Raw genomic sequence first — 72,089 nt, forward strand, 5'->3', positions numbered from 1 at the left:
ATTTTGTGACATCATAGCTAGTTTTGGAGGCCATATTTGGTCCGATATGAAACGTACACATCTGTGACGGAGAAACTTGAAACCTGCGGTGCACACACACTGACAGCTGACTTTAAAAGTCAAGTAGGAGACTGCTTGTGTCAAATAGGCCTGAATAAATGTTTGTGTGTTCATAGATTATTATGTACTATGTGTACATTATGTTCAATAAGTTTTAATTAGGTAAGCAGACTTTTTGCGGGGTAAACTAATCAGACAAAAAAATATTTTTATAAATTTTAAAAGATGTCAGGAGGCAATTTAAGTATTTTAATGACTTGGTAACTTGGGAAATCCTACAGAGACCATAAACTCGTGTTAGACCATATATCACCTTTAATAAAAGATCACATCAAGACATTTTTAGACTTTAGATTTATCACATTCACTCTCGTGTAAATTACAGAACAAACTCTGTGTTATTATGTTATAAGCCAACAATATTTCATGCACTCTTCTCTGTTACTTCTTAGATTCATAAAAACAGAGAGGCTTCTCTCTTTCCCATCGCTGATATCAGTCCTTTAATGACTCATTGCCCTTCAGAGTGAGTCTGAGCTTCTGCGCCAGGGTCAACAAACCGAGGAGCAATATATGCATCTGTAAACAGGAGAATCTGCAGCCACCCCCCCCCCACACACACACACACAAGAGCTACAGCTTTAATGTCTCACATCAGAGGGGAAAAACTGTAGGACAGCTCGGATTCCGGGATTCTTCAAACCCAGCAATGAAATCTCAGGATGACTGATGACCTCTGGCCTCTCTTCAAAGGTTGGTTGTTGCAAAATAGAACCCAAAGAGCTGCGGTGATCCTGAAGCAATATTCAGACTGAAACTATACGACCAGCATTGTAAAACTATCCCTCTGAGTCCCTGGAGGAATATCAGGGTCAGAAATGACTTTGTTTCCATGGAGGAAAATATTAAGCACCGTGAACGCATCACAAGCAGCAGGTTTTCTCACTGGTGGTTTCTGATGAGGAAAATAGACAATATAAACGACACATATACAAAAACAGATCTCCTCTTTAAAATAGGTGTTTTTTCACACCAGGCCTCGGCGGCGGGTCCCAGCTGATGGTCTCTTCACTGTCTGTCCATGTGATGAGCCAGGCCGGTAATTCGGCGTCAATTAGCAGCCGAAGCTAGAAAAGTAAATCCCTCTTTACTGTATTTATTCTAAAAGTAGATGTTGTGCACATTTAGTCTGACAGACTGTCAGTGGGGCTGTTTCATACGCGGCTGAAGATCTCGGGGTTTGAATTACAGATGTGCTTTGACTCATCTCCAACCTCACAGGAAAAAATATTCACTTCATGTTTCTTCTTCTTCTTTTTTTCTTTTTCTTTTTTCTCCTCTCTCGTTCTTAAAATTAAGTGCACACTCCCGATGTTAAGCTCCTCACTCGGAGGTTTTTACTGGGCTCTCAGATATTTAAATGTGCCTGTGTGGCCTGTGTTTGGACGAACTGTGTCTAAAAATGGAATTAAATAAATAAATGAAAAATTTTTTTTTTTTTTTTAAATCGTGAGGACTTTTCAGTAATTGTCGCCCAGTTTTTCATTATTATGCAGCTTCTCTTTGCTGTGATTAAGTTCATAGCGAACCTGTTCATTAAGTGGCTTTTTTTTCCTGCTAATTTGCTGCCTGTCCAGTAGATTTGTCAGCTTTAGATGGAGGCCTTTGGCTCACGAATAAGAAGATAACAGTAGTAACAGAGCCAGCAGATCGCAGGCCTGTTATTATTCTAAGTATCTGAAGAAGTTATCGCTGCCCACAGTGGATCAGCAGCGGATTTAACCTGTTGAAGAAGTAACTTCAGATTCCCACCACAGGCTCCGTCAGTGTAGCTGTCAGTGGGTTAATAATCTAAAATAAAAAAACAGGCTGAGGAGGCAAAGAAAGTTACTGTAATGCGTAAAGACGCGTTCAAGTACGACACGTAGAAAACAAACCAATAAAAAGTGACAAAATAAGGATTGTAAATTGTCCTTGTTTATACTTATTTTACCATCATGTCAGGAAATTATATGCGTATTATTATTATGATTATTTGTTATTTATTGCATTGTAGTTTCTCCAGCCGTAATTATTTAGATTATCAATTATATAATTGATCACATTATCATTATATATAATTACAACAATTTATAATGAACGCTCTGTTTTAGTTTTTTATTTTTTCTGTTTAATTTTATAAGTAGAAGCGTGAAGTGACAATATGTGACCTCTCTTCTTATTCAGGATCACACTTCAAGTCAAACTAACTCATTTCACAAAGTCTGTGTGGAGATTTAAAGTGAGTATTTAGGCCGGTTTGGAGTGTTTCTCTTCCTTTTCTCTGTCCCTTATATTCAAAAGCTCTCAAAGAAATTGCTCTGGGGAGTTTAGTATAAGTTTAGAGTTAATTATAATGAAAAGCTGGCACAAAATGGCTGCGATGTGTAACTTCTGTCAGGAGACATTTTCAAGTCGTCTAAACTCAGATGAACAACACGTCTGACACGAGAATCACGAGTTAATTGGCGTCTTTGCCCAATAAGAAAGTTTTCCAAACTCTCAGCAGAGTCCCGCACACACGCTTCATCTCCATACCGAGGCTCCCACGGCTGGCACCGCCCACGGCTCCCTCTGATTGGTCCGCTTCTGTCAACACACGGCTGCATATTTACTTCCCGTGCAGCCATTGGTCGCTGCTGCTGTCGCTCACCGGCGCGTCTCTCTATAAGGTCTCGTGCTCCGGCAGCAGCTTTAACAAACCTGAGATGAGCCTGGAGCAGCAGCGCGGTGCGCCTGTCGCAGCTCAGCAGTTTTCCACATATTAGCCACAACTATGATTCAAAATTCCTCAATGCCTTTTCATTCCTGGATATACCAATCTCCTCGACTATATTCACATTAGCTTTTTCGTTTTTATTTCTCAGTTTTATTTATTTTTAGGTGTAGGTGAGCATGTGCGTAATTTTGCGAGGATTGCAGAGGTGCCACTGGGAGTGAGTTGGGCAATATGCGCCGCTGGGATATGATTTTCAACCGAAAGGCTTATGGAATATAGCCTGGTTTGTCACAGCCTGCATGCCCTCTGGTCCAGCCCCGTGAAGAAGAAACTAATACTGCTCAGCATCATGTTTTTAATCTGGGTATACATGCTGTACTCCTGCGTGGGCTACTGCTCCACCATGCCAAGTTTGGTGGTGGACAGTTACCGGGGCAAGGAGACCGGTCCGGCGGTGGGCAAGAGGACAGAGAGCAGCAGGACGGACCTGGTGTCCAGACTGCTGGCCAAGCCGCAGCCGTGGGAGGATATAGAGAGCGACTACGAGGAGCCGTCCATCAGGACCGCTGCGTCCAGAGACCTGCTCAATAACGAGCTGGAGACGGACAGAACCGACGACTGGGACGAGATGCGGGGCGATCAGCAGAGAGCCCCGGAGCCCAGCGCCATGTCCAGCTTCTCCAACGGCTCCGGGAGCAAGAAGCTGCCGCAGGCGATCATCATCGGGGTGAAGAAAGGAGGGACCCGGGCTCTGCTGGAGTTCCTGCGGGTTCATCCGGACATCAGAGCCGTGGGAGCGGAGCCGCACTTCTTCGACCGCAACTACGACAACGGACTGGAGTGGTACAGGTACGAGCTGCTCATTTTGCACAACTACTTGTGTCTGACGGCTGAAGGTGTCCGCAAAACTAAATATTTGCACCTGGGTCATTTTAGAGGATTTCATCAGGCTGCTGCATGGGGTGAATTAAACTGGGGGGTTAGCGGTGCAGCAGATCTGCTGATATTGATCAGTCAGCTAATACTGACACTATGATGTGTTTTATAATTTAGTGCTTACAGGGAATTTTATATTCTTTCCCACAGCGTCAGTAACAGCCGAGCAAGATGCTTTACTTTGGATATAAAAAACAGAATTTGAACATAAAAAGTATATCAAATGTAGAGCTTTTTTTTTTCATTATTAAAGACTTAATTATTATTAAGTTTGAGGTTTATTCCAAACGGAACCTCTCAGGCTAAAAACACTGGGACCACTCTTTGGTCGTGGCTCTTGCTTTGTCCGTTTGCTCCTCACGCAGTGGGGTCACACATTTGATCCCTCAGTAATTAAATTAGTGATTTTTTTTTAGCTTTGATCGCATTCTTAATTAATCGCCTGTGTAATTATTATTTTTTTTAAAGTATGGACTGGTGTCACATCAGGGGGACCACAGTCACACTGGGCCGTTTCTGCGACGCGCAGTGGTCTCTATTGGACACAATGCAACACTGCACCCTCACGGTGGCGCGTCCTTAGGCTTTTTCTGTCAACTTTAAATGTGAAATTAGTTGTTTTATGTGTTTTGTTAGGACTGCTAAAGGTTTTTTGTTTTTTTTTATAAATTGCATGTGATTTATCAGGGGCGGGTGTCGACATTTGTGGTCCAGCTGTGCTGAGCTGAGCTGTTGTCAGATTTGGTTGCGCGCCTGTGAGACAAAGTCTGACCCAACAAACACAGTTTTCCACTTTTACAACAAAGCATCGTGTCATAAAGCTTCACGTGAATATCACAATTTACACACTGATGTGATAAAATCCAAATGTAAGAAATCCTCCAAACTTTTTCTGACTCAGACCAATTTTTTGAATGAATTGTGAGAAAGAAAACAGAATATTAAAGTGTTTTATCTCGTAGAATATTTAACCTAATAGTGTTTACAGACCTGAAAGGGTTTATTTCGTTCTGACCATTCTCATGTGAATGGGCTCCACGGGCCTGAGAGCCTGCGCTGCGAGAAGAAGGGATCTGCAAGACAAAGTGAGGATCCTTCTCAGAACAAAACCCGCAACAAAACCGTTTAACGTCCTCAGAGGTGGACAAACTAACAGTATCCCTCTCGTTTACATCACAAAGTGTTAATACAACGAGCTGAAGGACTTAATGACTGTACTTGAAAGCACACACACACACACACACACACACACACACACACACACACCCCTCTGGACGTTATTAGAATAAAACGAAATGAGCTCCTATAAAAAAAAAAAATGTGCCACCACTTTGTGTTTTTAGTAAAAATTTCATCAGAATAATGTCAGTGCCAGACTTTGTTTCTTGGTTTAATCCACCCAGAAACAGAGCTGGTTTTGGCTGATTGGCTCCTGGAATTCAACTTAAAATGTGCTAATAATTTTCATTTTAGAAAAGCTGTGGCGCAACTTTAACAAAGTTTTATCAGAAGTTGAAAAAAAGGGAAAGTTCGTCTGACGAATTGATTTTTTATTTTATTTTTAAAAGAGCTTTTGGGTTTCGTGGCTTCTTGGATGAACGGGTTTGGTCCTTGCTCTTTTTCTACACGTTAAATATGCAGGACCTCGAAGAGGGCCCCTACAATGTTGGACATAATGAAAAAAGAAGAGCCGAATGGGGAACCAAGTGCTGGCAGCATTCAAAATAAAGACACTGCTCCTGCTTGCTTTGATAGCAGCAGATTTACTGCAGGACTTTTGGTTTTAGTTTGGAGGAAGGCTGTTATTTAACCCGACTTCCAACTACTTTCCAACTTTTCTGGATGGGGAATTGTGGAAAAGTGCTGTCTGCTGTTTTTTTAGGCCATGAAATCTAATACTTTTCAAGCCATGTAAAGAAGTCATGACTCAAGGTTTTCTGTCGAGATAATATAGTGGAATCATATTGTCTGGAGCTAAATTTCATTTTTCTCACATTTTCTTTTCCCGTTGGTGCCAAAAAAATAACCTCCTATGTTCAGCCTCGCTCGCAGGAACACACAGAGAACAACTGTGAAGTTCTCATTTTATTTTTCATTCGGCGTTGAACACTTCAGCAGTGTAATATTTTGTGATATGAGACATTATATGCAGCAGCAGGACATCTAAGCGGTGGCGTTTGCGCCGTACAAAAATCCATTAAGTTGTTTGTCTTATATAGAGGTGCTCTCAGGACTGCGCTTTAGAGCAGAGAACTGTTTTTTTTGACAGACGTTTATGGAAGAAGTGCAGTAAGAAATGTAAGTTTCAGTGAAACAGCTGGTGTAAGCAGTCCCTGTAGTGGAGGGGGAAAAAAAAGTTTTTGTCATTTCGATTTCTCAAGTGAGGATGGACTGATTCTACTTCATTCATTGCTGATCCCCCAAAGTTTCCCATTAGGACGAGATACTGGAGATGACTTTGGAGAGAACGCTGGAATGTTCCACACAGAGGCAGAAATTGCGTGGCATTGAAATACATTCAGTGGGAATATGATCTGATCACGGTGGGGGTCATTTATGGAGGCGGTTATAGACGGTTGTGTGTGTGTGTGTGTGTGTGTTTGTGTGCAAGTTGGGCAATTCACCTCTCCTTGTTTGTTCATTTGCACAATCTCTCTGCCATCCACTATTGTAAGTAGCTTGCACCATCTATGCCTCCCCCAATGGACGCACATTTAGAGCTGGAATTCCACCAAGTAAATGCAGCCATAGAGGGAGCAGAAAAGACTCGGGGAAGCAGCAGAGTTTCAAACTGAATGGAGGTGGTGATAACAAGTCTTATTGTGGATTTCTGATGTACTTTGACAGTTTTTATTTGTGCCAAAGACAAACACATGATTCATGCTTTTGACCGAGGGGTCCTTGTATCAGGAGGTACACATTTTCGCAGTGAGGTCATGCATGAACTGGCCCCAAGGAACACACACACACACACACACACACACACCCACACACACAAATAGAAAGAGAGAGTCAGAGCTAAACAGGCCAGTGTGACTGAACGTGAACAGGAACATTGGTTCATTCTTTCTCAGTCTCTGTTTGCACCTGTTCAGTGGGGTGGCGATGGCAATAAATAAGAAATGTACATACATACATTAATAGAAAATTCAGTGAGTTCACTTCTTAAAAGGTTAATAGCCCATAGATATTATATAACAGAGCTCCGCCTCAGCAGTTTCAACATTTTGTGAAGTTATCTTGCGTGTTTTTAAAACATTTTCTACCACGTCATTTGTAGCATTAAAAAGTTATTTAGTCGGCAAAATTTTGCAAATCAGAAGTTTCAAAGAGATGTGCAAGTGAAAGCAAAAAGACATGTGAATTAAAAGGCGGATAGGAAAACAGAGTTTTTGTAGGATGTTTAAATATTTGCCGTGATTTGGCTTCTCTCAGAGTTTGGGGGAGGTTGTCCTGAAGCTGAGGAGCAATTTTATGACAGTTTATCGATATATATGTGCATGTATGGATAAAACAGTAGTTCCAAACACATATCACAGTTGGTTATGTTACTTTTAATATGCAGCTTGTTAAGACCTCTCTCTTTCCACATTGCTACAGTTCTCTTAAAGGTATTTTATTTACTCCTAACTCTTGTTGACTGCAGCCCTCATCTCGCCCTGTCAGCCTGTGGTGCATGTCGCTCTCTTCATATTCCATTTAGCCCTATTGCCTATGAAGGGGCTTTGATATATAATTACCGTACTGTGGTTTTGCTGTCGTGTCGCGGGCTCTGGTCTCAGCTCGCTGTCAGGGCCCGGCAGTGTTGACGCTGCTCCTCCTACCTCGGAGTGGCTTTAGCATTAAACAAGGAGCTTCAAACATGTGGGAGAAAGTGTAGTTATACAGTTCAGGGCTACATGGGTTGGATGTGTTATACATGGATGGGGTTATCTTTGTGGTACTGTGAAGAATATTTTAAGTGGAGTGTAGTAGAAATTCATTTGGCGATCTAAGCAGTAGAACATTTTTTTAGGTTGTGTATTTGCTTCGAGTTGCGAATTTAGTGAGCTGCTCTCGCATGATAATGCAATACATAACTTTGAGGCCACATGCTGAACTATATAATCTTCAGTCCTTGTCTGATGTGGTTTATGATCAAAGGTTAGGCTTCAGTCACTGTCAAGAGACTGGTGGGATTGAATCGGCGCCGTCCCTGAGCAGGATGTCTCTCTGGTCAACCTTTGTATCTAGTTTGTGATAAAACACTGTGGAGGTAAACAGACTTCCAAAGCAGCGTCAGTTAAAGCTACTTATGGTGCCACAAAAAAGGACAAGTGGAGCATTGTTGAAATGGGCTCCTTAAAGAGAGAGAGAAAAAAAAAAAAATCACGTTCCACTATAAGAGTCGGGGTGTTAACGGAAGTCTGCGCTGTTTGAAAGCCGTTATCTAAAGGCCAGCCCACCCCCACAGAGTCAGACTGCAGCTCCAGTCCATGTCAGGGACAGTTCTGGATGGGTGCACGTCCTTTTATCTGCTCACCACAGGGGCGCTCCTATTTCCACATAGGTGACCCATCCACTCTCCGTTGCCAATGACCTCGCCCTCCTTCCTTCCCCTCAATGGTCAAAAGAGGCCACCTGGTTCTATAAAGCACCAGTGACAAGTCGCCATTGTTCACAGAACATCTAGTGCTGATGTTTGCACACATGGGATGTCGTGTAGAACGCCAGTAGGTATAGAAAAGTGTTATTCAAGACATCTACACGCTGCATGGCTGTGACCAGCTCAGCTGCGAAGCCACAAATAATATTCATCGCCAGTCAAAAAAGCTCAGTCAGACAGCAGACACAAATGTCACCATGGCCGGGCTCCTCTGGGAGAGCCAGTATTGATCGGTCAGGCCTGATTGGAGGTAATGTGTGGAGATGGGTTAAGGGTCTTTGACTGGGGTCAGACTCACGTCTGCTTGCTGACAGGCTCTGTGCGTTGACCATCTGCAGAGCTACAGAAAACTGCTGGAAGCCACAAGCCCCACTGGGGACTTTATAGCCGTTCCTTACAGAAAACAATAGTATGGCAGCACAGTTTTTAAGCCTGCTGAGGTGTAAATGAGGATGACTTTTGTTTTGTTTTAAAACTCTGCATTTGACAGAATCAGTGAGCACCGAAGCCTTAAACTCTAACTCTAACCCAGCTACAGCTCTAGAAAGGACAAAGATGAATTCAGTTGATCAGATACTTTGGCGCGCTGATTGTTTCCTGATTCCTGGAACTCCGTGGCTCCTCAGGGACGAGCGCCCGGCCAGCCAACCATACAGCTGACAGCAGGTTCACATCCTCCGCTCAAATCCTCAGCCGCAGCGGCCAACATAGAAACAAGCAGTTTGAAACTGTGCCTCTGTGTCGGCTCAACTTCCGACTTCTCAAATGAGTGGATTATTTGTTAATGGTACCCCAGCTTCCCCCTAAACATCATCCTCAGACTCCTCCCTTATGAAGTACTTTTCTCCATTCTCCAGCTGTGCACTTGCGCTGCTGGTGTGTAAGAATAGTGTCACATGTCATGCTCGGCTCGTCCACCCCTGGGCGGGGCTCCCTGCAGGCCTCGCTGACCACGAGTGGCTGTCTCCCACAGAAGCCTTTGGCCAGTGTGGAGGGACGGAGGCCCTCTCTCCCCGCTGCCTAAGTTGGCATGGCTATCTGAGAATGGAGAGTGACTGGGGGGTGGAGAAACAGAAAAGGCAGCTTTCATCCCCAAATTACGAGCGGTTAATTGTGAATGGGGGGACCTGCAGAGAGGGGAGTGGCAGCACTGCAGCGCGGTGGCCTGCCTCGCTCGCCCCCCTCCACCTCCTGACGGTGTCCAGTGAGCACTACCCACACCAGTGAAGACAATATGGCCGCCACAGACAGGAACCTCCTGCTGGAGCTGAGGATAAAAGCCCCAGAGCAGGGACAGGAACTTGCTGTCAAACATTCACATGGTCGATGCAAACAGAAAAACACAGGCACAGACGCGGTCATTTTAAAAAGCGTGAACTATTGTTTGTGCCTGTTCACTGTGGCAGAATACTACAGTAGGCCTTTGCTCTTGCAGTCAATGCAAGTGGAAGTCAACAACAGTGAAAAATACCCATAAAGAATTCATAATGAAGTAGTACTGTAACAAGGAAGGAAGCGTAGGATGGAGAAAGCGGTGCACAAACCCTCCCTCTGTGCTATGTGTGAATTAGGCCCTTTTTAACGAGGTGATAATTTGGATGTTGTTGAACGTGTCAGAACAGAACCAGACATCCTCCCCCCAGAGTTATTGGTCATTCATTGTTGCTAAATAAACACTCTTTAGCACATTATAAAGGTTCCCTTGGAGGCTTGAAGCAGACTCTCTAATATAATTTAATTAATCATTCACTGTTAGTTGTTAAAGGTCGGTTAATAAGGGAACTCCTTACTGCTTTCCAAAGAGAAGGAAAAGAAAATGTAGTTGTGGAGCAGGTGGAGGATGAGGAGAAAGTGATGACAGTAAACCTGTAAACCCTCACTTGTCCCAGGTACTAAGTCCCAGAGGTAACCATTAGGGTGCTGGAGAGTGTGACTGCCTCTGGGAGAGAGGAGGACATACATGCACACACACACACACACACACACACACACACACACACACACACACACACACACACACACACACACACACACAGAAGGAGAGAGAGTGACTGAGGTCTCCTGAGGTTTCCATTAGCCTGGCAGTAAAAGAGCAGAGCTCATTAGAAGCCATGAGTTGTCTCCCTGCACCATGGCTGCTCGACACTAGTCTCTCTCCATTCAGATGTACTCCCAGTGCTGTTGGGCTCTCTCATGAGAACACTTCAGCTCAACTTGGAGACAACCTGGCCAAACTCAGCTCACTCCCAATTATTTTCTACCATGAGCAGTTTTTCTCCCCTTTGTTGAACTGATCTGAATCTGAAGGTGTAGTCCTGGAAACTGGACTTTCTGCCTCTTTAAACTGCAAAGTTTTAGCTTAGACTTTCCAAAACAGATTTGATTGAAATTTTGATAGATTGTCGATCTAGGTTGTTTCTTAATATTGTGAAATACAGGAGCTTGTTGAACACATTGTATTTGTTGTTTTCTCATAAGCTACTGTACTTTTCAGCTGCTGAAAAACAATCAGATGGACCCTGGGATTTTTATTTCTGCTGACACAATTTGACCTGAATCAAAATTTGTAAAAAAGATTTTATATGATTCACATATGATAGTTTTTGGAGGATTGTGAATGTCTGAGTACTTTCTATGTCTGAATGAGCACTCACGGGGATTAAAGTGAGGTGGATATCTAGTGAAAAAGAAGAAAAAAAACTTTATTTAGTTGTTGAAAAGATTATGAAAACAAACATATTTGTCAGCCTTTGGCCAATCTTCTGCCCGGAGCTGAGATATAGTATCAAACTCGTAAATGTCTTTCTTTTTTTACGCTTGCTCTTCATTTTTTGTCTCACTCTCTTCACAAAGTAGCTCATCTTCCTGGCACAGTGTTAGAGCAGATCCTGTTTCACCTCTTGCTGATAGAGATACAGCAGAGGGGTGAAAACATTTCTCATCGTGCTCCACCACCGCCCCCTGAATGACACGATGAAACCCCTAAACTCAATTTCTGGCTCCGATGTCTGCTTTTGGCAGTACTTTGTAGCAGAAATGGCAAAAAAAAAAAAAAAAAGATGCCTGCTGTTCTTAACAGCAATTATCTTGTCTTCAGGACGCACAGAGATATTGTAGGAGACAACATCTAGGCTCAAATCCAAAGAAAACTGTAAGATTGCCTGAGGATTTCTGCTGCCACTCTTTCCATCTCTGAAAGCAGCAGGTTAATTGTCATGACCGGTGCTATCGTTACTCAATTTAGCTAATTATACGTTAGCACGGGAGGCAGGCTGTCTTCAGGAATTTGTAAACCATTAACCTGCAGCAGCTGCAGTGTGAGTAATGGAAGCTAAATAATAGTCCAAACACACAGGAAGATGCTTTTCTGCTCACTGAGTGACATACAGTAGAGAGGAAATCCCCTCTTTCTCGTGCTCATGCTTTGTAGTTCACCTGTCTTCAAAAGGTGTGCAGGCAGTTACGGATGACAGCCAATTCAAACAGGATGCAAAGTAGCTCGCTCCGTCTCTTCCCTGCATGTGTGTGTGTGTGTGTGACTGCGTGTGCGTCTAGGGAGTGGGGGTGGTGGCATGTATGTTCTTCTCGAGTCTGTTTCATCTTTTATTCATCTTTGCTGTAGCTAGATCAAGGAGTCATGTGCCTCTTGGTGCATGTCAAGTGTCAGGAAATCAGTCAGAATGGCTGATTCTGCCTGCACACCCACACAAAAACACCCAGAAATGCTCAAACACACACACACACACACACACACAAACACACACTCGCCCGAGTACACAAGCCAAGCCTTCACCTGCAGCCCTTCATTGTTGTTTGCCCTGTTGTTTTTTATCCTTTCACGCTTCATCGGTTTATTCCATCCGAGCTGTCAGTCAGTCGCACCCTGATTCTGATGGAGCGGTGGAATGTGTGGCTTGCTGCGGGCTAACACCTTCAGCAAACACTCCGGGCAAACACACTGATTAGTGAGGATTACTAGCGCTAAACAAATTCTGGCTAATATTTCCAAGGGGTGGATTTTGGAGAGTGTGTGTGAGTGTGTCTTGCTGAGTTTGTGGTATGTTTGGCGCTGAGGCACGTACAATGAGCAGCCTGATGGCTGTGGCAGTGTCAGGTGACTCGTCTTGTATCGCATGTCAAACAAAGCGGTGAGATGTTGTGTTAAGTGTTACCAAAACAGTGGGCTGTCCCGCCTCTTTTAAGCCAGAAAAATGAAGATTTTCGGGCAACATTCTTGAAAGCCTGGAGAAAAAAAATTATACTTCTGAACATACGCCATTGCACATTCATTAGAAGAGGGGAGGAGGTTTTTCTGCTTTCTACCCTCCACCATCCCTTTCACCAACTCCTCTGTTTTATTTATACCTCATGGTGGGCTCCCTCGCTTCACTGCAGGGTTATTAACACTTGGTAATTCCAGGCAGCCGCCTTTGGCCGCAGGCCGATGTGGTTCCAGGCCTGAGGAACCCTTACGGCTCCACACATTCTTGCGTTGTTTCCGAAGGTGCCAAATAGAAACAAATACACTTAAAAACAGATTTTCTGAGTAGGAAAAACGATAGTTACTTATTGAATTGAATAATTTGTGCTTGTCACGCTGCTGCGATGCTGCCCATCACATGGTAACCACAATGGTAGAAGAGTAGAATGGCTCAGCCTCACTTAAGTATTTTCAGGACATAATGGAGAGAGGGGGGGGGGGGTGTGAAGCTGTGGCTGGAGGTAATACACTGTTGGGTGTTTGACATGTTGTCCATGACATTATATGTGGTGGTTAGTTCTCTATTTATTTACTCTGCTTTACTAGTGTCTGATGTTGCCTCCAAAACCAGGCTGGGTATGAGCCCGAAACCATTCTGGATGGTCTGTGACCGCAAGGCCCGACTCCCCTTCTCTCCCTCTTTCTGTTTTTTCCTCCCTCGTTGACTCGCATTCTCTCTCGTCATTCACTCTCCCTTGCCTACACACTCTTTTACACGCACGGACACACACTCTGGCTGTGAGAGACACAACGTTAAAAAATGCTGCACTCTGGCAAAGCATGACTCCCTGATTCCAGTGAAAAATGATGGATGGACGGGTTGCATCGGTCGGGTTAACTGTTTTGTTTACATGGAGGGTCAGTGGATTCCCAGGCTGCTTTGACACAGTGCAACGTCTTGATGGAGTTAAGGGGTCTGGGAGCTGCATTTATCAGCCAGATTAGGACTCCAGCACAGAGTTTGGGTGTCAAAGTGTCACAGGGCAAGAAACAAGACGAGGGCTCCCACCAGTTTGGCCATTGCACTCAGTGTATATTCTGGAAAAGCTTAAAATGGTAGTTGCTTCATTATACTTTGACCCTAGATCCTTCTGCGCAGTCATTCCCTTACACTCCTTGTTAGTAGTGATGTTCTAATTAAGCACTGTGACACCAACGCTTCTAGGTGTGTTTTCACTTGAAGTATACTGTTGTCCAAAACCTACTTAAAAACAGCTTCAAACTTCTTCTTCATAGAGAATTTGTGAGCAGTGCCTTCTCACCAGTTGCCCATATCCATGAGCTGAGAGAACTTAAATTCTATCAAATAATAGTAATATTCCTGCCTCTAGAAAAGACTTCAAAAGAAAAATCGGTAGAGAAAAGTACTGCAGCATAAATCTTCCTCTCAGTCCGATTTACTTCTGTCTCAATGCTCTCGCTGCCCATTTGCATTATTGTTTGTGTGGCAGTAGGGACTTTCTAAAGAGTTGTCAAGTCCAGCAACAGATATAGCAGAAAACTACTTTAGCTCCAATCATACTGACAGGCCTCCTTAACAACAGCATTTTACAGTAATCTGGAGGAGGACTTGAGTTTTCAAACAGCTCTCCTTCTAATAGATGCATGATATGCACCCTCCCACGCAGGGCCTCGCCATCTAGGACTGAGTGTGTGATACTAGGCCAGCCTGCATTATTAATCCTTTTAGCAGACAGATGATTCGGAGGGGCTTCCACTCAGCCACCTTACTGAGTTTCCAGTGACACCATTATTCAGTGAAGCCTGTTAATTTGAAACCTCAAGCTTGGGAGGAGCACTGACAACTGAGTCTGATCAGGTTGGTGAAGCCATAGCGTCACTTAGGGCTCATCGTGCAGCGAATTCTTGGGTATTAAGTTACAAGCAGGTGTGACAGTTACGTATCGAGACTTACTCGACAGCAGGTGCAAAGATATTCACGCATTTTGGCACCTAGACACATATCAGCACAAAGCCAGATACATATAAGACACAGAAACACACAGACCCCCTTCAGCATACACACCTGCATTATCTCAGTTTTAAGTATAAGGACCTCTGGCTCTTCTCAGCCAGGAAATGAACTGTCAAAAAGCTCTAAGTGGCCACATACTAACACCTGGAATCCACTCCAAGCGCTTAAAAGAGAGACCAGATGAAGCTTCTGTGATAGCTCCCTCTCTGCATCAGAGTGGCCGGCTGACTGCGCCATAAACCATCTTCTCTATTCTTTTAATTTACAGCCAAAGCCATGCTCTGTGGTTAAATATAATGTCAGACTCCAGGCACAGTGGAGTATATTTCAAAATGTCTGGCTTCTGTATGTGCTTAAATGCTACTTTGAAAATATGCAGCGAGCCAGCAGGGGCGTGCACGTCTGCCTCCCTTGTAGTAGCCATAGTGTGCGCGCGTGCGTCGGTATGTGCGTTGCATAAACATGTTGCTCACTTCAGTTCCATTTCATAGCGTGTAGGCTTCTCCTACTGTGAGCTGAGAGCTGTAAAACTGAACGCTGCTAATGAACACTGCCTTTATTTACTAGTGGCTCATCCATGAATTGATGCAATGAACCGTCCCCATCTGCATGTATCATTTATCACTCTCTCCATACTGTGTCTAAAAACACCAGGAAAATGGATTTTACGGTGTCAGACTTCACACAGCGTCGTACGAAGTATTCGCATTTGGTTTGAAGTTGCATGTTACACTCAAATGCTTGCTGTCTCTGGGGTTGAAAACAAAATCCAACTTAAGGCAAGTTCAACTGTGAACGAACAAGCAGTGCTCAAGATCCTTATCATCCAATGAGGAATAAAGATGTTTCTTTGTATTTCCTGAAAATGCTTGTATGTCCACCGCACTGGTTCATGTGAAGGGCTCGGGTAAGAGGCCCTCGGAAAAGAAAGGGAGCCTTTCAGTACTTCTTCCCTCATTTCCTCCCTCTCCATCTTCCCACTTGTGAAGTGTCACTTTGCCGTCGGACCTCAAGGCCTGATTGTCAGGGGTCGAGGGAACCTCGGGGATCAATTGGGAGAAGAATGAGCTGGAGAGTGGTGAGGAGAGCAGGGTGAAGAGTGGAGACTGAGAGTGGTTCTAATGTAAAGGATTTCAGCTCGGAGAAGTCAGCTGCTGGTAACAAATGTTGGAGCGATCTCCCAAAGGTAGCTCGTTTGATTTAGTTTTTACGCTGAAATCAGCCTCTTCTTCCAGCCACTTCAGTGTACGCTGTTGTTTTTGCATGGTGTTACCTCCCACGAAGACATAAGCCTCACTCTGGGGTCGTTAAGCCATAGAAACCAGACATCTTTAGCTGTAAATGCCCATAAGAGAAGAGCCACACCCTCCCTTTGCTGCTGGATACAAAATGCCCCCTGATTTGTCTGTATTCAAATAAACAAACCCTAATTTGAGATTCAAATGCTGTCAACATCCAGACATGTGAGACAATTGAAAACCTTTTGTATCGAATTGAAAATCGACAGACACACGCCAAATAGCTTTTTCCCTTTGTCTATGAGCAAACCAGTCATTTTGTCAGGGATGCTGTGACACAGACAGCTCAGTGGCAGCCCGTTATCATCAAATCAAACATGACAGGAGGGAGGCAGAAGCATCAGACAGAAATAACCCTTTTCCTGCCTGCCGTTTATCTCCACCGAGATGAGGGCTCTTTAAAACACAGGCCAAAGGGCCACTCCGCCGGCCCCTGTTTGATGCTGTCATGTGACAAGGAGTTCTGCTTTGTGTCTTATCTCTGTTTTTGGCATGTCTTTTAACTTGGAAATATTGTCAATGGACAAAGGTGCAGTGAGGCATGGAGAGAGAAAAAAAAAAACTCGGCAGTTATCATGTGAAAGCACAGGCGAGGAAGGAAAATGTTTCGCGTCATGATATCAGGTCAGGTTAGTTATTTACAGTTTCTACTTTTGCTGTTTCCCATGTTATGTAGTAGAAGTCTGTGGAGTATCTGAGGGGGACGGGGGGATGTTTGCAGGGCAATTTTGGCACACGTTCCACTTAAGAGCTCTCCAAAAGGCTTCTCTCACTCGAGGTTGAGAAGGATGGAGAAGTGCTCCACTCAGCCCTCGATAAGCAGCCCCCCCCCTCTCTCCCTCCCTCTCCTCTATCTGCCCCCTCTCTACCCTGCCCCCATCGCCGCCCCTCTGCCCTGACCACTGCCCCGCTCACCCCTGCGCTCAGGGACAATGGCTCACTTTAAAAGAAAAGCAGGAAAAAAGAGGAGCACAGTGTCACAGAATTGCCTGTTTGCTGACGGAATCTTTAAAAGCAGCACCTCATAAATCAAAAAAGAGCATAATAGGCATTGTTTCTCCGAGAGCTACTTGTCCCACTAAAATTCCCCTCCTCTGTTCCCCTTTCTCTCTTCCTGACTTTTTTTTTTAAGTCTTTGGCAGAGAGAGTGGGCAAAGTCAAAAGGGGAGATTTTTTTTTACTAGGGGGGTCTCTTCTTGTGGATTTGGCACTTTTCAGGGTTTTCCTAACTACTTTCTTTCTCCCTCGCTACTCAACCATCTCCCTGTTTTACGCTCCTCCAACCCCCAACACTTGATTTTGAGCATTTAAAAAAAAAAAAAAAAGGATTCCCTGAGCTTGGATCAGCATAATCTATCACTATGCACATTGTAACTCAGGCCTCCTCCCTATCTCCATGCCGCATTGTCATTTTGAAATCGGATTAGATGGGAAGCCATTTGCGTCCTCTGTGTCGGCTCTGGACTCTTTTTGTATGTTAGCACAAGGAATGACAAAAAGCTTGCAGGCAGCATCACCATTGTGCATTGAGAGAATGACGAATAGCGCGCAGTTTAAGTCGAGCATGTTTGGTTTATATTCCTTGAAGGCATTCAAGAGGTGCTGTATAAACAGTTTTAAGTTGTGGCAGAGAATTAATGTGCGTGTGCTGATAATGTGCTGTTTGCAGTCATATCTCCAGAAATGGTTCGCTGGCGGAAAGATCTGTCTTGCTCTTGCATAAAACCACATGCTGTATCTGTTTTGATTTCAATACCCTATTAATGAGCTCAGGCCCGCACTCTATTCACCCCTCTGATGTGTCAGCAATCAAGAAGATATTATCATAATTAGATCACTGGCGCTGCATTAGGATTACACAAAACTGCCAGCACCACTTCCATGAGGCATTTTATTGGTTACCTGACATTACCCTGGGTATTTTTATCTGTTCCCTCACCATTCTCTCTTTCTTGCACACACATATGTGCATTGATGGAGAGCCGGTGTAACATGAATTAGCCATGAGGTAGATGGACGTGGGCTCTATTCCAGCTTTTAGAGTATATTTCTGAGGAACAGCTGAAGCTCGGGGGATGAATCGAGTGTTACAGACTTCTGAGTGTAAAGAATGGCTCCAACATTGTATTTTCGACGTCTTTTACCTTTCTAAGTGTGGAAATACTCTGTGTTGGATTACACAGTTTTTGAATGGGAATGACTACAATAGTACTGTTTCCACAATGGTGTATCAGTGCCCTAGCCTCAACAACAAAGGCGAGGCTCAGGGTACAACAGGCTAACAGGAGTCTTATCTGTGAGAGTGTGTTCACCCTGATAGACCAGTGCCTTCGGTTATCTTGCCCTTCCTTTGTTTTTTTCCTCCTTTGAGTGCCTTAAACGGTGTATTTTATGTTTGGTTGTCTGTGTGTGCCTTGAGTTTTTTTCCTTCTTGGTTGTCTGTTATTGTCTTTTTGAACTGACTGTCACTGTGAGAAAGCAGAATGAACAGCTCTAGCTGTTGAAGCCCATAATCCGAACCCCTCCCATCCATCCAGCCAGCACCAGAAACAAATTTGATCCCACGTACATCACACGGGCTAGTTTTCTTTCTGGAGCGAGGGCCAAAGAGGGAAAGGTGATCCATGTCCCAATGTCAGTCAAACCGCTCTTATCGCCTCCACCATAATCTAGGCTCTGCGGTTGGCCACCAATTTTGAAACCTAATGCTGAGAGAGAAGAGCACATTGACTTTTCCTTCAAAACCAGTTGTTCTCAAGTACCTCTTGATTATATGTCTGTATGTAACATATCTGTGCAAACCCCATCAGCCAGCTCTCACCCCAAACCAAACCCGCCCTTGTCAAAAAACAGATTCCCTTTCTGAAACAAGCCTCATCATCTTTCAGCACTGTAGCATTTTTTTTTTTTTTTCAGATAAGGGGCGGGGCACCGTGGCACAGCTATGCCTAAGTCAGCAAGGCAGACTGAGTGTTTTTTTGCCCCAATTTTGCTGAATTTTGATTAAGTCTGACCACTTTGGAACATTACATCCAGCAGTGAGGTTTGAGTAAAACTTAGCTCAGGGAAGAAACATCAGAAAATGGAATTCACACATGTTTTAAGCTAGTTTATATAAAAAAAAAAAGTATACTATAAGGCTAATGAAAAATATTCACAATTAAATAATTAATGGTTATCAGAACAGGATAGCTGTAGATAGAAAGGGGAGGAGTGAGGAGTCTGAGCTGAGGTGGGAAAACCCAGCTCCTGTTTCCAAATATGGTTACAGTCAGGATCCGACATGTTTAGAAATTCCTGTAAATGTTTCCTTGTGTTTGATTATGCAGTAAATAAGGGTTTTCTGTTTTCTGTCAGAAGTGAGATATCCTATGAGTGAGTGAGCATGCTGATGTTGGAGAGCTGCCTGCACTAATAGGTTTTCAAGCCCTGTAATAAGGCTAAACAGGCTCAGTGAGTCATTGATTACAGAACACAGTACACTCCATCAACTTGATTACATTATGCAAGTCCTTGCTCCAACTTACCCTTCTCCTAACCTCCTTTTTGTGTCCTCTTTCATTTTTTTTCTGCAGGGAGCTAATGCCCAAGACCCTGGAGGGCCAGATCACCATGGAGAAAACCCCCAGCTACTTTGTGACCAGAGAGGCTCCAGCCAGGATATCCGCCATGTCCCGGGACACCAAGCTGATCGTGGTGGTGAGGGACCCCGTCACCAGGGCTATCTCGGACTACACGCAGACGCTGTCTAAGAAGCCTGACATTCCCTCTTTCGAGAGCCTCACCTTCAAAAACAGGACTACGGGGCTCATCGACACCTCGTGGAGCGCCATCCAGATCGGCATCTACGCCAAGCACCTGGACAACTGGCTGCAGTACTTCCCCATGGACCAGATCCTGTTTGTGAGCGGCGAGCGTCTGATCAGCGACCCGGCCGGAGAGCTGGGCCGCGTGCAGGACTTCCTGGGGCTCAAGAGGATCATCACAGACAAACACTTTTACTTCAACCAGACCAAGGGTTTCCCGTGCCTCAAGAAGGCAGAGGGCAGCAGCAAGCCGCACTGCCTGGGCAAAACCAAAGGGCGGACCCATCCGAACATTGACCCTGAGGTGGTGCAGAGGCTACGGGACTTCTACAGGCCCTTCAACATGAAGTTCTACCAGATGACAGGACATAACTTTGGTTGGGATTGATGTGAAAATCATGAAAGACATTTTTCGTTCATTTGTTAAGAAGTTATTTTTTTTCCTCTGTAATTCAATGGCAAGATGTGGAGATATTGCTATATATATGTAAAATGTACAGAAATCTATTTTATAATAATTTATTTTTATTTCTAAGCAATTAATTCACTAAGCTGCCTAACCATATTTGTACATAACATCTGGCCCACATGTTGTTTTTAACATTCCTCATTTTAATTTTGAATTCTCTCGCTCCTCCCTTGTGGTCCTGTAAACTCAGTGGATTTATTGGTGCTTCTCAATGCAGATAATCAGCGAAGACTTAAGTAGAAATTAGGGTGGAAAATGTAAAAGCACCATATTACGGGTACAGAGTGCTCACAGAGAAGTGGAGAACACCTAATCATGTGCATCCTCATCTAAATATGCACCATGAATTTACCTGCATCCTATTCAAACCCTGCTATTCTGAGTGTGACACTTTACTAATGTGTTTCACAGCAACACAGACCTTCCAGTTAAGTTTTCTACAATCCAATTTTCTGCACTAGCGTTGGCCAAAGCTGCAGATCTCATGTCCCTTTCCACTCAATAACAGGTAGATCAATAGGCCTAATTGATCCTCATTGTGTCACTCATGCTTAAAGTATACAGCTGCCCTTTCATTCACAGTGCTCCTGCTGCCTGCTCTAATGAATGGCCCATCCATCAAACGTTAAATCCTATCCCGGACCACATAAGGGCCCATGTTAACATTATGCTAATCGGGTAAAGGTAACTGGCAGATCGATCGAGCCCCCGCTCTCTAACTCCCCATTAGAAGCAGCGTTGGCTGAGAGCCAGGCTCTTTCCCTATCCACTCAGTTCAAAGGTCACACAAAGTCTCAATCAAATTTCCTTGAGAGGCATTTGATTTGTTGAGGAGAGCAGAGCCGGAGCACCGTGGGACAGGGGGACTGTGTGCCTTGCCTTCACGGTAAGATGGAAACTCTTCGCGTGCGGTAGCAGAGGCATATCTGTCAGAAACCAAGCATAAAGATAGATCAGATGACAGACAAACAACAACTAGGCTTCGCCTCACTGAAGCAGCGCTTCTTCAAACAGAAGTCCATAAGGCTCCATCTTAGATCCCAGACTAAGGAGATCAAAGGAAGAGGAAGGGGTTTTGTGAAGCACTCTCAGCACAGCAAGAATTGCCTTAGGTGGGGTTCAGTGTCCAACCTCTCTGGTGTTGTCAGAAAACCTCATGTGCCATCGTCCATGGCCTATATACTTTATGCCTTATTCACTCTCGTCACCCTCACACATCTCATCTCTCCGCAACAGATCTCAACTCTCTACTTGTTGCCAAAAAAACAACCTTTGGGTTGATATCATGTTTCACACAGCTTGAGTCGCTATCTCTGCTTTCCCCCCATTGCTTCTTTGTTATTGTCTTTCTACTTGAATTCTTGATATGCAAGAGGGAGAAAACACGTAGTTATCATTCTTTGATGCGCTGCCCCATCTCTTTGCAGCGGGTGGTAAGCTATTAAAAGGGCACAGGGAGGCAGCCATGCAATGCTACGTTATGCTGTGCCGCGCTATGCTATGCATGCTCAATGTGGTGGCCATTATGAAAATGCAGGGATAATGGGAAGGGATTATTCGCGTCCAGAGGAGGGCTTCATGTGTTTAAGCAGGGCCCAGACTGAATGTACACAACCTATCCTCATACAAAAAGTCCCTCAAATCAATTAAAGGCCAGATTCTCACTCAGTTGTAGTTAAAAGTTCAATTTGATTGTCCCTCTTTCCTTTTGAAGTTAAGAAAATGTTGTGCCTCTGTAACTATCCACTCCAACGCAGTTAGTCTGCTTCTGTCATTGAAACAGATAATGACATGATTCAACTATTTCTCTTATTTTCCAGTTGAAACCAGCTGCCAGTTGGTTGCAGGGGAGATGGAGGCTTGTTACACTGTAGGCTTTTATAGTGCTATCCTTTACTTTCTGTCTGCCTGATACTCCTAGTGAGAATGCAGCGGAGAAAGCCTTCGCCTCTCCTTAGTGCAATGTTTAATTATATAAGAAAAGCATTTATAATGACCTCTGTCACATTCTGGAAAGAAAGTCTGCCATTTTCCCTGTAATTGATGGAGTGCTGCAATTGAATTCTGGTCATGTAACTGAGGGAATATCTGAAAAAAACAAAACAAAACAACAACAACAAAAAAAAACAAAACTGGCACTGATGGGTTCGCTCCATGCTGCTGCATCAGTTATGGTTGAGTTTTATTCAACCTGTTTTGAGATCTAAAAATGTTAGAAATGTTTGTCTTACCCACATATAATATGTATTTAGACTAGCAAATCTGTATGTACAAAATGGAAAAGACATGTAAATCAAGTATTTTGTCGTATGTACATCAAAGGAATTAATTTTACACAGTGCAAAAGCAAAATGGAACAGATGTTTCTAGATGATTAAATACTGAACATTCATAATATTTCTTTGTATGAAGAAATAAATAAAAAAGTATATATTTTACCAAAACCTCTTGTTTCTTTGATTCTCTCTCTCTCTGAGTTTTATTCCTTAAATGGCAAATTACACACTCAAAGTTGAGCACGGTTTTATGAATGCTACCTTTAATGGACATGACTACGGTTAAATCTGTCGTAAAAGCTGTGACGTTAAGTGTACTCGCAGAAAGAGGCAATAACTGTACTTTTATTGGATTAGGAGAAAAACTGGGAGGTCATTCTCAGTTTTGGCACAGTGACACATCAGATACACCTATATCCAGGAAATACTGACAATTCAAGTCCATTTTCGTACCTCCATTTACCACGAGTGTGAGTAGCCTACAGGCAAACGCTGCTCGCTTGAGATGTTTAATATTAAAGGGTTTGCTTTCATTACAGTCTTCTACCAGAGAAATAGTCCCTATTGAAATAGTTTGTTCTGGATTATTCAGAGTAATGGGGACATAGTCTGCTGTTTCTGAAGCTCTCTCCATTAGTGTTGAATTTTTTAAATGGAATTTTTCAACGCTGTGAGCACCACAAACTTAATTCTATTCACTTGTGTCCGGTGGAGGGAGAAACCTCAGAGACAGATATCCTACAGTCTACAGCAAATGAAACCAAAATGGACACCAGCAGTCATTTGGGTGCACTGACCCTTTAACTGAGTGATGCCTGACATTTCAGCCAGACAAAGACCTGTGACAGTCGTGCCTCTCTTGGTGAAAAGTGCAGCACACCGACCACACCTGCAGCAGTGGAGTCTTCTTAGGCTCTAAATGCTCCCCCCTCCCCTGTCAGATGCTAACATGTCATCTCATGAGCAAGCTAGCTACAACACTTTTGATTGTGTCACTTCAGGATGACTTTGTGAAGGTAAATTATTGGATTTCACTCGGTTTTTCTACCTACATTCACGTCGTCTGAGGGCCACACAGGTCCCAGCCACTGATGTTGCAGCTTATTACCAGGACTCTCATTTTGGGATACTTTATCTGCCAAGAGGCCAGGGAGCTCTCCTGCACTGAACCAAGGTAAGCTAAGTGCTAACTGTCTGAGCTAAGTGCTAACTGTCTGAGCTAAGTGCTAACTGTCTGAGCTAGCATGCATGTTGGTGTCTTTGCTCAGTTAGCTGGTTTTTGTGTGTGAACAATAAGTTGACCAGTCATTTCTGCTGTTGTGTGTCCAGCTGTCTACAGTATTTGCTTTTGGAAGTAGCTTTGAATAAGTTTCCCTTCTGTAGACCGGCTTAATTTTTGGTTGTTGCTCGGCATATTATTAAAGGAGCTTCCATGATGCCAATGCACCAACAAAACATGAAGTATTATGGGCTGATTTGGTTCTGTGACTTATTTCCATAACGGTTGTTGCTGTTGTTTTTTTCCTTTTGGCTCCAGTTTGTTCTGGGTCTGCATATTGGCTTCAGGGATGACACATGAGTGGTGTCTTGCACGTAGCCCATTTCCTCTACACTGTTTGTATTAACATTAGAGACATGTTTCAACTAAAAAGCAGTGGGTTTATGTGTCAGACGGCTTTATTGTCCCTCATAGATCTTAACTGCTGACCTCCTGTCCTGTGCCTCATGCATTTGCTACTCTCCAAACTTCTTGCAAACCTTAAGCCGACATCTGCTTATCAACTCTATATTTATCTGCTTCAAGAAATGGATTATTGTGATTTCAATGTACATAATAATTATCTGCTGCACCGGATGGCTCTGTTCATCCACCTCAACTCAGCAAATGTATATTCCAGTTAGTTTTGAGATACAGAGCAGGATAAGAAAGTAGAAATTATTATGCCATTAAATTCTCTTATAAGGTTCTGTGTCTAATGCAGTTTTGTCAGGGAGGTTAATTATCTGTACGTGGTGTGGGGATGAGGGGAATATCAGCTCTGTACAGGACATTCGAATTCTGCTCCACATAATCTTCAATAGTAGGAGCTCCATAAAACACTGGTGTGTCCTTCAGTTCTTGTGCTTTTTGTGCATCACCGGCCATTATTTAAATTTAACACGGATTTAGTTAATGTACTTTCCACTGATGAAACATGTTTTAGAATGCAAGCTTGCCACAAATGATTATTTTGTAGTTTTACAGGACATTTAAAATCAGTGCATTCAAATAAGAGTAGGCCGCCACAACGGAGATATTCAAGTAACTAGAGTACTTCAAAAATATTTGATTCTAATATTTAATTTAAATCAAGAATCCTTGCATGTGCTCAGTTCTTATTCTGCATCTTGTGTTTAACACTTGCGTGAGACCATATGTGTCTAAGTTATTTTACAGCTCAGTATTTAGAGGTTGTAGCTACTCTCCTGTGAAGTCCATGTGCTGTGATTGGGCAGTGTAGGCAGACAGTGTGTGTGTGATGTGTGGGGCTGGCTTCCTGGGGAGTGATGGCAAAAACAAAATGTCCTGGCTATTTTTTTTTTTTGTTTTCAGTTTCCTGCTCAGCCTGGCACTGTGTCTGTGGAAGTGGGGGGTCTGTGCGGTTTCAGGTGACCCTGTAGCTGTGTGGGAGGTTTGGTTGCTGGTAGTGGAGGGTCTGCCTGCTTATCGGAAATGCCCCCTCCCATTACCCACACCCTCACTCCCTATAAAAGCAGCCAATGTTTCCTTATGGCTCATAATGAGATACACCTCCAGGGCTGTTTATTTACAAGGCTCTGAAACACCTCTGTGTATTAACAGGGCTCCCATTCACAATATTGGAGGCAATGTATTTACAAACCTATCCATGGACAAGGATGTTGACATCCGCAGCAAATTGTGGGTGAAGTTTCATGTCAGTGGCATTTCTGGCAAATCATATGTATCCCAACAGATAAACATAACATTGAGTTATTGATCACAAAATAATGCAGTGCCAATAATCTTTTGTTCTGAGATCTACCACAGTTTTATAATTTTTTTTACACTTACACAGCTAAAATCAGGTTCATGGCTGTACAATATAAAGAAAGATGCCGTCTTTCGTTTTTAACCTGTTTGCTGCAATTGTGATGTGATTTCAGAATATGTGACACATCTTTTGCAGATTGGAAATCAAATTTAAAAAGAGACTATTGTCATTTAAAAATTTCTGCAGGTGTGTAGCCATATTCAATATATTTTACAGTATTTTCCAAGTTAAGTGTTGGGTACTTGGGCTGATCTAGATTTCTAAAGTTAAAATTAGCGCAGAATTATTATTTTCTCTTTGTGTTCTCAGGGGTATAGGTGCTCTATATCTGACTGACACATCCTGCTGGTTGTTTGTGTTGGTTCCTTTTAGGTTGTGTAAACAACAACAACAAAAGATCCTTGCTGTAATACACAACTCAAAATGGGGCTTATTTATATAAGGAGGAATTAATGCATCTAAATATCTTTGTAATGGACTCACTATGCAACAGTCTAACAATCTATTAGTCCAAATTCACTTTACCGGGGCAGACTTGAATGGAATAAAACATTGTTTTAATGCAATTAAAATTCCCATCCTAATTTTGTTTTGGTCGAATGCAACAAATAGTCCTTTTCATGCGTTCCAACCCCCAAGGAAGAGGTGGGTAATGAGTGGAACATGGCACAAATCCCCGCAGCATGCACGCTGTGATGTACTGGCAAATTAAAAGGTGGGTAAACTATTTTCTTCCTGTCAGTCACAGACATTATGAGGAAATAAAAACATGAATTTACAGTAAAACAGGTATCAGTCGTATTTCCACACAAGAATTAGTTTAAGATATTTCCATAAAACCAAACTCTGTTCATAATTTAAATCTGTTTTGCTGACTGTTAATATGGTTAATTTCATGTAAGGCTAAAAGCATGCAGTGGGTTTTGAGATTAACATTATATGTATGCCAACTGTGTTTCCACAGGGAGAGAAGACTCAAGTCTGCCACAACAGACAGTGATGATGTCCAAACAAGGACACAGATGTTGCTGAGACAACTGCCAGTTGGAAATATCACCTAATACTGTGGGGGAGGTGTACTACTCCACAGAGCCACTTAACCTCAGTGGAAAATGTATTGCGCAAAGTAAACAGCAGTCAATATTACGGCACAATGTGATTCAGTGCGAACAGAGCTATCAGTATTCTTTTGAAGCAAAGCAGAATGTGGTTTTCAAGCCCAGCCCCATTCTCCAGCCCACATGCAGGTAGTGGCTTGCTTCTCATCCGAAATAATCGTTGATATTTACAAGTCTGGAGCTTTATAATTGCTCAGCTGGATCACTGAAAGACATGCCGGGGAGGAAGACAAACAGGATGTGGTGTGAGGGACGGAAAAAAAAGGGTGGAAAAAAAAAAAAAAAAAAGCCCAGCCTGGCAAGTTGAAGTGGAGCATGTCCACTTGGCGAGCGCCCAGCTTGTCTCCTGAATCCAAGCCACCTGTATTAACTCATGACTAACCTGATTAACCTGTTCATGGATCCGACAGATGCAGATACAGGATTGATAGATTTCCGGGCTAGCAGCCAAGCGAGCCATCTTGAAGGAAATGGTTTGTGTAATTAACAGTGAAGCTCAGCAAAATGACAGGGGGTAATTGTAGTGTTTGCAGATGATGTCTTATTGTCATCGACGGTGCCTCCCGGGCTCTTATGGGTACAGGCGGCTGCTGCTTTGGGCTTTGGGATGAGAACAGACACCTGGCAGCACTAGACACACGAACCCCCTATTGACTCTTCTCATTCACCGCCCCCTCCCTCCCTGATCCAAACCCCTTCTCCCCTACCCCTCCCATCCCTTGACACTACCTCCAGAGCAGGTTGCTATGTGGTGTGTTTGATCATATTAGCTTCAAGCTGCTGCAAAGCAATTGCACAATATCTAAACAGCCTTGTCACAATGGCTGGTAACATGGCAGAGGGGCTGCAGGGGGGTGGCATTAAAAATTTAGCTGTCTACCTCACACTCCCTTTAGAGCTCAACATGGAGCAGATTTTTTAAAAAGGCTTGGCTTCACACGCAAACTTGCACTTTGGCCTTTTCTGGGCCCCTTGTTTAGCCAAAAGTACGAAAAAAAACTCACTCACTTACATAAAAAAATGGCATTGCAGATTTTGTGATATCTTGTGTGAATTATATTTTATTATATTTCAGAAAAAAAGGTTGGGTCAGTGTGCAGATATGTCTAATACCCAAATGGATCTTGATATCAGCTCGGATTACGTGGTGCATCATAATCATGGCAGGAGAAAAATGTGTTACTTTAGCTAAGATGGAGCGTGCGAGCTGTGAAGAGCAGGGGCTAATCACATGGACTCAGTTATGGCTGCTCAGTTACTGGTGGCGTATCATACAGCTGCCTTTGTTGGTGTTCTCTTTCCGTTAGGTCAAAAGCGCTATGAATCAGGCCTAATTATTGGGTTCAAGACCTCTTGTTCTGGTTACTCAAGATAACCCATAGACCTTGAAATGAGCAATTTTCATTGTAGCTACTTTCTACCTTAAATATAGTCCCTATAGAAACTGAGTGGTGTCGTGGCAGAAATCTCAAAGTTTTAATACATTAGGTGAGTCGAATCTGGATCCTAGATCTGGAACTCGTGATGCTGGGATGTGGTGGGTCTGTTCTGCCGTTGTTTGATTTTAAATTGGTGACAAATACTGTATCTATATTTGTCCTTTTGATTCTTAGTTTTTTGGCCATAACTGACTGCAATGATGCACAAAGAGGAAACTGAATCACCGTCATCCTTTTATAGTAGATTGGGATCAGGGATATTGACACAAGAATAAATGACATTTGGTAAAAAATAGAAATAGCATACAGTAATTTTAGACTTGCATATACATGTGTCAGTGGAATTAGGTGAGGAAGGAAGATAAAGAAGAACCTGCACACATCTGAAAAGGCAGGGTTGTCTCAGTGGAATTCCCCACAGTCTATAAACCAGCAGAAGAGATCAAAAAGTGACCTACTGTAAGTAAATACAGTCAGTTTTCAGAAGAATGAATGTGATTTTTCTTGGATACTGAACTTAAATCCAAATTTAGATCATAAAGGCGTCTAATGATGCATTGAATTAACATTTTCAGAAATGAAAGAGCTGCCTAAACTGATTTCAGGTGGATGTGGGGTCCGCTACATGCCAAATACAGCCCCTACATCTGGGGCCTCATAGGATCATGCCCCAGCTCCCCCCTCCTCACCCAGTCCCCCTTCCCTCTCCCCTTCCACTGTTTCCTCTGTCTGACAGATGTCAGACATGCTGTGACAGGCTCAGCCCCAGAGATGTTACGGCGAGAGGAAACACAGGGATCAAGAGGGAGTCTATCTTATCACCGCAGGTATAAAAGGAGATTAGGCGACGCACCTGAGGAGAAGCCTGTGCTGGTTTACATGGGAGTAATGACTGGTTAAACAAAGGTGGTGTTGCAGTGGGGCCCTATACAGCTGCCCTATCAGGTTTACTTTCCTCAGATCAGTCAAATACACCTGACCTCTGTCGCCTTTATGCGAGCCAAGACCAGGTTTTGGCTTGTCCTGACTTATGCCGTGGCCCTTTCAAATAGAAAGATCGGATGCATACCTGCATACAGGAAACTCGTGCATTCATGGTTTATGCATAGAATGTCTCCAATTATGAATACAGTGATTGAAGATTAACCCAGGAGAACAGACTGACAACCTGTTCACGTGTTACATCAGTGTTCATTCTCCCCCAGTCTGTCATATCCTGTTATATATGTATATATATATATATATGAATGCAGATTCATGTTTGCTTGATGTCTGGGCCATCTCATGACAGGAATAGCGTGTTTTACACAAGTGGAAAAAGTCCCTTCTGGTCACATGAAGCCCCTGCTGGCTCTATAGATATCTCTATTACCAGCTGACGCAGGCAGCAGCAAGCTGGCTCACACACCTGTCTGTCTCGTGGTGGCCAAGTGGGGGCTGTTTTGTAAAATAAAGAAATGTAAAGGTAGAGAGGACGGCAGGTGGGCTCACTGATTAAAGAGAATGAATAAAATACGTGCATGTTGGACAGATGTTTTGAGGCGCTGCCTCAGTACGAGTGATCAGTACTGCCAGTGATTTCTGGTGTCTGGTTTTTCTATTTGTGTTTGAGTGATTTTTTTTTTTTTTTTTTTTACTGTTCCCTGCTTATGTTAAGCTTCAGTGTGCTGTCCATTTCAAGTCCTGCTCAAGAAGAAAGCATTGCTTTTCGGAAGTGTGATTTATTTGCCTTTAAAACGTTTTATAGCTGCTACCTTGTTTGCGTCAGCTCAAGTGTGCTACCCAAGTCCACGTCCATAATGTGGTTGCACTGTGTAGGTTTATATATGCTGCACACATGCCGTGTGCTTTATACACAGCAGATGGTGCAGCTGCCTGCATCTAATGCAATCTGGTTATGCAATGCATCTGTGAGATGTAGCGCAAAAATGAATATATGTGCATTTGTTTCTGTGCGTATGCTTGTGGATAGGTGGGGAACAAATGGTTAAATGACCAAAAATGATATTTTCATGAAGTCGCTCACTGGTTAGCTAAAGGTTAGCTAAAAGCAAAACCACCTTGAATTACTGTTTCTCAAGGAACTTTTGGAGAAGAAACAGTTGAGCTTCACCATATCACCTCATGGCTACACTTCCAAAAAATAAACAATAAAAAGAGCTGGGGTGTCTCCCTATCTTCTGTATCACCATAGCTACTGAGAAAACATCACGTGACACATATGAATTAGAAGAGGCAAACTCATTTATTAAAAGAAAAACAGAAACACAAATGCCACCATTTGTGGAAGTCTAAGGAATCCCATTAATTTGTAATTTTGTCACGTTCTCTTTAATGTATTGAGGGCATGAGGGGAGCCGATGGGTTATTTCTGCTGCACGGAAATTTGATTATTTAATATAACAACCAGACAAGTAAAGAAAAGGAAAATTAGGGTAATATTAAAAAACAAAACTCTGCTAATCAGTGTACAGTTGAATGTGTCAGTAAACAGGTTCCAGTGTACAGCACATCCCTGTAACAGTGTGTGTATTTGTTTGCATGAACACATCACTTGTGAGTGCCAGTTTCAATGTGCCGATGCACACTTGATGATGGACTACTGAACGGGGGTGGGCAGGCTGGAAACAGTGCTGTGTGTATGTGTATTTTGATTACTGCACCACCCCCCTGCTGAGACACTTAAATGTGGTCAGACACACGCCGACTGATGGCCATCAATAATGCACATGGCGGTAGGATCCGGCAACCCGCGTTATCATCAGGGACAATTGGCCTGTCCCTGCTGGAAGCCCCCATCTCTACAGACGGATGGCTTCAATTTCCTATCTGATGAGGAAGAAAAGTAGGGGAAAAAATCCTCCATTGCCAGACTAGCCTGGTCCAAGTCTATGATTGATTATCATCGTCCCATCTAATGTGTGATTATTAGCATTAGGTCCATGCATGAGACAGCCTGGGTGTTTGCAGTGGAGAAATGGGTCTTTATAATGTTTAAAGCATCCACTAACAGATGAGGCTATATCTCACAGTTTGTCAGCAGGGGTCCTTGCCCAGCTGTTGGCATGATAATGTGTGGCAGAGAAGGATGCTGCGTGTGCGAGCGAGTTGGGGAAGAGGAGTGTCAATTTGTTGATGATCAGAGCAAAGAAAATCTAAAAAGAGTTTGTTTTTCAGCACTTCATTTCAGCCTCAGAGGTGTTTATATCAAATGGTTATCATTCTGTCATCAGGAATTATGAGTTTATCTAATATCAAAGACAAAAAGAAAAAAAAAAAACATTTGAAAGGAGATTTTAGAAGTCAGATAGAGGAATGTCTGGGAATCTTTTAAGCTACTGTGTGCCGCTTTTGTGGTCGATTAATTTATCTCTGAAAGATGTTTCTCTCCTTTGTCAAAGCTGACTGTGGTCGCGTGTTGCGTGCGTCCGTGCATCAAAGACAAGCACAAGAAAAGAGGAAAATGTGGCCATGTCTACGTGTATGTGTGTACATGTGGGCACATGTGCATGTGTGCACAGCAGCGTTTCCACATGCGGCCGCGCTGGCATCACCGTAAACCGCTGCCTCTGCCTCAGGGAGAACAGAGCTACATTTCATCTTTGTTTAGGTGATGTCACATTCAGACTTGAATGGTAACGCTTCCAGTGCTGTAAAGGCAATAGCTACCACTCTTTAGTCTGGAAACCATTGCCCTGCCACTTCCTCCTGCTGGTCCATAACCGACAGCCCACTCACAGCCCTAATCAGGCCCTGATGAGAGCGGCCCGGCCTACCGCCCAGCGTTCCTGCATGCTTGAGGGGCTGTTTGAGGTGGTTTGCTGGTGATGGAGGAGGTGGAAACTCCTTAGCCACCATGCCGCCCCAGCCCTGGCATGAAAATGGGCCCCATTTGAGGTTTTCATCTGGAAACGCATAGACAAAGAATACGCGGTGGCAGTGTGGATGCGAGTGTGGTGAGATGGTCAATGAGAAAAGAATGGAGACGTATCACAGGCTGAGGCAGTTTTTCCTGCATATATTTTCCTTTCTCCTTAATGACTATTACATCAATTGCCTGCATCACCGCAGCGTTTGAACGTCACTTACAGTTTTAAGGTCAGTACATTAGTGTAATAAATTTATTCATAGCCTTCTCCCAGCCCCAGGGGCTGGTGGGCATCTTCTTTAATAAGGCGCTGACATCTGTCTGCTGAGATTGCCCACTGAGCATCATCCTGCACAAATGGGGGCCAGGGACCCCGAGAGCGTGTGCGAGCGTGTGTTTGTCATTGTTTCTGCAAACGCCACACACACACACAGTCACGCACACACAAATTTGGCTGCATGCCATCAACGCACCATGAACACGGGAATGAAATGAACACATTAGCTCAAGTCATTGAGCAGCCTGCCACCCATACCAAGTCATACCTGTATTTAGCGTCTTGTCCACCGTGTGGCTGTTGATTGTACCCATGATACTGAATACTAATGCATTTTTTTGCTTCAGCAGACACATATGTAACTTGCCATCAACAAGTCACTCGAAACATATGGTAGATTTTATTCCCTCTTTTTCCCATCCTCCATCTTTCCACTGCTCTCCTCCGCCATTATAGTTGTATAGACACCGGAGGTAGTGTTTCTATGCAGACGCAAGTAGACTATATGTGAATTGCACACATAAAAAGCCATTCTTCCCTCCTCTGTATCATTAGTTACTATTCTGATCAAACGATGAGAGTCATGGATAGTTCACCAGACTAAAATTATCCACTCCGGTTTTGAAGTCTGGTTCAAACGTTCATTTTTTTTTTGTCTTCAGGGCAATGCCTTCTTCACACTTGTTCAAAGGCGAAAAAAAATAATCGAATGGGGATTATGCATTTGATTTTAATTCTTTTGATAGTGTCTGCATCACAGAGAATCCAATCATGTCACTGTGCATATGTGAGTGTGACAGCTGAGGATGCAAAAGGAAAATCTAGCTTTGCTTCTTGGGAAAAGGAAACTGATACTGGTATAGTATCTAAGCACTAAGAAATGTTGTCAATGTCGATTAACAGAGATGAGATTGATCTGGTAGGGTTATGTTAGGTCAGCCAATGTGCATTTAGCTAATATTAAAGGGTAAAAGGTAAACTATTTCTCTATGCCACGAACCTTTATTGTTTTCCAAAAACTGTCAAAATACATCAGTGAACAGCAGAGTTTGTGCAACTCTTTCCAAAGTGTACAATGACCGAGCCTTGTTCAGGCCGTCCATGTTCTCCCCCCCAAATGCATGAATTTTTTATTTGTCGTAAAAACAATAATTGCCTAATGGACTCACAACAAGAAGGCTCAATAATCTCCTTCATGCCTTTTGTTGGATACGATTTTGGCAGCTTTTCAGCCATATCAGTGGCAACTGATGCTATTAATCCAGCAAAGAGAGACATTTTCCCTGTGGAAAGACAGTCACATGGTGTAACTGTAGCAATGCTTGTCACAATTTTAGCACCATGTAAACATTTTAATATGCTGCTTTAAGATCACAGAAATAACATAAAATTTATATTACATGGAATCATGTAAATAAAGAATAAAAACAGGCACAAAATAGTATCTGTGCACAACTTGTAAAAATTGTGGGAGTCCAGCAAAAAACTTGGAAAGGACAGCCAGGAGAGTGTAGTAACTGCAGTGCTGCTGGAGTCCATGTCCCTTTTTAATAAGCACCAATAAAGTACACGGCCAGACTGCTGATATGACAGCTTCCATTCGATTGTCCTTAAGCAGGGCTAAAGAGGTGAAGGAGAGATAGAAAAAGTGTGAGTTGTCTTTTTTTGTTTTTCTAGGTGTCAGAGGGTGGTATTGTAACCTGCAGAAAATGTGTCCCTGGCAAAAAAAAAAGAAAGAAAAATCACCAATGTGCAAAGATATGTTGCAATGCATATTTTACAGCTGCTAGAGAGTGCATAGGGTTTACAAGGGTGCAAGTGGTGAGAAGCTGTGCTAGAGGTGCCTCCTGATTTTTGAAGTAGAGCGTATGAGTGTTTAAGCCAAGAGGAAAAAAAGGACGACATTAAAAGTGCAAAAAAGAGGAAAGAGAAATTGGGGGTGAGAGTCTAGAGGAGATAGACGGCAAACCCTTTTCCCTCCTTGCTACCATATTCTGTCCATTAGTGTGAGTGGTGCTTTTCCACACTGTGGTTACCTCTCTCTTCAGGTTGACTTATCCCTCTTGAAGCATGCGTGAGTAGAGTGAAGGCAGTAGACGGAGAGGAAAATGGAAGTGGTGGAGGCAGAGGTGGGTAGTAATTAGAAACATTGCTGTCATTGGGGGGTTATCTGTCCATCTTTCCTGCCGTCCGTTTTTTGATACTGGCAAGTTTTCCGGAGAGAAATTACCCCGGCAGGCAATTAAAGGGCCTTTCTCTCTCTGTGATAAGAGGGCTATTAATACTGTGGCAATGGTTGGCACTTAACCGGCAATGAATGCCTGTCGATGAGCATTGAAAGTTTATCAACTCCTCCCTGGGCTCCAGCTCTTTCTTCTAGAGAGAATTAACTGATACCACGAGAGGCTAAGCTTCAGGCGTCTTATCAACTGATTACTCACTAAAACCATCAAGTGCATTTTTAATGGAAAAAAGGGAAGAGTTGCTTCTACGGTGAAATATAAAAACAGCTCTGGGCGAACAATGTACAAGCTCAGTTATAAATCATAACAACCATGTTGTGGAGTTATAATCTCATCCCTCGCACAAATGGCTGGTTTGAGGCGCTATGTGTGTGATGATGTTCTCGGTGAAAGATTTTCCCTCACTTAAGGAAAGGACGGGATTGTTCAACAGCCTTGAAGACTTTCTCCGTCTCTGTTTTGGTCTCTGCCGTGGAGTGAGGGTGTGTAGGAGTGTGCATAGCTCTCCAAGAACTGGATACATGCCAGATGCTAACAGCAAAATAAAATAACATCAAAGCATCGTTGTGTTTGGGGGACATTGTTTTTAATGGCGTCCTAAATATCCCAAAAGTGTTATTCAGGTTGTTTCATAGCACAACTTATATGAAAGTTTCACAGTTATGTAAGTCTGATAATTTGTTTAAGTGAAACATTTATCAGCAAAGAGCATGACTCAAGTTTTGTGCCCACTGTTGGAGTGCTTACAGGAACCAGTGGAGTTTGCACAGGCTTTGCTGAGCTTAGCACACGTCATGAGCACAGACAAAGATGCATACGTTCAAAATACACAATGGGAGTCCTATTTTCTAGTCTTTCTTGCCATTGTCCTTGCTGGATATGTTACTTTATTCAGCTACATCTCTTTAGGGACTTGGTTTTAAAGCAGACCTCAGACGGGTCCAGTGTTACCTAGAAGTGTATATAAGAAGTCAGAATAGAGGGTGAAAGTTACAACCAACAAAATGGTTGTGTTTCAGAGCTACTTCTCGCTTCAGTACACAAGAATGATGTAGGCTATGTGTTATACTGAACATGCCCTTTAATGCATCCATGGTTTGACAGTGCAGCAAGGAGAAATGACAGAAGTGCTAATTCATGAGTCCAGTCTGATGGGGTCGTGTTTCAGTGTTGCTCACTGGCTAAAACGTAACACCGACACTCAGTTAGGATGTTGATTTCCTGTGGGAGCGTCAACACCGAAACATCCACTCACGGTTCTGTAAGTCACTTTGTACTCATGGGGTCCACGCCTCTCCTCAGCTGCTACAGAGATGAACAAATGAGACCAGATGTAACGCAGTAAATAGCCCCATCGAAATGGAGCAAAGTGGAACGAGCGCACGTGCTGTCTCTCTTGCTCTTCCTGTCTGACTCTCTATCTGTATATATGTGTGTGTTACCTGTCGCCGTGCGCATGCCTCTATATGTTTATGCTCATACAAGTGTGCATGTGAGTGAGAGAATGAGGCTAGCCATGCAACCTCGCTGCGAGAGAGATTCCCAGTAAAAGCAAGAGTGCCCCTGAAAAGAGAGGAGAGGGAGGCAAGAGACGGGGCTCGACTGTACATTTACGGATGAAAATTTCATGACGCTAAATCTAGACAGACTTTTAGTGTCAGTCAGGATTACGGCAGCAGCCTGAACATTCATGAATTATTAAACGCGGAGAGAGATCCCTGGGTGCTTGGACGAGGGGCAGATGAGAGGAGGGAGAGACCGGAGACGGCGAGAGGAAGATTCAAGCTAGAAGTAAATAAATAAATAGATCAATACATGTGAAAACAAGCGAAGCCAGCACGGTTGGCTTTAAAGATGGATTGCACCTTGGTAAAGGGGAAACTACCGGGCAAAGTGTTTGGCATAACCTCAGGCTCCTGGAAGATGTTGGTGCCTGTCTGTGTCTGTCTCAGCTCTCAGACTATAAGCTCACTGTTACGAGATGAGGAACTTGGGACTACTTGTGCCTATAAATTGGGGGAGGGGGGCGGCAGCGAGATGTCTAATACAAAAACCTGTGCCGTAGAGGAGAAGATCACTGTGCGGTGCCATGACAACCATCCCGTTATCTGAACTCTAGCTCCAAGTATATTTGAAGTTAATAGTGGAAAAATACAGGGAAACGCTGTCTGTATGTTCAGAATGTGAAATACCTTCTTCTTCTGACACAACACGTATATGATCCCAGAAAAAATACACATTTTTTTAATTGTTCAATACTTGCCTACACACTTAAGAATACATCATAAATATAAACAGTCATGGAGGTTTATAATGTGCAAAGTCACTTGAAATCATTGCAGAAATAAGATTTTCTGTCCACATAAATGTTTTAAAATCCCTCTCCAAAATATTGTTGCCCATGTCAAATACCAGCACAAAAAAATACTCAGATGTGTTTCTATCTATTCTCCTTCTCGATTCTGCTGACTTACATCATGCCCAACAGGAGGTTTTCCACCATTTCTGAAATGTTTTTTTCTGTTGAGCAGGATGTGCCAGTGATTCAGGACTCTCCAACATTGATATCATGACAGTTAGACCTTGAGCTCATGTGGGAACTTGTGAAGCACTTTGTTTCTGCCCACATCTGCTCTATAACCTCATACAAGAGCTGACGTAGTTGTTGCAGTCATTTATCAAGCAAAAATATTCTGTTTCTGGCTTCTACAATTATAGAGTATTTGATTTCTGTCTTATTTTTGTCTTTAATAAATTTGTATCTTGGTGTGCAGTTCAAGGAACTCCCCTCTATTTCAATTAATGAATTAAAACAACTAATAAATCCTAGAAATACAGGATTTGCTGATAATGATAATTAAGTGCAGCCCGACTGAAGACCTGATTTTTGCATCATCCCTTCTGAGCATTTTTAGCTTGTCAGTGACTGAGAACAACAGGCCAAAGAGCACAAAGCAAAAATATTTTCATATTTAGCTGCCGAGGTGTTGGCCGTGACCTGACTTGCAGGCTCTGCAAACAGCAGGGTAAATTAAGACATCACTGATGCCATGAACAGCTAAACAAATATTGTGGACAGCCACGCTGCTCCCCTACTGTCCTCTGCTATGCCACACAGCCAAAACCAGGTGAGATGACACCCCCGTATCTCCTTCACTGTTGGAATGTCAAAGGGTGCACTGTTGACCCAGACGGAGCTGCCACTCACTGTGCGAGAGAGAGACTGTGTGTGTGTGTGTGTGTGTGGTATAGGGGGGTATGGCAGGCTTTACCCCCATGCTCCCCAGGCCCCGTCTGCTGTTCCCTTGGAGGGGACAGATGCTTGGTCTGGCTTATGGTTTGGTGTATCCACGGCCCCTTCTGTATCTTCCTCTTTCTCACCCTTCTCATTCAGACTTACTTCCGATTCTCCCCACATTTATCCAAACCGCTCTTAAGCAGGAATTATCACTTTTCCCTCCTCACTGTCTGTGCTGTGGGAATTCTCCTGGGAAAGAAAAAGAAACCAGTCCATTGTGTGTGTGTGTGTGTGTGTGTAGCTGTCTGTTGGTGTGTTCATCCTGAGAGCCAGAGTAAACACTGAGAACAAACATTTCAAGTTGCAGACCCATCTACAACATGTCCAACTACTGACCTTTACCCCCTACACTTAATATAAACTAATCCTCCTCAAATAAAAGTCAAAAAACAAAATCTGTAGATTTTGAGAAAATGTACTGTGAAATTTGTGTGTCAATATTTCAGCATATTGATTCTAGTTCTCTAATTTGCCAATTGTTTGTTTTATTTTTTATTATCAAGTCTATAATTAGTCTGTAAAATCCCAAAAATCTTCCCATTTCAGCCTGAAAATTATAGCTTTGCCAATTGTCTTTCATGCCTAGATGGAGGTCACTGGAGGTGTCTAGGGTGGATAGTGGGATATGATATGGCAGAAGTTCTCCTATTGTGCCGACTATACAGAGTTATAATCCTGCTGATAAATTCAGAAGCCAACCTACAGAGTGCCAGTGCAGCGGGTGACATCAACACAAGCCTGAGATGCATGGGGCACACATGTGTGTTTATCTCTTGCCATCTGCTATGCCGATCATTAGGAAGGATGTCACACTGAGTTGGGATCCTCATGGATGCATGTGCCCCTCTGCGTATGCCTCTCCCACGCAGTTATCCCTTTGTTGTCTTCAAGCTTAATTTCAGGGCAAATATGAGATTGGATCTTCTGGGGGGGGTTGATTGTTTTTACTCAGCAAAGGAATCCCCATAAGATGCTGAGGTTGTGTCACAAGGCCACACGGTCTATTCCCTCATGGCCTGGCATGAAAGGTCAGATGGTGCCTGTCCTTGTGTGGTTGCACATGCAGAGCACTTGCATATTTATCTGCATTTACACTTTTTTCAGCGTACTTTTGTCTCTTGGGTCATTTGCATCTCCATAGCATAGTCAAGCCCCCCCCCCACACAGCGTTTGTCTCATCTAAGGATGCTCTCACTTTTTTCTTTCCCTTCCTTTCTGTATGCGTTGGCCAAGCTATCCATCTTAACACAGAGCCAGGCCTCCCACGTACATCTCACTTGCACAGCGTTCATGACGTGCATAAAACAAGCTCTGGTGATGGAAAAAAAATGCAAAAATAATATCACACAAATTGTTTGATTTAAATAATGTAAATGAGACATGGGGCTTAACAACCGTGATATATTTACTGATCAGTGTTAACCAGTTCCCCGGTGATCAACAGGCTTGTGACTGTGTCTGTGTGGTTGCTTGTTCAACTAACAGAGATTTAATCTATGACCTGAGGGATGAGGGGCCTCTCCTGTGAGTCATGGAGCCTCTGTTCTTCATGCCCCTGCAGACCCCTGCCAGGACCTCTAACAGCTTGGAAGATAAATATCTAATCAATATACGACTGCATTTGCATAGAATAAACAAGGCCAGAAAGCTAAAGAAACAAATACGTTGATCATTGAGCATTTAGCCTCTAAAGCCGTTATGTTTGTTGGTATTGTGGGTACATGTGTAAAAGTCACCTCTGCGTTCCTGAATATGAAAATCCTATTAAAGGAAAGGTTACCTTCATCAAGCTGTATCTTAAGTACATCAGTGAGTTTGGAGGAGATACATGTGAGGATGTAGCAAAGGAGAAGAGAGGGGAGCAAAATGGAAGATGAGAAGAGAAGCTCAAGGTGACAAAGCTGCCTGATGCCTGCTGACCAGCTGTTGATGCCAGAAAGGAGTTGACCAAGCCACAGGATCGGCTCAATAAATCAATATATTGTAAATCAGGGAATTATTAGTGATAATTTCAAAATTTTTCACAATGACAGTTTCAAACCAAAAGAGTAGATTTTAATAGGAAATAATCATTTATTGTCAGCCCACTCAGCAGTGCTTAGGTACTTGGTCTCCGCTTGCTGTGCCATGTGTGATCTGTGACGTCGATGATCCTGTCCGGCCCTCTGAGAGCTGCCTGAGTGGCGTCACTTGGACCTTTTAGCCAATAGAAGGTCAAGTGAGAGCACATAGTCTACCCTCCATGTGTCAGTGGTTCAATCTGTCATGTCAAAGCTGAGCTCCTTCTTGATCCTTGATGGATTTGGATGTTATACAGGCGCGACACGAGGGATCTCTAGTCCCATCCATTGGGAGAACATAAGGAGCAGCAGCAACACAACAGACCTGCACATCAACCATCTGCTCACGGCGACAACTTTTGTAGAATCCAGTTACATAAAATATTTAAACATAAAGTTACTCTCAAGAATTTACACTGTGAAAAAGAGTTCTGTTTACATTCTATGTATCCTTAAGGCCTTGAAAACATGATGAATGCACTCCTAACGACACAAAAGACATTCACATTTTCTTTTGAATGTTTTAAAATCTGCATTAGCTTGGAGTCTTCTCTCTCTCTGCTACTTTTTTATGGCACATGAGTGTTTTACATTACATCAACTGAGTGATGTAGTGTAAATGCTAAATGGTCTGTATTTGTACAGCACCTTTCTAGTAATTTCAATCACTCAAAGCGTTTTCACATCACATCCTCATTCACCCATTCACACATCATTCATACAGGAGGAATCTAAGCTGGAGGAGACTATTCTTTCACACACATTCACAAGCGATGCTTCAGGAGCAAGTTGGGGTTCAGTGTCTTGCACAAGGACGCTTCGACATGCTGACCCATAGGAGCTGAGGATCAAACCACCAACCTTCTGATTGAGGGACGACCCACTCTGCCTCTGAGCCACAGCTGCCCTATGTGTATCTTATCATCCCTGCATGTGCACCCTGGTGACATCCCGCAGTGCCCCTAGTGGTCAAAAAAGATAACCAATTCTTAATATTAAGTAAATTAAATTAATTGTATATTTTTGTTTTTGCTCCTTAGGTAGCTAATTCCCTTTTTTTAAATTGTACCTCAGTTTAAGTGCTTTTGACTGGTAAAGGAGCACACTGCTTAAGGCAAAAGATGTACGTAAAGCTTTGCTTGACTAAGCAAAGTTTAGTGCTGTCTTTTTGTAGAGCATGTTCTGTTCCCAGTTAAACCCTCACACAACTCATCTGGTATATCCAGTGGCTTTAGTGCGATACTTTTGCCCGTGCTGAGAAACGGAAAGGGGGCAGGAGGAAGAGTTGGTGTTTATTTTTTGAAGTGTCCTCTGATGAAGGTGCCAGAACGTATGACAGGGTGCGAGAGAGAGATGGAGGGTGAGAGCGAGGATGAGGAGAGAAATGGGGGAGAAGTAAACTACAAGCTGGTTGACAGTCCCAGGGCTTCTCCATCACTTTACAGCCATGTATGGAGTTAGCTCAGGGAGCCGTTCTGCACCCTGTGGAGCTGCCCTGACGACAGGCACTGGGAGAGGTGTTATCACTCCTTTAAACACAGAGAGAAGAGGCATTAGTGGCTTAGGGGAGTAGTGGTGACAGTTCTCTCCAGGACAGGATACAGGAGCTGATAGGAAGTGATAGGAGCTCTTCCTTTAGGACTTCCTCAGGTGGGGAGTGAGTGCCCAAATAACAAAGACATTTTATATTGCCAAAAAGCCTTTGATAAAAGCTATGCAACACAGTCAATGTGGTTGGACAATATGAATTATACAATATGACGTATATTCACAGAGCGACGTTAATTGTGAAGCGAAGGTGGTAAATATGTGATTTTGAAAAGGAGGAGAAATAAGAGTCAGGGGAGAAGAAAGGAGAATAAAGGCAGTAAATGTTGGATTATGCTAAGAAAGAACTAGAATATATCTGAAGAAGTATTTGGTGCCAACCATCATAGAGAGGGAGGAGGCTTCTCCACCTCCACACAGCTGGCCAGCCCTTTCCTCTGACATTTCCTCTGCAACAACCTGGAGAAAATCAGTTGTGCTGATTTAGATTCCCTCTGGAAACTGAAGCCGAGCAGCTGAGGCATTCGCTCCAACTGTATGTAAAAGCACTTATAAATTATGTGTGGGTAAATTCGAAGGTCAAGTTAAACAGCTTTGCAATTCAACATGACAAAGTACTTTGTTGTGTGCCGGCATTGTGGCAATGGCAGAAGACAGCTCTCTAATCAGAGCTGAGTGTTTAAGTTCTTGGTGCTAAACACAACTGCAAGCTTCAGGCTGGTGAGAGGCCCGGCTGCTTCGAGTCCATATGGAAGAATGAAAAAGAGAAATATTAAAGACAAGCAAAGGTAATTGTAGGGTCAAAAGATGATGACGAAGAGGAAGAGAGGGAGAGAAAGAAGGATGAAAGACAGGAAAAAGAAAAAAAAAAAGGAAGAACTACAGGGAGAAGGGCAGAAAGCAGTGAGCTGGACAGAGATGTTGTTTATGTAAAGTGGTGAATCCCTGGCGGGGCGCGTCATGGTATGGTTGGAGAGAGGGTGGGTTGTGTCCACGACAACGCTCAAATGAATGAAATGTGAACTGGAAAGGGTGGAAAATAACGGTGTAATAACCAATCACAGTCAGATATTCATTGTAAAATAGTATAATTTGGGCCTTATTATTTGACAACGCTCCGATCTTTGTGCTTATGCACCGAAACGGCAACAACATTTGGATTGACAGCTTGTTATATCCGTTGCCCACCAGTGGCCGAGTGCAGGTGATGGTGGAGGTTCCTGGTGGCCTCGCTGCTTTCTGTATCTACAGGAAGAAGGACGAGAAATGAGAGAAAGAAGAAGGATGAGAGACGGGAAGAAGGAGAAAGACAAAGAATGAAGGACATGGGATGAAAAAAAAAAGTGTTCATATCTTTTGTGGAAGAGGAGGACACTTAAAGAGACAAATTCAGGCTAATTGCAGCTGCATGTCCACTAGAATCTTTGCGACAGGCCACTGCGGGGGTCAGCCCAGCATCAATCACAGAGGGGTGGCCACACAAATCTGGTCCCTCTCTAGAGACCATTACAATGGGTCCACAATAGGCTGTGGTCAGCCTCCGTTGTCCTGTGGGAGGGGGTGGATGGGGTCAGAATGCCCTGAATGGACAGTGGCCAGCAGTGACCCACTCTTCATTGGTATGCAGAATAATGGACAGTGGTCAGTGACGTGGGGGGTTATGGGAACGGATTTAGTGGTAGAGGTGATCATGGTCACGACGGTTTGTTTGACAATGAAAAGCAGAAGGAAAAACCCATCTTCTGTAATTTATTGTGGTTTTTTTTTTTTCTTTCTTTTTTGGCATGTCAGAGCAACTGAATGCACCTTTAATGCCATTATTGGATATTTTATCCCTTTTGTTCATAGCATACCTGTCACTTCACACCTTTTACTACTGCCACTAAAAGTATTTTATACAATAAACACAGATGTAGAACACAGATGTCAAATATGGTCTCTGTTAACTGACCATTATGCTTTTAAACCACACATCCCAAATCCAATAATCAAGCAATCAATCACAATAGGACACAACATTTGAAGTCAGAAATGCATCCGATGGTATGTATAAATGGGATAGCTGGATTTCAAACGACCCATCATTTCCTCAACCGCCTCCCCTAAATCTGTTCCTCACCTTTGAATCTCTATGTGAAGAACTCGCTTTTTATATCCTAAGACTCACTGAATGTCTCCGCCACGAGTTAAGTAAACATTTCACTTTGAATCAAAGAGTAGCCTTTAGAAAACACTGTTCGTAATGAATCATTTATGAAATGTTAGCCTCTATCATGCCATGTAAGGTTGTACACATTTAGTGAAAACTATTCTAAACGTGTCTCAGATGGATTAATCATTTCAATTTTGTGTATTTCGCAACACGATCAAATAACCACATGCATGCTAAGCAGTATCATTGGTTGGAAACGGTAAACTTGCAGTAATAATAAGTGACTTTGGTGCTTTGTGAGTGTGTACAGTCAGTCAAACGTGGAAACCAAAACACTGTCGGCCCCACTGGACTCTCTCCCACACTGTGTCTGCCACTTTTGATGGGAATACCAACCGATTTGCAAGTCATGCTGTAATTCCTGCCGGTTCACCTTTCAGTCTTCCAGCTCTCATAATGGATAAAACACCTGAGGAAGCCCCCCCATCCTCGCTCTCTGGGGCCCAGACATTTTGGTCCCTTTCCGATCTTTCTCTGTGCCCCCTTTGTGTTTCTTTAAATCAGTGTTTCCTGTCCTGTCCAATCAAACTTAACGTCCTGTGTGTCATCCAGACAATGCTTTATACTCTTATATAAAATACTTTGCCTTATGGTCTTATTTTGAGCCGTGTTTAGCTGGTCTCTGTTACTAGTGCTTTCCTCATTTAGATCAATTTAAATCTTGATTCTTATATGATCGTAATTTTCTTTTGTGCGTAATATCTTGTCTGAATGCAGATAAAGTTTAGAATTGTTAGTTAAAATCTGTGATATCTGTGTAGCACTCCAGGAAGACTAGCTGACATCATAGCGTTAGCTAATGGGGATTAAACAAAACAATACGGCCTCACAGAATGATCATATAACACATATGCACATTGTACACTACACCTTTATCTGATCTGTTGAAGGCTATACATGATAGAAAGTAAGTGATAATAGATTTCAATGTATATTCTATCTTTTTTTTGTATTATCTTGTCTTTTTTTAAAACATTTTTTTAAACAAAAAACCTTTTCATTTGCAAACACCTGCTAATGTGGATAGCTGGATTATTACAGCATCATCTCCGGTGTTGCTTTGTTGCAGTTATCACTCGTTTCATCTTCAGCGGCTGTGTCTGCTCTATTTTTATCTGTATCCAATTCTTTTCTGCTGTCCAATTTCCCCATGGGCATCATTACAGCGATGTGATCTACTGAAATCTAATCTCATCTATTACAGCAAGATGAAGGTGGAGACGAGAAACATTTCCAAAATGTGGCCTGTCTTCAGACAATGTCACTTTAAAGTCTTTCTTTACTGTATATACAACAGCAAAGGGTGACATTTATGTGACACTTTAACAGCTGGCTGTGTGAATGATCACAGAGAGTTACAGAACGAGTTATTTTATGGCAATGGGAATAGGCTACACTGACTGTTTTCCATATACAAACTGGTTTGCCATAACAGACATTGGAATCATCTGGTCATCTTCTACTGCCTTCAGCTAATTGTTCCTGACCAATAAAAGCAAAAACATACCAGAATAGGTTTTGGACTTAAACATGGTTCTGATTTTCCACCTCATTTCACTACTTGGAGCTAATAGAGTTGGCAGTCCATCTTCAAGAGGAATACATTTTCAGATTTATTAGTGTGTTGATAGACAGACCTTAACTCTAATCTGTTCCTTACTGAAGATCTCATTGCTTGTGGCTTTAAAGTTGCCTCCAAATCTCATCATAGTCTCATTGTGTTACCAACGTTTGTGAGCTTGTTTGAAGAAGAAGTGGAGAAATGGTGTTTAGTTATGAGGTCAAAACTCTGACCCTTGACTTGTTCCCCTCTGATATGATTGCATTAAAGATGCCAGGGTTTAATCCTAGAGTTTTACAGTTGCATTCTTTCCCATCAGTAGAAGGTATGATACAACATTCCCACAACCCATCCACAGACCAGTCAGTTCATACACAGCTGCAAAATGCATCTGCACGAGGGAACTGTAGCATAGTTGCAGGGCTAAATTAACGTACTCAAGTGTAATTGGTCTTGTAGCTGCTGGAGTGTTGTGTTCTTGTAGGCAGTTAATAAAGTTCAGCATAAGTTCAGATTAAAATTAAAATTCACTTTAAGTGCTGTTTTCAACTCGGAACAGTATTCTAAAGGAGCATTGCAAAACTATCAGGAAAAAACAGGAGCAAGCAAATGCATTTGCATCTGAAATATACGTATATATCATTAACTTTAATGCATCGTAGCTTATCTGCATTCAAACTGTTAGCTTCTCAGTAAATTTCTATTCAAAGTTTTAATACTTTAGAACTTGCAAAGGAAATGAGGCTTACTGAAATATTTATATAGAGCATGCTGTTACTTCTGCATGAGCAAACCCTTCAAGATGAGATACGGTTAATTTGGGCAGAAAATACATAGTCTATTAATATGTGTATACTATGAATATTTAAATGCTTCTCTCAGTTGTGTCTGACACTAGGGACAGGTGATGTAAGCTTAACAGGAATGATGGAATATTTACACTGCAAGTAAAGGAGGCTCTCTCCCCTCTATCGATGTAACCAGTTACTCATCTGAACTGCTTTGACACGTTAGAGAGATGCTCTCAGTGCTTCCTATATCTTAAGACCAGACCTGTATGGCTGGCATAGAGCATTTGTTTCAGCTAATGTAAAACATACCAGCAGAGTGAGCCTAGGGCCCTCCCAAATGAGATTAGAGAACCTCACATATGGCTCCTAATCCTCTTGATTTAAGGGGCTTTTAGAGCATTTCCCATTAACATGTTTCCAGTTAATGTTAGATAAAGCCACATTGTATGTAACTCCTTACTGGAGGCAGGGCCGGTTTCATTAAGAAGTGTAGTGTTGATTCTTACAAGCACTTTGGCTCACATGGCTTTTGTGCTGCACGGTAATTCCATTTAAAAATACAAAAAAACCCAGAGGCTACTGCCAAAAATATTGTTTTAAAATGAAAGTACAGATCATTAACTCATAGTCACTTAGAGTCATAATTATTAAAGATGGAGTGGTTTGAAGCTCTCTTCCATTCTGCTTCCTGATATGTTCATGTATCCCACGAAATCTTCAGAAACAGAATTTATAATGAGTGTCATACATTTAAATAAGTAATGTATTAAACTGTGGTTTTATCTAAATGCAGGAATTTATAGGTATTTCTCCATCCATCCATCCATCCATCTTCAGCATCTTCAGAGAAGCAGCTTTCCAGATCTGCCTGGGAGATCCCAAGAACCAGACCAGGTTTAGGGTTTGACCAGTTCCTTCTGACATGAATGAGCAGCAGCTCTACTCCAATTTTGGCAGCTTGCATCCGCAATCTCAATCTCATGGTATGTAATTCGGCAGGTAAATTGAGAGCTTTGCCCTCCGGCTCAAGTTCCTCTTCACCGTAACAGTCCCACATTTCTGCTGATGGCTCAGTAATCCATCCGTACATCTCCCGCTCTATTTTACCCTCCATTCATTAACAAGACCCCAAGATACTTGGAAGTCCTTCACTTGGAGCGGCAACTCACTGCCAACCCAGAGGGAGCAATCCACCTTTTTCCTGGCCTCAGATTTGGAGGTGCTTACTCTCATCTCAACCGCTCCACTCTCGGCTGGAAACCGCCCTTGTGCATGCTGGAGGTCATGGTCTTAAACTGACAGAACCACATCATCTGCAAAAGCAAAGAATAAAGTAGAAATAAAAAGTTTAGGGCAAACATTTTTCACACACAAAAATATGTAATGGATGAAATTCAGTTTAAAACATTCTGCTCCCTTTTTGTTCTGGATATTCTGTGGTAAAGTCAGTAAAACCTAAATGATAAACTGATTTCTCATTGGCATTTGAACATGTATTATGTCAAATGCAAAGAGGCTTTTTTAGAAAGTGATTGCTTCACACTCGTCACGTGTCAAATCCAGCAGTTCATGTGTGTGATGCACCAGAAGACGACGAACACAGTGGTAACAAGTACAACTGTGCAGAGTCGCCTCCACTGACAGAGATTTAATTTCAGCAATGACACACACACACACACACACACATACACACAACAAATACAACATATGTAACACATTACAGTCAGGAAGGAATGGTCTAAGGCATACACACACACACACACACACACACACACACACACACACACACACACACACACACACACACACACACACACACACACACACACACACACACACACACACACACACCTACACACAAACACAAACAAGCACACATAAATCAGAGCAGGTGGCTTCCACACCGAACTGGCCCTTTAATTGAATCCATCTCTAGCAGCGCCAACGGCAATGTTCAGCTCATCCTATCTGACCGGGAACACTGTCCTGTACAGTCCACTGGTGGAAACTTTTAGTTACAGAATCTTCGGACTCCTGCATCCACTCAGTATTCTTCATAAAAACATTTGTGGCCCTCGTGTACACTGTCAAACATAAGTGGAAATCGGATATTTTACAGCTATCCTAACTTTCCAGTTTCTTGATTTAAAATTAATTGTTTTGTTTTGCCAATTATTAACTGTCGGTAGGAAAACCTTGATCCCTTTTGGCGCCGGGTTGGTCATTAAAAGTAACCATGAGAACAAACATCAGGGAGAAACATCCAAACAGACAAACAGAGCTGGTGTGGTAAATCGAGCACATGCAGCCCATTGGTCAGTCAGGCGTTTCCTGGAAAGCAGCTGGCCTGATGAGCGTTTGGTGAAGCTCGGATGCTGACACTAATCACATCCTGGCCACAGACAAACACTTCCTGTCACAAGCTGGAAGTGCTGTGAGGTGGACCGCCATCTGGGCAGGCCTGCTGGCACCCATGGGCTTAATAGACGATATTATACAGAACATGTTCGCTTGCTTTCTCTTACAAGTATCATCATCTAATTGCTTTATTTGTCCAACCAATACTCAAAAACCCAAATATCTTTAACCCTTTCAACTCAATTTTTACAATATGTGTCAACCATTGTGTGCCCTAACTTGGTCCATCGTCCATCAAAATAATCAAATTTAGACACAAGAGTCGCAAGTAATCTAGTTGTTTTGCTTCCTGTACATTCATTCTTAAAGTACAAACAGGAAGTGCTTCTGTGTTATTTTGCTTTTCTGTCTATCATGCAGGTTCACCAAAATGTAAAGAGAGGGTAAAAAATGTGTAGCGCATAGTTAACCACAGTCAATGACACCAGGCAACAGCATATTTCCTGTTCACATTAGCTAAAACATGATTGGAATCAAAATGGCAAAATATATTCAACCTTGGAAGAGAAACAACAGGAATGACAAAATCAATGAAGAATAGTTATTTATGTTTGTTTGATGTAGTGTTATGTCACAGAAACACTCTCCTTGGTCTATTCATATACCTTTTCCCTAAAAAAATCTCCTAGAACACGTGTAATACCAGTGACATAACAGATAATGGCATTTCTGAGTAGTGTAACTTTGAAAATAACAATATATGACATTCCTAAACATGCTGTGATTGTGTCATGAGCCCTTAAAGAGAGTGAGAACCAAGCATAAACAGCCATAAACATCTTTTATAGTCGTATAAAAGAACAAGTCAAGACACTGTAACAGAATGCTTTACATTTTTCTTCAATGAATGACCTCGGGGATTAATCAATAACTGTAATTGTGTATACAGTTAATGCTACCACGGCATTCGCATGTTAAGCATGCCATCTTGGTGGGGGGGTGGGGTTTGGGGGGGACAGGTTGAAATGCCAACCTGCTAGCACATGTAGGAAACGAGATGGATGTACAGATGGACGAGCAGAGGGGCAAATGTTAATCTCTTCTTCCCTCACATTCAGCCCACGTACTCCAATATGTGGACCTACAGCGACTGAGTTAAGCTGCAAGCTGCAGGTTGATTTATGGTTGATATTAATCATTAGTCCTCTCACGCCTTAAATATACAGTTTGATTTGAGGAAATCGGCACAAATCCAATATAATCTAACTTTGCTTTATATTTGGTGACTTATGTAAGGTAGCACCAGGGACCTTTTTGATCTCTCTAATCCTCCCAGACTGTCCTTCTATGAACCCCCCAAAGTCTTTACTCTTCCCAGCCCCCTGAACCTTAAATCCAGACATTAAGATAAACAGTGGAGGAAATTTGCCTTCCTTGTGCAGGCCCTTTGGCCCGCTGATTGGCATTATATCCTCTTTTCCTGTAATGCTCTACCTTTTCCGCACATTTCCCCTCATTTCTTATCCTACGCAGTCGCTCATTCTCTTATCTGTCAACCCAGGTCATCTGCAAACTTTGGCGTACTTCCATCTTATTCCCCTCTCTCTTCTTCCCTCTCTCTTCTGTCATTTCAGCCTTAATCTGTTCTACAGTCGTCATCTCCTTCTCTTGGTGATTACAGCGGGTCTCTGGCTCCTGTCTGGCTGTTTCCCCTCTCCAGTCGACCCCTGTCTCCTTGCCCTTCCAGCCCCAGACTCTTACCTCAGGTCCCCTGGTCGGGCTGATTAGCCCCCCTGCTGAAGGGAGCAGGGGTGTGGGTTTATGAGGGCAGTTTATGGGGGACTATTCAGCCTTATCATCACAGAGAAGCCACACTGTGGGCTGTTTCTGGACCAGTAGGTTCATGTAGATTACTGCCCAGTCCGCTGACTGGCAGGCAACAGATTGCCTTGGCCTTAGAGGGTCTTGGTTGATGGGGGCAGATGGCTTATGTTTGAGCTGGTTCTCTGCAGGATGTGTGCGTGCTGGCTGCATGGCGTCAAGTGTAGCTAGTAAGCTACAGTATTGTAGTCATTTGTTTTGCACTTTTCTTCATTGAGCACTGTATTACATTGTGATCTGTCATTTGTCAAAGATGTTTTTGTCTGACATGTCTGTGTGGGAGAGTACACAAGCAACCACAATTCAATCTAGGTCATCTGGGACATAGATAAAAGAGAAAAAATATCAGATTTATGAAAGAAAACACTTTTACATCAAGTGTTCTTTGTAAATCTAATCTTAGTATTTGGCATTTATCAGATGTTGACTCCCTGATGTCACAATATGTTTGTTCAATAAAGAATCTGGATGTGTCTGATTTTAAAGAGCAGGGAGACTTCGTATTGATCTGTGCTTCTGGAGGAGACAGTCAGATCGGTGTGCAGCAGCAGGGCACTAAAAAGTCCACAGAATATCTGTAATCTATCACTGTGGACAGATCTATAAACAGCAGGTTGTCCAGAGTGTGGTGGTCTGATCTCTGCCAAAAGTAGAAGAGGATCAGGAAGGTTTGGAGGATTTACCATTTAAACTGTAATAGAGTGTGGATGGACTTGGCAGATTTGATATCAGGTAAGAATATTGCAAGCACTCGGTACAAGTTGTCCTTAGCGTTTCTTCCTGGCTTTCGAAATAATCCATAAACCCTGGCCAGAGGAACAGAGCGACACTTCTGAAGTACAGTATATGGTCAGAGTAATCTGAAATATAGGATGGAGTTGAATTCGATGCAGAGAATTAGTATGGAACTTTGCAACAGTGTTTGATTATTTTATTGCATTTGTCTCAATTGTTCTTCAGTATCATATTTTTTTGACCTTTCAAAGTAACTAGTAACTATAGGTTTCAAATAATCAAGTAAGAAGGAAGATTTTCCTCTTAAATGTAGTGGAGTAGCAGTATAAAGTAGCAACCTAACCACCCTAAACCCGTTATTGTGTGTGTCTGCACACAGCATGTGGTCCTGGAGGTTTTACCTTTGGAGAGGCGATCATAAATGGAGTTTGGAAGCAAACATACATTACAGGAGGATCATCCCACTTTTGCCTGAGGGAATCATGATCGGAAGTAAAGAGGCAGCTCTTGGAATGTGGGGAATCCCGGACTTTGTTTTTATCAGGCAGAGAGGGTATCCTTAGGGCTTCCACAGGTGGCACTATAAAGCACCATACCCTAACCCTAACCTGGCAAGATGGTTAAGACAGTGATCACATAGCTGAGGCACACACAATAAAACAAGTGTCTGCTGAAAGTTTAAGTGTGCAAATCAGTCAAACAGCCTTTTGCATGTGTGAACTCTGGTGCTGTATCTTGTGTGATTGCGTACAATCAGTTGTTAATGTGTGTCACATTGCACTGCATATACATTTCCACTACTTAATCAGCAAATGCACTGCATGAGTGACTCCCTGCAGACATGTCAATGGTCTCAAACTGTGAACATTAATCAAATTAAAAGGGTTGGAGTCTGATTTGATAAAAATGTATTCATCCTATTCTGGGGATCAATTACCTTCACATGTTATATGATGTCATTTCATCAGCCTCTCAAAACACTTCTTTCTCTCCCTCTTTCCAAGCGAGCTGGATGAAAGCTGGCATGTCGTGAAAGCTCCACACAAGATGAATGTTTCAGTTTCAAAACATCTGCTTCATTTTCATCAGCCATTGAATCACATCGATCATGCATCACAAGCATGTTATTGGCTCATCCTGAGGGAAATTCCCACCTTTCAGGGGAAATTGCACAGTGCTTTCAGGTGAATGCGGGAATCATTCATGTGTACGATTTTATCCCGCTCCCCCTCCCCCTCGCCTGATGGCCGTATTATTAGTTTTTCAAACTTCTAAAGTACAGCCAACGTTATGAGGTTCACATGTAGGAAAACATAAAACTGTCACTTTGTCTAACAAATGTCTCCACAATTTGCTTTTATATTTGTAGGTTCAGAGGATAAACATCACTGCGTTAATGTTACAAAGAGTCCAGAGCTGATCCATCAAATTTCATGATGGGATTTGGATTGGAGTATGGATTATTTAGTGAGTTCCCTGGATCTAACTTGCATCTGGTTTAAAGCATGATCAGTGCACTGATCAGGCTGTCCAGTGTTTCCATGAAGCTCCCAGCTGAGGGAGACTGAAACATTTCCCTGGGCAGCTGTGCCTGCATTGTTATGGTCAACTCGGCCTCAACACGCTGTCTGATCCTTTAATGCTCGGAGTCTCTTGTTTGTTCCCCCAAACCTCACATTCTGATGACAGAACATTAAAAGACAGGCTTACACTGTTTTGTTTTGTTTTCATAAAAAGTATTTCTGTGCCGCGGCCTGAAAGTGAGCGTGAAGAGCAGACAAAGTATTTTTTTGTCACAGTGGGACTCTGGGTCTATCCATCACCCCTGTCAGTGGCCAAACTGAACCCTCGCATGAGTTACCACAGACACATCTGCAGAAAATACGCCATGAAATTGTGTGGCTCCTGCACCATCGGGACCATCTGCCCCCCTCCCACCACCATAGCCTTCCCTCCTGCAGTCCACTGGGGCTCCATGTCAGTAGGACAGCTTTACCCAGTAGGCCGTCCCTCGCTTACATTAGCTAGTTTTTCATGTCTACGCCAGCTAGTGAACAGTGGCACCTGGGCACAACAGTCCGTGTCTTTGAGTCTCAAAAAGACACGGGCACAAATTTTAAAGGGGTCTTTTCAAATAGCTTGCATTATTTACCATAATTCACGGCTCATACCGGACCAGGAAATGCTGTCGTGAGAGCCTGTGAGTGAGTTAAATTGAGCAGAGGTGGGTTTGATTGCTAATGAGTTCAGTGTTTTATTTGGTGGAAGAATGTATTTTCCTCTTTCAAAAGTATTCTACTAGGAGTACTGCAGCAGCAAGTCAGTCTTCATAATGTAAAAGCATTAAAGTAGGTGTTGTTTCAATTAAGTGAACCATTATTGTTATGATTATTTGACATAAGAAATATTGGGGTATAAATATATATATTTCTGTATATCTGAAATGTTTTTTTCTGTCCTCAGCCAGAAAACCTTTTTCTGGATCTGTGTGTGTGTTGTTTTTTTCTCCCAGGACGCATTCACTCACACTTTTGTGTTGTTAGGCTTATTTGATTGTTATGGTCTGATGAACTGTGGTCTTGTCTCATGTGTGATTTCCCCAAACAGCATCACGTGGTGCTGCTGTAGCCATTTCACCATCACTTTCGCAAAAATATGACATGAACTTGGAAAATGTTGCATTTTTAACCTTTTCACTCACTGTGTCCTTCCTTTTTAGTCTTTTACATACCCATCTGTCATTTATCTTTATGGAAAATAGATTCTCCCTGTGAGCCGTGCGCTCATCTTTATCTTGGCTCCAGTGCAGGGCTATGGCAAATAACTGATGTCCTAATAGAGTGGGGTAATTGAATAATGGTCCCAGGTAATGAATTTAGCACATTTGCTCTGAGACACCCATCTCAGACAGACAGTTATTATCTGCTCAAAGATCCTGAGGCCAGAGTTGCCAATTACATGCCACGCAACTCTCCAAATCAATGGAGGAAAAAAAAAAAAAAGAAACAACTGCCTGCCATTTTTACTGGCTGTCTCGGTGGACAGGCACCATGTCTGTCTGTATGTCTGTGTGATAGAAAGAGAGATTGAAATGAAACAATCCTCCCCTTATGTCAAATCAGATTGGAACATTCTTGCCATTTCACACCGCCTAGTTTATATTATTTTGGAGTCTTAGGAAAGGCAATCTAGTCTTGCTGCAGGCGCTGTGGAGAGTAAAAACGCTGTGATGCGAGCTCAGCCCTAACCAATTCAATGACTGAATTCCCCCATGCCTCTATATGCGAATGTTATGAGAATACTTGCCCTTACACTTAACAAGGTTAGGCGTTTTTATTATTTCTTCTTAAATAGTCTGTGTTTTAGCTGGAACGGGAGAGATCTCGGGGGTGCCCACCTCCAATGCTCAGGTGTCGCTCCTCTGGGGGCTTTGGCTTCCCCCCCACCTCTGGTTCTGCCTGCCCCGTCGCACAGAGAGGTATGTGTGGTTTTGTAACAGGATCAGAACACTCCGGCCAACCAAAACAAAAGGGAAAACCCTAATCCAAATTTACTGTCTGAACAGATAATTCAAATTCTCATTTCTTTCAAGCATTATTTGGTGTTTTTTCCTCTCAGAGTAGACTACTGTGTCAGAGAACTATGTGGTGGGAGCAGGAGTTGGTATGCTATTCTTTGATCATATCAGAGGAAAGTGAGTTTGTCTGCTTAGAAATGTGAGACTTTTTTTTTTTTAAATTAAATTAAATTGATTCCCTCCTTTTTTCACAAGACAGTGAGAAAAATGATAACATCAGTCTTTATTAAAACTCAAGTTTGCAAATGCAAAGCAAATGGAGGACAGCTGAATATATATGATGCGAACACATACTTGGGGGGGAAAAAAAAAAGGTCTTGAACTTGCCCAGTGCTTGGTGGGCTAGCTCAGTACACGGTTATTTCCTATATGCAGTCACCTGTTAAGACATGATTTCAGGTTTGCAATTATAACTGCCCGACTTCTTTGTTAAAGCAAAATGTGTTTGTTTGGCTGCACTGTATATAGGATACATCACTTACTCCTGTGTGTGTCTGACAGAGTGGCTGCTCAGTGACTGCTTGCTGTAGTATTTAACTCGCTTGCTGTTACTGAGGGACCTCGGGTGTTGCCAAATTAATCATTACTGAAATTTTGGGGATTAAAAGTTCAAAAGGAGAAATAAAAATGTATCAGATCTAGAGGTCACACAGTTTGTTGATAAATCAATTCGATTACTGACAAAAAAACCCACAAATGTTATTAGAATGAATTATCAAATGATAAAGTACTTTTTTAGCCAAAAATGCCTGACATGCACTGGCTACAGCTTCTCAAACAGGAAGATTTGCTGCTTCTCTCTGTTTTGTAACATTATAAATTGAATATCTTTGTGTTTTTTGACTGTTGGTCAAACAAAGCAATTTGAAGTTATGGTTTGCGGGAACTAATGGCCATAAGATAGTGGACTATTCCTCAAATAGAAAAAAAGAAGAACAATCATTACTTGCAGCTCTGACTAAATCTACAGTGGATTATACAAAAAGAAGAAATGGATAAAACATTCATCATAAAACCCATCTTGTCTGCCTTTTTTGATTGGCCTCGCAGTCTCAATGCAGACAAGCTATTTATATATTACATCTGCATGAATACATCGCCAAAGGAACACTCAGACTTTCTTTACAGATCACAATTGACCTTACATTCATTCTTTCATTGTAAACACTTCTACCCTAACACACACACACACACACACACACACACACACACAAACAACCTCCTCATTCCCCTTTATGAGTTGGTGCCTTTGAACTCTGAAGGCCCACACATTCGTCACAGCTGAGGTTGTTTTCTCTCCCTTTCCTCCCCCCTCCACAGTGCAGCTGAAGTAACTGCAGTCCACTTGTTGCCACGATCCCTGTCTGCACTTGTCAATCAAACTCCCTAAGGTATGACGGTGTGTACTCCCACCCCCTCAAAAGCACCGCCGACTTGCATCACCCTCTACATCATTCTGACGCCCCGTTCCTCCTCCACCACCACCACCATGATCCTTCACACCACCTCACCGACTGACTGAAGAAGTCCTCAGGCAGGTTCAGGGGCAGCTACAGTAACTCAACAAGCCAACAAGGACCCATAAGGGTTTCTAAGCTTTTCTGTGGTCACTTCTGGGCAAAAGATAAATGACATTCTTCAAAGGACAAAAAAGGATGTTCACCAAAAACAAGGCAAAAAAATGAAGTGCTTGATTGTTATGTGATTAAATCCTCTCCATGCAAACGCCCAGATCCTCCCCTGGGCTCTGTCCCACTACAATAATGCTCGGTTTTTTTTTTCCAATGTTACTGCGCATTGGTTGCCGTGCAGTGATGCGGGCATGTCATAAAAATGCCACTGAATGCCAGTGAAAAATCTTAGGTTTCCCCAGATTTTTTTTTTCTTTCATTGTGGCACAAAAACATAAACCATAAAAATGTCCTTTTACCTCCAGTTGTTTGTAAGAGAAAATGGTCATCGGTCAGATGCATGTAAGGAGCCTGGCAGCACTCATTATATACAAACAACAGAGTCTGAATGGTCACGGAGATGCAGAGAGAGGCAGCCAAAACGTTCATTTGTTTGAACTTCACTCGTGTAGAAGTATAACCACGATATTCTAAGTAGCTCCAATAAACTTGGCAATGTGTGCAATGGCTTCAAGGTTTGAAGTTTACACTGTAAATACTGGCAATAAGTATTTTTATTGCTTTCATGTGTTGCTCCCAGCTTAGATATGCTTACTTTCCAACATGTCTATTTGTTTTACTTGAAGTAAATCAAACCAGATCAATTTGATGTGTATTTATAGCTCACATGGACAGTGAGTACATTGAGTTTGCTTGATACTCATTGCAGATCCTACAATAGTCAAATCAGAGGGCCACTTAGTCATGATCTATATGTCTCCTGCGCTCTTTCTCAGGTTTATGTGCTTTCTGTTCAACCGCAGAGTGGAAATGTGATCGGCAGCGAAGTAAGCACAGGTTGAAACAGCCGCAGAATGTTTTCTGCCTGGCTACATTTTATGTTTAGTGGCACATGGCAAGTATACAGCTGCACAGGCGTGGGGGAGTTATGTCATGGCCTTTGTGCATGCTCGCATGTGCAATTTAATGTGCTTGGCATCTTTCATGAGTAAGATCACGGGACAGAGAGGCAGACGGTGCGTGCCTGCATGAATGGTACTCCTCCTACTGGTGGCAACCACATTAACCAGTTAAAAACCAGCATCTTCATTATTCATATGTGTCTCAAATTCAGATGTGCTTTGTTTTGGGTACTCTCTATAGTTACAAAAAACAAGTCGAACAAAATGAGAACAATTTAATAATTTATTTCTGCCAACAAAAAATGGCTAAATTAATTGGTTCCACCCTCTTAGATAAAAAATTGTTTTTCTTGGTCGTCTGTGATTGCAAACTGAATTCGTCTGACAAATCAGACAAAACAAGTACTTTGAAAACGCCACCGTAGACATTACATTTTTTTTCATTTGGCAGAGAAAACACTACTCTGCAGAATAAACCCAAATTGCCAAGTAATAATTTAGAAGGAGAATTTACCATGTAAAATGCATTTAGAATTGACATACAATGTACGTAGACACTATGAACATGGTTGTCTCCAACTCTTTCTTCTGTGAGGTGATTGCAGGTATGTTCCCCAAGCAGGACACACACACACACTCTCTATTTGCAGCTAAATTAAAAAGTCTTAATTTAAAAATGTTGGTATTTTCATACATCCATTCCTTTTTTGAGTGGTGAAGATGGATTTATGGGGCCTTTGTGAGTCAGTGTGAGTATTCTGGGTTCCGTCGTTTTTATATTAATTTTCACTTGATAAAAAGTTCCTAGTCTCTCTGTATCTCTATCAGGAAACCAAAAATAAACATTTCATATTTTATGAATCTGCTCCCCATGGTTACCTTTGGTGATCTGCTGAGTCGACACCACTGCAAAAACATCTTTTGCCCTAAAGACAAACAATTGGCTACGATCACTAATGAACCTCTTTCATTACTAATGACAAATAGTCACTCCAGGGGGCCAATCAGTGTTACCACTTGTGCAAACATTCACCATACTCTAAAATCCAATATTCAGCACATTATCTGATCAGGGGGAAGACTTTTAGGGAAATTTCCACAGAATTAACGAAGATCGAGGAGGAGCCCGCAAGCAAAGAGTAGCACAGGAGAAGTTTTAGCCTAGGAGTGAGGTTTGCTGAGTGTGCACTGACGGTTAGATTGCTGCACCATCTTCTGAGGAATAAATCTTGTCCACTTGTTTTTACTATGCCACACATTGTTGTGATTTTCAAACTATACGGAAACACTAAATTGGAATCAGAAAGCTGTGAATGCACATCACAAATACAGGATTTACATGCTTGAAACAGGACAATGACGATGGAGCATCATGTAAAAAAGTAGGTGAAACATAAATTAAAAACTTAATAAAGGCTCGGCCCACCCAAATTACAAACATGTGGCATATCGAGCTATGCAGTACATTTTGGTTTTATTTGCTTGTGTTTTCAGATATCAGTGCAGTGTCTGATAGTTCTGCCCTCACAGCAATACAAAGGAGATGAATGGAATTTTGTTTGTGGAGCTCAAAGGATTGAAAAATTGCATCTGAAATATTTAGCACCTGTGTCTGTCCAAAAAAACTGTGTCCCAGTTTGCCTGTAAGAAAACTGCTGAAAGTAAAAGTAACAGAAAGCACCGGGAAAAAAAAGAAATATTTTCAGTGTTGTGAGCACCAGATATGAAATTCTCTTCACAGCCATTGTACTGACATGGTGGTTAAAATTTCAGAAAATAAAACCATAACTATGGGCATGACTTGATATATAAGTGGTTCGTGAGAGAATATGTTTTTTGTCATTTGGTAAAAGCAATCATAGAAGAATTCTAGTATTGACCCAGACAAAGAGGAATTGGTGAGAAAGAAGCATTGGCTTCAGTCAGTAGCCTCCTACATATCACTAATATCCCCTTAATGTTGTGCTCTGACCCACACTGCCAAGTGTAGATAGTGATGGAAAGGAAGGAGGCAAGAGACCCAGGGCTAGTGGCTGAGGGTTGTGTGTGTGTGTGTGTGTGTGTGTGTGGCTGGTTGGCTTGTTGCTGACATGCCTGACAGGGATGCCCACCTGGCTGGCCTTGGCTGTGGCTCTGTACCGCCGGGTAAAGGGGAGATAAGCCCTGAGAGGCAGCCTCTATCCTTTCCAGAGCCTTTAGGGCCTGACAGCTCCAAGGTTCCCTGGGAAGGAGGCAGAGGTTCTTATCAAGCCTGATAAGCCCATGCAGGAACTGGTGGCTCCAGGATCCAATTGAACAGGAAGACAGAAGGTCAGCTGGGCTGGAGGAGTCCGGGTCTGATCTGGTTCCTGGTATAGTGCACGCTGAAAAGCTTTGACAAGAGGAAATATCAGAGAAGGGCATTCTATGTCCATAACACAGCACTCATTTACAGACTCCAGGATATGGGGGGAATTTGCATTTTCATCCCACTTCACTTTAAAAATGAAGAACTCCTTACTCAACAGCAGTGCTGGAGTTTTGTAAGCACACACTGTAATTGCTAATCATTTTAGTGCAGCAAGATATTGTTATTAGAAGAAGAAATGTATACCCCACTTGGTTTAATAGTTAAAAGTTTTCCCCTAAATAGTGACAAAAAGGAGCATTGTCAGGAATTGTGGGCCGTGGAAACTTGTATTATCTGGTTTGTGAAATATAAAGTCATCATGGTTATTTATATCATTTCTGTGTGAGAGAGGCTCCAAACTTACCCAACATCTTCATTCCTGCCCGGAGTCATAAAGATAATTTCAGTAGAACCTTGAATCCAAATATAATACCATGGACACCTAATAGGTCTACAGTAGCTAAGTTTCAAATTCCCCTTGCCATTTTGGATTTGCTTCTTACAAACTGCAAAAGAATGGTGAGGATTCTTAGATAGAATAAATGGAGATCCCAACATTGGCTGCTGTGTCGACCAGAGAAAGAATAAATGTGTCTATTATGATTTTTGGGGTTCCTGCGGCTGGGAACAGCCAAACCCACAGATATTTTGGGGATTTTCCTTCAAGTGATTGATACTGATTTTGTCTACAGTTGTTGTGGATACTTTCTGACTAGGTATTTCCTCAGTGCATATGCACACCATTAAGAGCAGTGCAATCGATAAGGTATGAGATCTTTTTTTCATCATGAAAAGGATGTGGTAAGTAGAGCTGACATGGACTTCAAGCCAGGCCAAAAGCACATGCCCATGCTCCCATATACACATGTTTGGCTGCGATAAATCATCATATTAGAAGTTGTCATGGAGTTAACATCACTTTCACAAAGCATTTATCCCCTTTTTTGACATTTGGAATTAAACCCAGACACTTTTGTCTCGGTGCCAGACAAAAGGAAGCAAAAAGAAAGATGATAATGGTGAGGAGAGAAAGTAGTGAGACTCTGGTATTTGCAGAAGGAGGTAAAGAAATTAAAAGTGGAACAGGTGAATCTTTGTGTAAGGCAAAGACAGAGAAAGTGGCCAAGGAAATGACCAGAAATAGCAGTCTGTGTTCTATTCTGTGTTGTACTTCTGAATCAGGATATGGCTGCACCTGGAAGTGTGCTCTATTACTAATATACTGTTTAAGCTGGGATGTCAACAGCTACTACAGTGGCACATCGTTATGACGACAGAGGCTAAGTGCTTTCCACTGTTTCCACCTGCCACAGGCTCGCTTGGTGAATCTTTCCAAGCGCAGACTTGGAGTCACATGAATAGCCCCTCTTTTCAATTTGCCATCCAAAGTTTTCTTTCCCATAGCTCCAAGTTGTCTCTGATTGGAGTTCAATCTGTTGACATAGATAGTGGTTGGAAAACTCTTTCCTCTTTCCTAGCTTGCATCATATACGCAAAAACATAAGATTATTGTAAAGGAAGAATATATTAATGCAGAAAGATGAGTTAGTCGACAGCGACAGACCTTTTGACTAGGATACAGGCTTGGCCGTACCACACACTACACCCTGTAGTTAAAGTAGATGAATAGAGGAAGATGAAGTAAGGATGAGAGGGGACCCACCAATGTGAGGGTATTTTATCCTCTCCTGCATATTCCTTAATTATAGAACTGCCCCTTTAGCAAAATTTCCCGTCTAGGAATTCTACTGTGGATTTCCCTTTTTTTTTTGCTAAATCCAATGCTGGTAATGATTTCCTTTGGCTATTTCATCTCTTGTTTTTCACCTTATACCAAACTCCCTGCACAACCCCCTTCTGACTACTGATATATGAATAATCAGGTAAATAAGAATTATGAGGAAAATCTTAAAATCCTACGGTAATACTGTGGAGCAGCTGACCTACTCTGGACCCTTTGAGTGTGTTTTTTTTTTTCCTTCCTCACATTCAGCACATGTTCGAAAGTCTTTCATCATCACAGCACCCTTGTCATACGAATGGAGTGCTGCTAAATTCAACACGTGCACCTTTTGTGAAAGTGAAGGCCTGTTTTCCAAAAGAATCAATCAATGAAACCTCTTGATAGGAAATGTCAAAACTCACGTTGGTTTGCTTTTTGGTGATCCAGTGCAGATATTTCTCCAAAGGCTGTCATGTGAGGCTGCTGCTGAGAAAAACACCACAAGAGTGCTTGAGTTCAAAACCAGACCTCTTCCCCTAATCTTTCAATCGGTGTTGAGAGAAATAATCTCCTCTCCAGCCTCTCTATTCTCTCCCTCATGTGAAACTTCACCCAAGCAACGGGGGTATCTGTAAATCTTCTTCTTGTTTGGGTTTGTCTGCGGGAGGCTCACTGGCTCTGTAACTTTGAATCACCTTCTGAGAAACGCATCCTGAGAGATTTGAGGGCTCTTAATATGACGGTAGTGGATTCAGCTACCGGCTCCATTTACTGCGTGAAAAAGCAGGTACCACAGCAGGTATTTCATCAAAAGATTTTGTTACATAAGCTTTCATTAGAATGCTTTTACAATAATTTCAGACGACATATTTTTTATATTTCTTTAAGTGATTTATCTAAAACAGTAATTTCACTACTCAGGTTTTCCATTTTATAACTACTAAAGGTTGAGTGTGTTTCAGATCAGTGGTACTTTTTTAAAGAAATTTCTAGCTCTAGATTTTCTAGCTTTATGGCTTGTATTAATCACAGGAGAGGCATTTTTAACATTCACAGAATTTGACAGTGTTCTATGTGTCATCCGCCTGTTATGTTTTTTGCAGTTCTGCCATCTTGTCATCTTTCCTGCCAATGGATGGCAGAGGAACTGCAACCAGAATTTATCTGCTTTTCTTCTCTGCTCCTTGGGGAGCAAAAGTTTGAGTCGGTGAATAACAGCACTACACATTGTGGGTCAACAGAAAATTATTTAGCAACCATTTGATCCATTCATCCATCATCTATACTGCTTATCCTGAGAGGGGGGGGTACAGCCACACAGGGCAGATAGACTCACGCTCACACCTGCGGGCAATTTAGAGTCACCAATTAACATGTACGTCTTTGGACTGACATTTTATAGAGTAAAAAATAAATCGGCAAACATTCTTTTCAAAGAAACCAAAGTGGAACAACCAGTGGCAACAGGGAAGAATCTAATTATTCTTGAGTAAAACTGAGAAAATTCATTTTTGTATATTGCCAGAATGAAATATCGTTTGTGTGATTATGATTGCAGACTGTTTTCTCCAGGTAAATGACAACGCTGGCCATTTGGGAAAACTACATAGGTCACTATAAAATGACTAATACGTTTTCCTGGCCTCTACTGACGATGCTAAAAATGAGTGTTCCCTCTGAGAGGCAAAGGCAGGAATAGCTTGCCAAGTACAAATACTTTTAGTCAGGGGATGTGATAAGAAGCTTATGCTAGCAGCCACACCCCTCCTCAAGCTGTTTAGGCCTTGTGGGTTGCACCTTGGTGTGCTTTGAATCATATAAATGGACTAAATACGCCCCCTGGACCGACTAGACGTCCATCTTCCTTTAGAACTCAAAAGATTTTTTGTTCATTTTATCCTATGAGCTTTTCTCTGCTGGAAATCAATCCAACTTCCATTAATGCTGAGTCATAAACCTGCTGTTCAGATGTGTTGGCCACCTTTTCCTCTTGTTTTTTCTTATGTTTTATCGAAAAGGTCTTCACTTTCTTGCTCTGGCTATTGTAGAATTAGAAACTTGTTCACGGTAGTTTTAGATCTATAGATTGCACCAGATTATACCGGATAACTACTTCAGGCAATCTCTCTGTAGATATAGTTTTACATGCATGGATTGGCAGATGCTCACAGGATAGGGTATCGGCCCCCTCGACTCTCCTGCCACTGAGAGCCAACTGAGGAGCTACTGTCTGTTCCAGTGTCTGGCTTAGTCATCAGAGGATGAGTATGAAAGCCTGATTGTAACTCAAGAATGCAGCTAAGCGGAGCTGCGTGCAGTAAGATGATGAATGGAGTGACATCCTGGGGAGTGGATGAGCAGACAGAGGGTGGATGTCTGGAGTTGGGGCACATGTCTACCCACTGGACCCCTAAGAATCTATCCTCTTTCTTACTTGTACTGCAGACCTTTGCTCACCGATGATGCTAATGATTTCAGCCACATAAGGTGGAACCAGGGGTTGTCAGATAGTCGGTCATAAGCAAGTATTTGACTTGTATAACTTGAACTGTTGTAGTCCATAACCCAGATGGAATAAGTACTCACTACTGTCGTAATATGAGCGTTCTGTTGTGTTCTCCTGTACATATGCTTCTAATTGTGCTTGTGTGTTTTCTGATGTGTGAGTTTGTGTGACGTGACGCAGGAGACCTGAGCGTGATGCTTCTTATCTGGTCTCAGACATCATTAGCCTCCTGTTCAGTGGGTCCAGGGGGGAAAAAGCGGCCATTATGGTTCACAGGGTTCATCACTTGCCCTAACTACTGATCCAAGTCGCACATCATCATCATCATCATCATCTTTCCGGCTGCAGACGCCTCTGCATTAGAGTGCACTTAGGTGTTTAGTTGAGTTCTCTAGAGGGACTGGAGTGAAATTTCCTTAACTACCAAGTATTTCAAGCAATTGAGACAAACTATTTAATGATCATTAAATGTGTGTGCATTTTTTGACTGCCTTTGCATCAGTCAAAATTATAATTCAATTGATATATATCTGTATATTATGATTACTTATTATATATCTATAACTATCCAGTCAGTTAAGAGTTAATAGTAGAAAAAATAAGTGACAGCTTTTTCTAAGGAAGGTGCAGTCATTATCAAATTAAATTCAGATGGCTGGTAACAGTCACAGGACACAAACACACACACACACACACACACACTCACACACACAGTAGATACTGTATATACAGACCCACGGGGCTTGGGCAGCACATGCACAGACTCTATCCAGTCAAATGACAGTTCAAAGGAGAGGTGAATAGGAGTTAATAGTGATGAATTGCGTGGCGTCCGCTCCTGTGGCTGCTCGTCATCACTGACACTTCCCAGATTCTGTACACATCTCCATGTCTTCATCACACTGAAGCATGGATGGCTCTCTCCGCTGCGGCAGATTTCCACATACGTATGTGAACTCCCATCCCTCCCTCCTTCCTTCCCGTGGCTGGTTTGCATTATTTTCTCCTTAGAGCAAAATGGGATCTTTCAGTCTGCGCTACAGTCGACTGGCCTGTATCAAAGGCGCTGCATGCTCTAAAACCCAATGGCAGTTTGATCATTCTTTTCTTTCCCTCCATTTCTATCGTTAAAGGGGGTATTTCTGCTGGGTGGCCTGCATGTAATGCTGCTGGATCATCTCCTGAGTTACAGGTTTTAATGTTGCCAGTAATATATAGCCTACAGTTTTAGAGGAAGAAATGTCATGGCCATGAAGGTTGTCCAAGGAGTCGTTTCTCCTCCTGACACACACACTAACACACACACACACACACATATGATACACTAAAAGTATGACGCATAAGCTCAGTAACATTGACCATGGATGGACAAAGGGAAAAAAGGGTATTTAATGCACCTTGCACTTAACATGAGGCGTAATGTTTTAGAGTTTCTTTTTGATCTGTCCCGTTGGAGACTTTTCACTAATGTGCTATATATCCATGACTTTGAGCTGAGGCAAATGGTATTTGCAGACAATTCATGGATTTTGGTTTAACCTGTTTTGAGCATGGGGTATGCCACAAATGACAGTGCCAGAAAGGAGTAGTTTTGTACTTTCTCCCTGGAAAATCAATTTATTTTACCGTGTTTTGATTGAAAACTTAATCTGATATCATTTGAAATGCCCTGATGGATAACCTATGTATTTTCACATGCTTTTTTAACTAATGTTATATATGCTGACACAAGACAGATTTTTTTTTGTCATTTAATACAGGTTGAAAGGTGACAGAGGCTCCCTGAGGTATTAACCTATGATCTTGAGCATGTGTGTATTTCAGTTTAAAGTGTGATAAAGATTTTATTTTCCTGTTTCGGGGGGGGAGAAAAACGAATGCGTAAAATGGAACATTTGGGGCTTTTTTTTTCAGCTCAGCTCTCAAATTCCTCTCCAAAAATGCTTCTGGATTTTATTTCCCAGTCTGATTTTAATGGATAGAGAATATAAAGGATGAATATGGGCTTTCGGGTGGGTTCCAAATGGGGAATGTGAACTTCTCTGTTTCTGTTTCCTGTGGCCTACTGTGCCAATAAGTAAGAACAAACTTTGTTCTTTTTTTTTTGAGAGATTCTGCCATGAGTTATGATTGTGTTTTCATTTTCAAAAGTTTTAACAGACTGAAAATCTTTCCACACAAACATTCGGAGAATGTTATGCACACTTTGTGCATTTTTCATTTTTCAATGTTGGGGTCTGTTGACTATAAGTAGAATCACTTCAAATTATTAGCTGAAATTTGACAGCTGGCTGCTATTACATGTTTGGAAAAGATAAAATGAACACTCAGAATACATTTAGATTCCTTTAATGCCAAAGGGGTGTCCATCTGTGAGTGTGTATCGTGCATATTCCTCACTGGCTGTCATGGATTCCTTGAATGAAAAATTACCGTGGAGGTAAATGAGCTGTGAGGTATCAGCTTTGAAGCAGCTTCAGCTCTGAATTGATGTGGTGTGACTTCTAAACCCACTGTGGACTCTTTTTTTGGACTCCTTCCCACCTTTTGTCTCTGGAGTCTTTAACTGGATCTGCTCCATTTCAGTGGAACACTTATACAAAGATACTTCATTCACACACATACACACACCCACACACATGTGTACAAGGTGACCTAGATGTAGCACCTCACCTTAAAAGAGGTCATCCTATCAGTGGGGATTAAGATATTATTGCTGATTGTTAAAAATATGGCTGGAGTGATGAACAGACGGCTTAGAGGTGCTGTACACCACAAGTCTTTATGTATCTCACAAACTAGGCCAGATGAATAAAAGATGGAGCTGAAGATTTGTGGCTTTCTTTACCATCGGAGCATAAAAGTTTAATTGACAATTCAACATTAAATAATGCGTTGGACGAGTGTGTCATATTAAAAACGTAGAAAAAAAAGTACTTCATCAGGGTTGGCACATTAAAAGTTTGGCTTCTGCTGATGTCAGAAAACACTCAGCATGAGCACGACTTCTCTGGTGACGCACAAAGGAGATCGTTTTATATTCCTTCCTCAAAACGTTTGGACGTATGGAGAAGTCATCTCTGAGCTTTCAAAATGAGCTTCACCATCAAGCTTTGTAAAGTCTAGCCATTTCTCCAGTTTGCCAAGAAAACTAGACGTTGTCTACTTGCGTCATGACAGATTATGTCTCATGGAACAGATAGATTTTATAGTACTGTTTGAATTTTGTTGGGGTTTCCCCTGTAGAATGAAACCTGAACCTGTCACATCGAATATGGTAGTTGGATGTCTGTCACAGATAAGATCTACCCTCTGACACATCTTTTTTTCATCACTGATAAGGCTTTGCTCTGTGAAGCGTATGCCCAGATACTGTAGTGCAACATTTTACTGTATGCATACCTGTGCAGGCATGTGTGTTTTTGCGGTGGAATAATCTGTGTCATGCATTTGTCAGCCTGTCCATGACCCTGCCTCTCATCAACTGTGCTTGTAGTTTTTCTTGCTATAAACCATCATCAAATCTCTCCCTCTGTTTCACAGAGGCTTTTTTTTAACAGGAGTGCTGTGATTAATGAGCACTCAGGGTCTAATGAAAGCATGTAAAAGCAAAAGAAGTATTTCAACGTGGCGCAGCAGAAGGCAGGAGCTTCGACTGAGTGGCCGCACTCAAGCTCAAAAAAATGAAACGCTGCCCTCCCCAGACCCATATTTCACTAATGTTTGACCTGCAGTTACTCATTAGCCCCTTTTAACTCACTTTTGTGAGGCTGTTTGTTGTCCTTGGAGTCTATTATACCACCATCATCATCTCTAAAGCAAGACAAACACGTCTTGCGTTGCTATGCTCCGCAGAGGTAAACAACAATCCTGACATGAACAGAGAACTGGTATTATGGTTGTTGGGCAAGGTATATTTGTCATACTTTTCTTTTGTATTACTTTGGCTGTTGGCACATAATAGAATTTAATTATGAGTAAAAGTGTCATCAGAGTTTTTTAGGTGGTGAATTTTCTTCTATATTACTTTGAAATTGAATAAATAAACCCACGTATTGCCTAGTATGAGGAAGTGAGGAAATACATTTATTTTTTTCATGTACATCTGTGTGTGACTGTGCTGGTGTGTACTTTGGTGCCTGAATGCAAGGATGAATTTATGCGCTTGTGTGTGTGTGATTATCAAATGTGAAAACGATTTGCTTGTCTGACCAACTCAAATTCAGTTATCGAGCAAAAATGCCAACTGCATGTTCCAGCTGGTCAAACATGCTTTTGTCTGTTTTCATCATTATAAATGAAATAGCTTCATGTTTTGGACCATTGGTTGGATGAAACAAGCAATTTTAAACAATGTCGACATGGTCTCTAGTGTGTCGGCAAGTTTGTGTTATGGTACCAGTATTTTCAGAGACGTGTGGCCACTGCAGTGCAAATGTGGCCCATCCTGATTACATGTGGCAGGCCATTAGTGGGGCACTCTGACTGAATAAACAGCCATCAGAAACATGCTGTGGACTGGGTTGTCTGCAGCTGCACTGATCCCACACCAGGCCAAGAACGTCCAATATAGCCAGTAGGCATCAGGAAAACTGCAGCTATGGTCTGCCTGGCCCTGGCTTTGGCCTGGCATGGAACAGCACGGCCATGTGTGGTGAAGGGTTCGAATGTCGCACCGCTGCTGAATAATTGATGGAAGTACAGCCAATATGATTTATAAAACAAGGACGTGGAAACATAGTTTGTACTGTGGCACCGTCCTATGAAAGCCCTCTGATGAAATTATTCTTTCTGGTCGATCAGATCTTTAAAATGCAGCACAAGGTGACTTTGTTGATGTGAGCGGCCTCAAAGCTGCTGGACACGTTTGCCGTAATTTGTCGTAAGATCAAGGAAGGCAGAGGTAAAGACAGGTGAGGTGTGGGGGCTTTGTAGTGCAGCTGAGTTATTATAGTGCAGAGACAACCAGACACATGCATATTTTAGATGAGGCCAGTATCAAAGATGAGGGGGGGGCCAGTAATCGGGACAGATTGTGTGCTTTGGCTGAGGCACAGGGTGCTGCTGGGTAGGGAGAGGGGGAGCATATGGGCTGAATTCTGAGGGGTCCTGGCCCACCTTAATATGGTGGGCACGCAAAGACAGCCCCCTGAAGACATGCAGGCAATGCCAGGAATCTTAAGCCACGTAGTCGTGCCAACAGCTTGCTATTGAAATCCTCCCTGCTGCCTTGGCTACAACATAGCATGTGAGCCCCCTCACATCCACTTTCCTCCAGTCGTCTTTCTACCCCTTCATTTCGTCTCTGTGCTCTTCTTCAAAGTGGACCCCTCTGGTGATTAATCCATTTGAATAAGTATCTCTTTCCAGAGGACAAGATGAGCTAAGTGGCCACAGGGGCACAAGATGTGAGTGGAAAACTGAACCAACTGGCTGTGATAGGTTGAAATCATATATGGCACAGCTTAAAGTAGACGTGCTGGCCATGCCTCTCGTAGCCACATGCAGAAAAACACCCATACAGTTAAGAAAAGACTCAAGGGATCAATTCTAATATCTTTAATTTGATGCTGCGGTTTGTGCTTGTTGACATCAGTGACTAGACCCTGTATAACTGTTTTTTATTCCTCCACAGGACACTTATGTTTGTGTAGACATCAGCACCCATGGTGGGTGGGTGTGTGTTTGATCAGAAAGAACTTCATTGTGTGTGTGCATGTGTGCTCACGCTTTATTTATATATGTATAGTATAATAAATGTGTGGAATGATATGCTCACTCAGCAGAATTGGAGTTGAGTTGGTCCGTCCAGCCCATGACTCATCTAAAACCCATGTGCCAATAGCTACAGCAAACACGTTTCATCATGCGTGTGGGAAATGATAGAAACATGCGTATAACACATAATAACCTCATAGGGCACAACGTTAATGTTCCCTTTATGCAGTGGGGTTTTTAACCTCAAAGACAAGATGCAGGCTGTCATCACATTTGCCATCGCTGCATGAATTAAAATTTCATGTAAATGGCTTTGAGAGAGACTGGATGTCCGTGCCATGGGGGAAGGGAGTTAAAAAAACAAAATGAACTTGACTTTGCGATATTAAAATCATATTAATGGTTTTTAGGGTCAAAATGATTTAATTGGATGAAGCGATCACCAGAGGCCTCGGGGCCATTCTACATAGGGAGAGATTTTTGGCTTGCTCTGAGGTCTTTTTGGGGGTTTTCCAATTGACATCATCACAGGTGCCACAAACAAGTGCCTTTCAAGTCCTGGGTTGGAACAATAAGCTCATGTCATAACCAGCTGTGCAAACAGATTTTTTCTTTAAGGAAAATCTTGTCATAGTCACCAATTTTCTCATACTAGAGTTCTCTTGGGTACAAACAAAATTCACAAATGATCCAGGCCTGGACAGATATTCTGCCTTTCTTCACTCACTTTGAATCATAATTTATTGATCTTTGCAGTTTAGTAGTTATTAGAAATGATTGCTGTCTAAGGGTCCTAATGAAAGTCGCTGTCCAGGGGACCAGCGACATCTAACAATGTGACCTGATGTACCATGTTGTTTTGTAAAGTCCTCTCAACTGACTCCCAGCTAAGTCAGGGGCCACTTTGCTTTGGCAAAATGTTTTTTCAGAATCTAACTTTATGTTATATCATCATGTCTTTTGTCACATTGCAGTGCTGCCCATATTTTTGGTCCCCAATATGACTGTTGACACGCACAACAATCGAAATCTTATGAGCACACACCTCCTCAGTGAATCCTTGGTACACTTGTACGAGCAAATGGCACACAAAAAGGTAAGAGGAGTTTTGCACAAGAACGTTTGTGTGTTAGTTCATGTCTGGAGAAATTAGGGGCTTCAGTTAATGAAGAGAATAACAGTCTGGAGTTTATTTGTTGCAATGGATTTAAGTTCTCTCAGATGTGGCTCCGTTACTGAAAATCTTGTGGATGTGCAGTCATCCAGAGACAAGAAATTATTTATCTGTGCAGTTCAATTTTATGCAAAACGGCAAGGGGCTGGAGAAAGTTTCACATTTCGTTTTTTATCAAAATACGAGTTAGAAAAAGTGAAAGGAAACCAAAAGAAAATCTGGTCGAAGCTCTTGCGTGTGTGTATGTCTGTGTCTGTACATAGCTGGGTCTCTTGTCCGACGGTGCATAAATACCCAGGGATGACACGTGGCTGGTTATACAAATATGATACTGATAAAACAAAGCAGACGCATAAGAGGTCTGACACCGTATTAGATATTTCCACTGTACACTTATGTAAGTCTTTTCAAAGATTGTTTTAAGAGGAACACCCAAGAATTTTCAGGCTGGCTTCATAGCCCAGAGGAGACGTGGGGTTTTGGCTGGTGTTTTTCTCTACTCAAATCACTTACTTTGCCCAAATAGTGGTGTCTGGGCAGAACCGAGCTGGTTCCCATTTAGAGACAGTGGCTGGCTCCGGCCTGTAATTCGCAGAAGGGGAAACAAATTGCTCTCTGGTCTCTGTCTCTCCTCGAGGCCAGTTTATTTCATGCTACTTTGGCTCTGCCATTCTTTTCCTTGCGTGTGTCATCCTTCCAACTATTTCAAACACTTTTGAGGGCCATTACCACGGGCCTCTCAGGACGGGTGAAGGGTGGGGCCGGGCTGGTTGCTTGGCTCGCTGGTTGGTAGAAAACATGTGCCTCAAAACACACACACCACACCCTCCGCTTAAGCGCTCCAAGTACCTCTGTAATGGCAGCTCAGTCGTCACAGCACTCATCAGGAGATTTGTCTTTGACTGCTCGGTAGCTATTACTTTACCAGTGACATCATTATTAATCCTCTAGCTAGCCTCTGAGGAAAATGAGGAAACAGAAACAGCTCAAGAGAGAAAAGAAAAACACAAGAGGCATCATTGGTCTCTGTCTCTTTTGCTCTGTCAGCCGAGCCTAAGATTTCCTCTGGTCTTGTGTCAGGAACCACAACAAGCACTGAAGCAGCAGCAGCGAGGCGCAGTTGCCCTGGTGGCCTCTACTCCTGCAGCAGATCACTCAACAAAGATTTCTCAGTCACATATCATATTCATGGGCAGCACAGGATTAGGCTTAAACTTCACATTAGAATGAACTGACTGCTCTTTTGCTCAGTGCTGAAAACACTCAGAAAACTTTGGAGGGCTTTAGAGTCCCTCGGAGTTTAGCCGATGACGGAAACACAGGGAGTTCAAACATTAAATTTGACTTTAATTTAATATGACTTAACATTAGCTGTTTATAATGTTAAAGGAACACATTAAACCTAAACCAAATTATGTCAAGTTTATTAATAAGGCATGTTTAAAAACAGCTGGAGTTGACCAAAGTGCTGCACAAATTAGCACGAGAGGCTTAATGACTTAATTTAGTTTCATAAAACTGCAAATAAATTTTAAAGTTGCGT

General features: G+C 42.4%; 1 protein-coding gene across 1 annotated transcript; it reads left to right on the forward strand.

Annotated features, from left to right (window-relative positions):
• The first annotated feature begins 2,982 nt into the window (after positions 1–2,982).
• On the forward strand, positions 2,983–22,587 carry hs3st3b1b (heparan sulfate (glucosamine) 3-O-sulfotransferase 3B1b). Its single transcript, XM_070852317.1, has 2 exons — positions 2,983–3,667; positions 19,509–22,587. Exons 1-2 carry the CDS (start codon positions 3,087–3,089, stop codon positions 20,125–20,127), a joined length of 1,200 nt encoding a protein of 399 aa, XP_070708418.1. The 5' UTR covers positions 2,983–3,086; the 3' UTR covers positions 20,128–22,587.
• The last annotated feature ends 49,502 nt before the right edge of the window (positions 22,588–72,089 follow it).

The sequence above is a fragment of the Pempheris klunzingeri genome, chromosome 20 (genome assembly GCF_042242105.1).
Source record: "Pempheris klunzingeri isolate RE-2024b chromosome 20, fPemKlu1.hap1, whole genome shotgun sequence".
Lineage (NCBI taxonomy): Eukaryota > Metazoa > Chordata > Actinopteri > Acropomatiformes > Pempheridae > Pempheris > Pempheris klunzingeri.

Bases quoted from the DNA above. Each gene is read 5' to 3' on its own strand.
- hs3st3b1b (XM_070852317.1), top strand. From the start codon at position 3,087: ATGGAATATAGCCTGGTTTGTCACAGCCTGCATGCCCTCTGGTCCAGC. The intron at 3,668-19,508 runs GTACGAGCTGCT...TTTTTTCTGCAG, and splicing joins AACGGACTGGAGTGGTACAG to GGAGCTAATGCCCAAGACCC.